Source organism: Hordeum vulgare, chromosome 1H (assembly GCF_904849725.1).
Source record: "Hordeum vulgare subsp. vulgare chromosome 1H, MorexV3_pseudomolecules_assembly, whole genome shotgun sequence".
NCBI lineage: Eukaryota > Viridiplantae > Streptophyta > Magnoliopsida > Poales > Poaceae > Hordeum > Hordeum vulgare.
This window is the reverse complement of record NC_058518.1, coordinates 75,000,751-75,072,839: the sequence shown is the minus strand read 5'-3', so window position 1 is coordinate 75,072,839 and position 72,089 is coordinate 75,000,751.

Sequence of the window (72,089 nt, the reverse complement as noted above, 5' to 3'; positions counted from 1 at the left end):
TGAGCCCAAAACCCTCTCTGTCCAGAGAAGAGTTGGAACAACTCTACATTGCAAAGTTTCTCCAATGGAGCTGAAACTTTGCAGAGGTGTTTGACACCCCAAATTAGGACTGCACACCAAAGATGGGATTTGTGAGACTGTGGTTGGCCACACTTCCTTTGTAAAGGACAGTACTGGTCATTTTGAGGCATTTTCAAGTTTGCAAAGATAAACTTGTTCAATGGAGCTCAAATTTGGTGAAACCCCATGTTTTTACCCCAAGACCAAACCTGTTAAGTTTCATTTCCAGTGGTGGAGCGGAAGCACCCCAAGTCACTTTCGAACACCTACTGGCAGGAAGGTAAAAACCCTCCTAGCCACTGTTTTACCCAATGTCAAGGCCCCAAACTTGGTGGGTTAGAGCCCTAGAACACCCTGAGCACCGAGTCAATCAGCCCCTACTCCAAGCACAAGTGACAAGAACTTCAATTTGAGCCGCAGGGCAGTACTGGCAACACTAGTGTTGCTTGCTCCCTTGACCAGCTCGTGCTCCCACTAAACCACAACAGCTAGGCACACTCCTAGAAACACTCGGGACATGGAGGACACGTCCCAAGTGCCCCAGAGCACGCCAGCATGCCGTGGCATGCCAAAACTGCGCTCTGGGCGCACTGCAGAGAGCCTCCAGCAAGGGGACGACGCCCCGGCCGGTCCCAACCTCCCCAGTTATGTCCAAACGCTCCCCCGACAACCATTCAGTGCAAACTACCCCCAGGGACCCTCTCCCCTCGCGCAAGAGGCCAGGCGACGCAAGCCCGTGCTTGCCCGACGCGGCCGAGCATGCATGGTCGCTGCGGCTCGACCCCACTCGCTTTCCTTCTGCGGCCGATGCACCAGGAGGTCCTAAACCACGTCCCGAACCCATGGTTTCGTGGCCAGCACCTCACTATGCTCGCACGTGCGCCACGGTGAGTCACCGGCGCGCCCGAGTCGGCTCACCGCTGCTGGCCTATAAATAGGTCCCCCCGACACCCCAGCACCCTCCAAGCAGCTTCAGCACAACCAGTAGACTCCCCCTAGCCACCCAATCGAGCTCGCAGAGCCCTGGTGCTCGAGATCGACCGAGGCCCCTGCGCCTCGGAGCTCCGGTCGATCTCTGGTTACACGCCGGCTCCTGCGCTGCCCGACCTCCCATTGCATTCCCCGTGACGCCAGGACCATTTCCCCCAACTATCCCGAGCGAATCCATGCCCCTAGCCACTAGTTCGATGCCGACCTGAAACCCTTCCGCCACGGTCACCTCGTCGCCGGCGACCCAGACCACCTCCGGTGACGTCCCGACCACGAGCAGGTAGGCGGAGGCACGAGGGACCCGTTACCGCTCCTAGATTGGCCTGAGGACAACGGCAGCCTCGTCGGCGTCCGTATCCACCTCTCTGGCTGGAGGTAGTAGAAGGACCCGATAGGTGGAGCCCACCTGTCGGTGTCCTGGGGCAGCCAGCGCGCAGCCGCCGACGCTGACCCTAGGGACCCGGAGGTCAGGTTTGAACCTGGCCCGCGCGCGCCTGGTGGCGAGGCCTGCTGGATGGGCCGGCTGGATCTCCCCCCGTGGCCTTTTTCCTTTTATTTTAATCCATCACCTTAAATGATTTGTATAAAAATATTTAGCCAGTAGAAAAATATGATTATTCCACCAGTAATTTTCTAAAAATGTGTAGTAATTGATTCTGTAGTGTTTGACATTTAACAAAAACAGAAACTATTTTGGTATAATAAAATGATATTAAAAGTATTTGTTTGCTTCTGTTTGCTTTTAAATAAATATACTTAGCTAATAAAAAACTATAGGAAACATTTTCCAAAATAATAAACTGAATTTATTCAAGCTTTGCAACATTTTTAAAAGCACTTTGTGATCTGTTTTAGTGAGAGCTATTATTTATTTATTCCTTTCTTGACGGTAGAGTTACCGAGTGACGGAGGATCCGGAGTGGAAGACCTCGAAGACCCCGGATACCTAGCTGACCAAGGCAAGCAGCCTTTGACCATGACTTAAGCATATGAAATGATGCATGCTAGAATAGCAAGTACTTTTCATTGCATGAGATCACAGTGCCGGTTCATCATTGATGTGATGGTACCGAAGGCTTCATCGAAGCACTTGCATGATAGTGATGTTATTCATATGGCTCCTCGGAGCACAAGCATGATGAGCTGACCCTACCATCTATGAGGATCATGCTACTGTCATGTTGACTAGTAAAGTTATAAGATCATTGCATTGAGCTTGACCCTACCCCATGAGGGTCATGTTATTACCATGTTGACAAGTAATAATAGAGCATTTTATCATGAACATGATGATGAGTTAAATGAAGAGTTTATGAAAACCCCGTCGGGTGCCACTAATGCCTGAGGGTGATGATGAGTTGGTGATCACTTTTGGTGAAGTGATGCACCGATGTTTTTGTGTCAGTATGGTTTCGGAAATGGGATCAGATTTATGATGTGTCGACCGTCCCAACCTTACCAGTACGACCAAGATACCCCTTTATGGGACGGGGCTTTGTTGATTACTCTGGTCGGTACTAGCAAAGAGCCACATTACTAGTGGCGAGAGTGATCGGTGTCACTCTCGTGATGGGGTCATGCCAGGTAGGACGACTATGCCATTATTATGAATTCCAGGCACACCGTTGGTCCCTGCATGGTTGATACGGTCCAGAGTCGGTGCTCGTAAGACGTACAACATGTGGGCTGTGTACCAATCGAGTGGACCTCTTTGTCTAGTATCGTCAGGGGAAAGATGATGATCGGGTACTTACCTCAGGTATATGTGATATACCGCGAGTCGTGGATGACACGGAAGTTTCCCGTTTCTCGTGGGTCCAGCGTACTACCTCTGCAGAGTGTCAAACTATTCGAATAGCCGTGTCCACGGTCAAGGGCAGTTGGGTGGTGCAGCTTAAACTACGTCCAGCGTTTCCGCATAAACCAAGAGTGTGTGTGTGTGGTGTTAAAAAGATGTTGTTATGATATTCACAATAATATGATCAAGTTCGGTGACTTGACATATAGGGTAAACCCGGATGGTTTAGCCCTCAGTAATACATTGAGGTTATGGTTTAGCCCTCATTAATACATTGAGATTATGACAAGTCCGATGACTTGGCATATAGGGTGAACCCGGTGTGTTCAACCCTTGTCAGATATGTCGATATCTGTAACCTGTTCTTCAAGAGTAGTTCTTTAACTTGTTGCATATACCTGATCATTCCACAAATTGCATTCCACTAAAGATGCATGTTACTGTTATTCTTCACTATAAGTGTTCATATCATGGGCTATTTGTGAGTACATTCAAAGTACTCATTGGCTTGCCACTGGTTATATTATTGACCAGACATGGAAGGACCGGAGTTTGGCGATGAGTACGCCGTCGGAGACGAACCTGCGATCTAGGACGCTTCCAAGTCAGAATGCATGTCGGTGTAGGATTGATGGCATAGGCACCGCTTAGCCCTTACGAGTTTCCGCTACTCGATGTATCTGTTTAATTTGGCTTAGGCCTTGCTCTTGAACCCAACCGTCTGGTCGTTTGATGTAATAATTTCGGTACTTGGATGTAAGACTCTATTATTCGGTATCTGTGTTCAGTGAACATTGATCCTTGGGGTCACTGGGCACGGCGAACTCGACTTGCTAGTCAGGGTCCCCACAAGTAATATGATTAATTGAACTAATTATCATGAACATAGTCTAATGGTCTTTGCAATTACGATGTAGCTTGCGCTATAGCTCTACTGTTTTTATATTTTCCTAGAGAAAATTTAGTTGAAAGTTGATAGTAGCAACTTTAGGACTGAGGCTGTAAAACTGAGGATTGTCCTCATTGCTGCGCAGAAGGCTTATATCCTTAATGCACCACTCGGTGTGCTGCACCTTGAGCGTCGTCTGTGGATGTTGCGAACATCTGACATACACATTTTTGATGACTACGTGATAGTTCAGTGCGCAATACTTAATGGCTTAGAAGCAAGGCGCCGAAGACGTTTTTGAAAATGTCGCACAACATAAGAGGTGTTCAAGGGAGATGAAATTGAGATTTCATGCTCGTGCCCTTGTTGAGAGATATAAGACCTCCGACAAGATTCTTTGCCTACAAAGTAAAGGAGATAATCTCAAAATCGTTGAGCATGTTCTTAGATTGTTTGAGTACAACAATCGCTTGAATCAAGTGGGAGTTAATCTTCCAGATGAGATAGTGATGGTTCTCCAAAGTCACTGCCACTAAGCTGCTAGAGCTTCGTGATGAAGTATAACATATCAATGATAGATACAATGATCCTTGAGCGATTCGCGATGTTTGACACCATGAAAGTAGAAATCAAGAAGGAGCATCAATAGTTGATGGTTAGTAAAACCACTAAGTTTCAAGAAAGGAAAGGGCTAGAAGGGATACTTCGTGAAACAGCAAAACAATTGCTGCACTAATGAAGACCCAAGATACCCAAACCCGAGACTAAGTGCTTCTATTATGAGGGGAACGGTCACTGAGGCGGAGCTACCCTAGATGCTTGGTAGATAAGAAGGCTGGCAAAAGAAGTATATTTGATATACATGATGTTGATGTGTACTTTACTAGTACTCCTAGTAGCGCGAGGGTATTGGATACCGGTTCGGTTACTAAGTGATTAGTAACACGAAATGAAAGCTACGAAATAAACGGAGACTAGCTAAAGGCGAGGTGACAATACGTGTTGGAAGTGTTTCCAAGGTTGATATGATCAAACGCCGCACGCTCCCTCTACCATTGGGATTGGTGTTAAACCTAAATAAGTATTATTTGGTGCTTGCGTTAAGCATGAACATGATTGGATCATGTTTATTGCAAAACGATTATTCATTTAAAGACAATAATGGTTACTCTATTTGCTTGAATAATCACCTTCAATGATTTATTGAATCTCGATCGTAGTGTTGCACATGTTCATGATATTGGTGCCAAAAGATACAAGGTAATGATGATAGTACCACTTACTTGTGGCACTGCCGCTTGAGTCGTGTTGGTATAAATTGCATGAAGAGGCTCTATACTGATGGATCTTTATACTCACTTGATTTTGAATCACTTGTGACATGCAAATCATACCACATGAGCAAGGCCCTGTTTTCATTGAGATGATACAAGATAGTAACTTGTTGGAAGTAATACATTTTGATGTATGCAGTCCAATGGGTGCTGAGGCACGCAGTGGATATCATTATGTTCTTACTTCAATGACGATTTGAGTAGATACAAGAGTATTTACTTAATGAATCACAAGTCTGAAATATTGAAAAAGTGCAATTCTGTTTCAGAGTGAAGTTCGTTGTAACAAGAGGATAAATTGTCTACGATATGATCATAGAGATGAAAATCTGAGTTGCGAGTTTTGGTACACAGTTAAGACAATGTGGAAATTGTTTCGCAATTCATGCCACCAAGAACACCATGGTGTGATGGTGTCATAGCCGCGACCTATTTGATATGGTGCATACTATGATGCCTCTTATCGAATTACCACTATCATTTATGGGTTATGCATTAGAGAAAACCGCATTCACTTTAAATAGGGCACTGCGTAATTCCGTTGAGATGACACAATATAGACTGAGGTTTGGAGAAGCCTAAGTTGTCGTTTCTTGAAAGTTTGTGGCGGCGATGCTTATGTGAAAAAGTTTCAGTCTGATAAGTTCGAACCCAAAGCGGATAAAAGCATCTTCATAGGATATCCAAAACAGTTGGATACATCTCCTATCTCAGATCCGGAAGGAAAGTGTTTGTTTCTAGAAACGGGTCCTTTTTCGAGGAAAGGTTTCTCTCGAAAGAATTGAGTGGGAGGGTGGTGGAACTTGATGAGGTTAGTGAACCTTCACTTCAAACAGTGTGTAGCAAGGCGCAGGAAGTTGTGCCTATGGCGCCTACACCAATTGAAGTGGAAGCTGATGATAGTGATCATTGAGCATCAGATCAAGTTACTACAGACCTCCTAGGTCGACAAGGTCGCATACTACTTCAGAGTGGTACGGTAACCCTGTCTTGGAGGTCATGTTGTTGAACAACAATGAACCTACGAGTTATGGAGAAGCAATGGTGGGCCCGGATTCCGACAAATGGCTGGAGGCCATGAAATCTGAGAGAGAATCCATGTATAAAACAAAGTGTGGACTTTGGAAGAACTTCTTGATGGTAGTAAGACTATTAAGTAAAGATGGATCTTTAAAAAGTAGACAGACGAAGATGGTGATAAGTTACTATTAAGAAAGGCTCAAATTGTCGCAAAGATGTTTTTGACAAGATCAAAGAGTTGACTATGATGTGACTTTCTCACTCGTAGCGATGCTAAAATTCTGTTGGAATTATGTTAGTAGTTGCTGCATTATTTGTGAAATATTGCACATAGGAAGTCAAAATATTGTTCCCTCAACGGTTTCCTTGAGGAAAGACTGTATGTGAATCAGAATGTTTTGTCGATCCTAAGGATACTAACAAGTATGCAAGATCCAGCGATCCTTCAATGGACTGGTGCAAGCATCTCAGAGTTGGAATATACACTTTGATGAGATGATCAAATATTTTGGGTTTGTACAAGGTTTATGAGAAACTTGTATTTCCAAAGAAGTGAGTGGGAGCACTATAGAATTTCTGATAAGTATATGTGGTTGACATATTGTGGGTGAGAAGTAATGTAGAATTTCTGTAAAGCATAAAAGGTTGTTTGAAAGGAGTTTTTCAAGGGAATCCTTGGATTGCACTACTTGAACATTGAGCATCAAGATCTATGGAGATAGAACGAAACGCTTAATAGAAGTTTCAACAAAATACATGCCTTGACAAGTTTTTGAAGGAGTTCAAAATAGATCAGCAAAGAAGGAGTTCTTGGTTGTGTTGTAAGGTGTGAATTTGAGTAAGACTCAAAACCCGACCCCGGCAGAATAAAGAGAATCGAAAAAGGTCGTCTTCTATGCCTTGGCCGTAGAATCTGAAGTATGCCATGCTGAGTACGGCACCTGATGTGTGCCTTGCCTCAAGTCTGTTGAGAGGTATAGAGAGTGATCCATGATTGAATCACTGGCAAGCGGTCAAAGTTATCCTTAGTAACTAATGGACTAAGGAATTTTTCTCGATTATGGAGGTGGTTAAAGAGTTCGTCGTAAAGGGTTATGTCGATGCAAGCTTTGACAACTAATCCGAATGACTATGAGTAGTAAAACGGATTTGTATAGTAGAGTAGATATTTGGAGTATTTCCGAATAGCACGTAGTAGTAGAATCTGTGAGATGACATAAAGATTTGTAAAGAACACACGGATCTGAATGTTTCAGAACCGTTGACTAAAACCTCTCTCGAGAGCAAGACGAGATCAGACCCCAGAACTATATGGGCGTTGGATTCGCTGAAATCACATGGTGATGTGAACTAGATTATTGACTCTAGTGCAAGTGGGAGATTGTTGGAAATATTCCCCAGAGGCAATAATAAATTAGTTATTATTATATTTCGTTGTTCATGATAATCGTTTATTATCCATTCTATAATTGTATTGATTGGAAACACAATACTTGTGTGGATACATAGACATAACACTGTCCCTAGTAAGCCTCTTGTTGACTAGCTCGTAGATCAAAGATTGTCAAGGTATCCTGACCATAGGAAGTGTTGTTACTTGATAACGGGATCACATCATTAGGAGAATCATGTGATGGACTAGACCCAAACTAATGAACGTAGCATGTTGATCGTGTCATTTTGTTGCTACTGTTTTTCTGCGTGTCAAGTATTTATTCTTATGACCATGAGATCATATAACTCACTGACACCGGAGGAATGCCTTGTGTGTATCAAATGTCACAACGTAACTGGGTGACTATAAAGATGCTCTACAGGTATCTCCGAAGGTGTCAGTTGAGTTAGTATGGATCAAGACTGGGATTTGTCACTCCGTGCGACGGAGAGATATCTCGGGCCCACTCGGTAATACAACATCACACACATGCCTTGCAAGCAATGTGACTTAGTGTAAGTCACGGAATCTTGTATTACAGAACGAGTAAAGAGACTTGCCGGTAAACGAGATTGAAATAGGTATGCGGATACCGACGATCGAATCTCAGGCAAGTAACATACTGAAGGACAAAGGGAATGACATACGGTATTATATGAATCCTTGACACTGAGGTTCAACCGATAAGATCTTCGGAGAATATGTAGGATCCAATATGGGCATCACAGTCCCGCTATTGGATACTGACCGAGGAGTGTCTCGGGTCATGTCTACATAGTTCTTGAACCCGCAGGGTCTGCACACTTAAGGTTCAGTGATGTTTCGTTATACTTGAGTTATAGATGTTGGTAACCGAAAGTTGTTCGGAGTCCGAGATGACATCCAGGACGTCACGAGGAGCTCTGGAATGGTTCAGAGGTAAAGATTGATGTATAGGAGGTCCTGTTTTGGTCACCGGAAAAGTTTCGGGCTCATCGGTAGTGTACTGGGAGTGCCGGGAGGGGTGCCGGGGGCCATCGGGAGGGGTGTCACGCCCCAAGGGGTCTCATGGGCTATGGGAAGAGATAAACCAGCCCCTAGTGGGATGGAATAAGTTCCCACTAAGGCCCATAAGGTTTGAGAAGGAAAAAACACAAGGTGGAAAGAGTTTCCAAGTGGGAAGGTGGAATCCTACTCCAAGGCCGTGATTGGATTGGCGTTTCTTACTCCGATACCGGTGTAAAATATACAGACCTCCACAGGTCGTTTTTCTTTCCAGTTGAAAATCAAATAAGACCAGTATTATACACCTGTAAAATAAATACTAGTGTATATAAATACACCTGAACCAAGCGGGGCCCAAGTAGGATTGGAGTAGGACTCCTTCACCTCCAATTTCGGCCAAACCTTGAGGTTTTGAGGCTGCCTCCTCCCCTCCCTCCCTCGTATATATACTAGGGGTATTGAGGGTTTTTGAGACACAAGTTTGCCACGTGCTGCTCGACTCTATACCACGCAGTTTTTCCTCTTGATCTTATTTCTGCGGAGCTTAGGCGAAGCCCTGCCGAAGTAGATCATCAACACCACCGGCGCGCCGTCACGCTGCCGGAGAACTCTTCTAGATCTCCGCCCCCTCTTGCTGGATCAAGAAGGTGGAGATCATCATCGAGCTGTACATGTGCTGAACGCGGAGGTGCCGTCCGTTCGGCACTAGATCGGAACGGATCATGAGACGGTTCGTGGGACGGATCGCGGGACGGATCGTGGGACGGATTGCGGGACGGTTCGTGGGGCGGATCGAGGGACGTGAGGACGTTCCCCTACATCAACCGCGTTTCTTAACGCTTCCTGCTGTGCAATCTACAAGGGTACGTAGATCCAAATCTCCTCTCGTAGATGGACATCACCATGATAGGTCTTCGTGCGCGTAGGAAATTTTTTGTTTCCCATGCGATGTTCCCCAACAACCTCTTCTTCCCTCTGCGAAGGGCCTATCTTTTACTTTTATGCAATAGTAAAAGTATTCTTCCCTATTCATTTTTATTTTCTCTTTCTGCAAGCATCATGTAGTGAGGAAATATCTAGTCACATATATCCAGTTGGATATGGGTGAGCATGACTTATTATTGTTGACATCACCCTTGAGGTGTATACATTGGGAGGCAAAACTAAAAGCTCCTATCTTTCTATGTGTCCGGTTGAAACTTTTTCCTCATGTGTATGCGGTGAGTGTTAGCAATCATAGAAGATTATATGATGGTTGATCATTTGGAATTTCCTAAAGGCTCCGATATGAGACCCTTCCTAAAAAGACGATGAATTGTAGTTGCAAAGTTGATTGAGAACATAGTTTGTTGGTTTATAATAAAGTTTATGCCACTACTTTGATATTGTAATGAATTGTTACTTGCTCATGAGAAGTTATATGATAAACTTATGTGATGAAGATTTATGATAAAGTTTGTTGCTGTTATAATAATATGCATGATGCTTCTATGTCCATATTTTGTTTTTATCGACACCTCTCTCTCTAAGCATGTGGACATGTTTTCCGATTTTGGTTTTTGCTTGAGGATGTCGTCAGCTGTGCTTCCCTGGCAATGGCTCCAGAAAAGTGCTGATCCTGCAATCTCTAGTGTTAGCTAGACGAATGCTTATAACAACTAACCTTCTCCTGCAATGACACCAGAAGAATGCTGATAGGACTCCCTAGTAATGAGACTAGAAGAATGTTGTTGATGGCCCACCAGCGCGTGGGTTCGCAGCAGTTTTCGAGGGTAGAGTATTCGACCCAAATTTGTAGGTAAGCCTTAGGAGGTGAGAGTATACTCCCAAGTATTAGCAGCTGAATGTGTCAGATTCAACCACACCTGAAAGATTAGTATCTGCAAGCACAATAGTGACAGCGAAGTAGTAAGAGCGAAGTAGCGGGTATCGGCTGTGTAACGAGCAATAGGAGTGGCAAGGAACAACAGTAGTGACATCATTAGCAAGTAGCAACAGTAGCAAGCTACAGTAGTAGCAACAGTAGCAGCAGAGCAAGACAAGTAACATCAGTAGCAACAGTAGTAGCAGCAGAGCAAGACAAGTAACAACAGTAGCAACAGTAATAGCAGCAGAGCAAGACAAGTAACGGCAGTAGTAACAGTAGGAAAAACTCGTAGGCATTGGGTCGGTGATTTGTTTGGATGATATTCATCATGCAACAGCTATAACACAGAGAGATAAGTGGCTAGCTCCCGTTCGTCAATGTGATGTAGGCATGCATTTCGTGTGTCGTCATACGTGCTTAGGGAAAAGAACTTGCATGACATCTATTGTCCATCTCTCCCGTGGCAGCGGGGTCCAAAAGGAAACTACGGGATATTAAGGTTCTCTTTTTAATAAAGAACCGGACCAACGCATTAGCACTTGGTGAACACATGAACTCCTCAAACTATGGTCATCACCGGGAGTGGTTCTGGTTATTGTCACTCCGGAGTTGCCGGATCATAACACATAGTAGGTAACTACAACTTGCAAGATCGGATCTAAAACACACATATATTGGTGGCAACATAATAATTTCAGATATGAAATCATGGCACTCGGGCCCTAGTGACAAGCATTAAGCATGGCAAAGTAGTAGGAACATCAATTGCAGAACATAGTGGATACTAGGGATCAATCCCCGTCAAAACTAACTCGATTACATGATAGATCTCATCCTACTCATCACCGTCCAGCGAGCCTACGAATAGATTACTCACGAACAACGAAGAGCTTCATGGAATTGGAGAGGGAAGAAGGTTGATGATGACGATGGCGACAATTTCCCCTCTCCGGAGCCCAAGACGGACTCCAGATCTGCCCTCCAGATGAAGAATAGGTGGTCGCGGCGCCTCCGTATCGAAAACGCGACGAAAACTTCTCTTTTTATTTTTTCTGGGACGGAAGACAACTTATAGAGCTGGAATTGGGGACGGCAGGTGCCTGTGGGCCCCACAAGCCTGCCAACCGCCACCAGGGGGTGGTGGCAGAGCAGGGGCTTGTGGCCCACTGGCCCACCCCCTCAGGTGGATTCTGGCGCAGGTATTTTTGATATTTTCCAAAACTTCGCCCCGTAAATTTTCAGGACGTTCGGAGAACTTTGATTTCTGCACAAAAATAACACCAAGGCAATTCTGCTGAAAACAGCGTTAGTCCAGGTTAGTTCCATTCAAATCATGCAAATTATAGTCCAAAACAAGGGCAAAAGAGTTTGGAAAACTAGATACGTTGGAGACATATCAACTCCCCCAAGCTTAAAACCTTGCTTGTCCTCAAGCAACTCAGTTGACAAACTGAGAGAGAAAGAAAAACTTTGACAAACTCTGTTTGATCTTGTTGTTGCAACTATGTCTAACTCATAACCAGAATTTCAGCAAGATCACAAGTTAACCACATAAGCAAATGACACAAAGGTCTCACGATAAACTAATATCAATTGCATAATCAGCTAACGAGCAAATAATAATGAGTTTCAAATACCAACACTTCAATCAAAGCAAGCATGAAGCAATATAAATAGGTGGTATGTCGCTAGCTCTTTCTGAGACCGCAAAACATAAATGCAGAGCACTTTAAAAGATCAAGTGCTGACTAAACATTGTAATTCATAGCAACGAAGATCCAGTCATAGTCATACTCAATATCAATCAAAAGCAAAGCATAAAAATGACAAAGGTGCTCTCTAATTGGTGCTTATCGAAGAGGAGGATGACTCGACAAGAAAATAAATAGACATGCCCTTCGCAGAGGGAAGCATTGATTTGCAGAGGTGCGAGAGCTCAAGCTTTGAAAACAGAGATAATTATTTTGGGTGGCATGCTTTCATTGTCAACGCAATGACCAAGAGTTCTCAATATCTTCCATGCTACTCATGCTATAGGCGGTCCCCAAACAGAAAAGTAAAGTTTTAACTCCCCCACCACCAATCAATCACACTCCACGACTAGTCGAATCCTCGGGTACCGTCCATACTAACATCAATCCGGGGGGAGTCTTGTTTTACAGTTATGTTTTCGATTTAAGCATGGAACTGGGCATCCCAAATACCGGCCCCTTTCTCGTGAATGACTGTGAATAAACACATGTCTAGGATAACACTCCTAGCATGGAAGATACCAATAGCCCTCTGTCACCACATGAGCGGTTCGCGCATGCAAAACAAATTTATTTCTTGAAGGTTTAGAGAATGGCACATGCAAATTTACGTGGAATGACAAGTAGATACCGCAAATAGGTAGGTATGGTGGACTCTCATGGAAAAACTTTTGGGTTGATGGAAGTGGATGCACAAGCAGTATTCCCGCTTAGTACAAGTGAAGGCTAGCAAAAGACTGGGAAGCGACCAACTAGAGAGCGACAACAGTCATCAAGATGCAATGAGTTTGACTAACATTGAATGCAAGCATGAACAAGATATAAATCACCATGAGTACGAACATCATAGAGGCTATGTCGATTTTGTTTCAAATACATGCATGAACATGCGCCAAGTCAAGCCACTTGAAACCTTCAAAGGAGAATACCATCCTATCATACTACATCATAGTCATCTCAAAATTTATGTTGGCAATCAAGACAAACCATTATAAGCTCTCAGCTAAATAAGCATGTCATCTGAAACTATGATCTCTAAGTTGTCATTGCAAACATGGTTCTCTCACAACAAAGCTAAATCTGGGTTGACAAGCTAGTCATATTTACAAAAACAAAATAGGTAGAGTTCATACCAGCTTTTCAGTCTCAGTCACTTCATCATATAACATCATTGTTGCCTTTCATTTGCACGATCGAACGATGAAAACAATAATAAACACATTGGAATAAGCTGAATCTGCAGGCAAACACAAAGGAGAAGACAAGATAATATGGCTCTTTGAAAGCTAAATAGGTAAGCATGTAAGAACCACTAAGCATTGTAACCAATATCTTCTACCTTGACACAAAGAAAAAGAAAACTATTTACATGGGAAAGCTCCCAACAAGCAAAAGAAGAAAGAAAAATATTTTTGGGTTTTCTCAAAAGGACACAAAACAAGAAAACAAGAAAATGAAAAGAAACTAGCATGGATAATACAGTTTCAAAGTGTAAACACTGGCTAACAAAGTGAAAGCATAATCATTAATGTAAAGTCGGTGAGAACATGTACTCCCCCAAGCTTAGGCTTTTGGCCTAGCTTGGTCTACTCCCAAGGTGGGAAATAACCAGCTCTAGGATACTCCAGAGCAGACTGTGGATGCCACTGCTGTGTGAGCTCCTCTGGCTCCCACTGATAAACTGGCGTCTAGTACTCGACTGGCGGCTCGGGCGCGGGCGCCTGTGGTTGGTCCAAGCCCCAATATGCATAGATGTACGCGGGCATAATTGTGTACCTACCTGCATGAAGATCAAACAAAGAAGGAGCAGGCAAGGTAATAGTCTCCCGAGTACCCTGACTAAATACCAGGTTATAAATCATCCATCGACTAGCATCTCTATCCAGAAAATCATGGGGAACCATGCTGTCATAATCCAGATATCTCTTAGGGAGAAGCATCTCTCCTTCCTCTCTCAGTCTAATGGGTATCTCAAAGTGTCTGGCAAGACGGGTAGCATAGATACCTCCATAGACAACACCCTTGGAACGGTTCAGGTTCAACCGTTGAGCGACTATAGCGCCCAAGCTATAAGTCTTATCGTTATAAAGGCCCTCGCACAGAACCGCAAGGTCTGGAGAACTAAGTGATCTAGCCTCCCCACGGCCAATCAAACATTTTCCCACAAATAGTGAGAAGTACCGAAGCACAGGAAAATGTATGCTAGCAATTCTAGCACGAGACACTCCTCTCTCCTCTCCAACTGCAATAGAACCAATGAAATCCTCCAAGTCCCGTGGACGAGGGTCACGGATATCCCCAACATAAGGTAATTTGCATACATCGCAAATGTCCTGCAGCGTCATGCACGGGGGGATATCGTAAATCACGAACTCAACCATGGGAGGATTCTTCCTCGGATAAAAGTTGAAGCTTTGAACGAAAATATTGGTGAGGAGGAGATATTGTGGGCACTTATCTTCAACGAACGCAGTAAGGCGTGCGTTCTCCACCAAGTAATAAAAGTCTTCATAAAGTCCGGCGGCGCGCAAAAATTCATCACTTGGCCACTCGCACGCTCGAACTTCTGTGACTCGAGGGACTACGTACTTGGGGTGATTCTTCTCATCCTCCTTGTGGTTACGGCTTGAAGAGACTCTCAAGAACCTCCTCATCTTTTCCTTTTTCTAGCTCTTAAAAATTCTGAAATTTTTAGAGACTTTGAAAGAAAAGTGAACAAGGATCAACCCAACTTGTAGCAACTACTCCTACTAGTGCCTAGAGACCGTATCACATGCTAAAACTACTTGGGACCAGCTAAAATCAACTTTTATAGCTCAAGAACAGGGTCACCAAGGCAGCAAGAATTCGCGAAGGATAAAGCACTAGAGCAAAAACTAATTGGACCAATGGAGGAGTCACTTACCATGGAGTAATTTCCCCAAAACAGTTCGGAGAATGGTGCTTTGAGCAAGGAGATCGAAAATCACAGCCAAATGAGCAAGAACACGGGATTGAGCTGCGAAACAATTTTTTCTGGAGGTGGAAGAAGAGGCTGAGAGCGTGAATGAGTGGAGGGGGTGCCTGTGGGCCCCATAAGCTTGCACCTCGCCACCAGGGGGTAGGTGGCAGTGGGGGGGCTTGTGGCCCACTGGTCTGGCCCCCAGGCCAGCTCTCAGGCCAGAAATTTTCAAAAATTCCAGAAAAAATCATACTAAATTTTCTGGACCATCGGAGAACTTTTATTTTCGAGGTATTTTTCTCCGGGACGCTAAAACAGAAAACAGGAAAAGCTAAACTAATTCCATCATTTTTCTTCTAAGCAACAGAAAAGGAAAGCTCAAAACAGAGGTATGTGACTCCTTGATTCATCCGTTTCCTGGTCATCGAAATAAATCCATCAATGGGATTGATAAGTCCTTATGACAAAACCTTCTCGAATCGCAAGAGAGAACGGAGAATTTTCGAATAGCCACTAAGTCACCTCAATGGGGATATGTATCTCCCCAACAAGCAAATCATACTTCATCTTGACACGAGGAATAGGGCATTCAAAGCTCCCAGTGAGAATCGATGAAGTCTTTTCGATAGCATTGATGCAATGTACTGGATATCGTTTCTTCGGAAAGTGCACTGTGTGCTCATTACCGTTGACATGGAAAGTGACATTGCCTTTGTTGCAATCTATAACAGCCCCTGCAGTGTTTAAAAAGGGTCTTCCGAGGATGATAGCCATGGCATCGTCCTCGGGAATATCCAAGATAACAAAGTCTGTTAAGATAGTGGTATTAGGAACCACAACAAGAACATCCTCGCAAACACCGATAGGGAAAGAAGTTGATTTGTCGGCCATTTGCAGAGAAATTTCAATGGGTGTCAACTTATCCAACTCAAGTCTATGATAAAGAGAGAGCGGCATAACACTAACACCGGCTCCAATGTCACATAAGGCAGTTCTTATGTAGTTTCCTTTAATAGAGCAAGGTATAGTGGGCACTCCGGGATCACCAAGTTTTTTAGGAGTTCCACCTTTGAAAGTGTAATTGGCAAGCATGGTGGAGATCTCAAGATCTGGTATCTTCCGATTATTAGTCACGATATCTTTCATGTACTTGGCATACAGAGACATCTTGAGCATATCAGTTAACCGCATCTGCAGAAAGACGGGTCTTATCATCTCAACGAAGCGCTCAAAATCCTCATCATCCTTTTTCTTGGATGGGTTAGGAGGAAAGGGCATAGGTCTCTGAACCCATGGTTCTCCTTCTTTACCATGCTTCCTAGCAGTAAAGTCATTCTTGTCGTATCTCTTAGGTTGTGGATTATCAGGATTAACCGTAGGTTCAATGTCCACATCCTCATCATGGCTAGGTTGAGCATTATTATGAACATCACTGTCCACATTGTCACCAGGTTCATGTTCATCACCTGATTGTGTTTCTGCATCAGACGCAGAAATATCATTAAGTTCTTCAGGTGTGACAGTATTTGATGAACTGGCGTGCAGGTTTCTATCTTCCTTCTTCTTCTCCTTAGGATGACTAGGTGTATCAGCATTGATTCCTTGAGAATCTTGATCAATTCTCTTAGGATGAACTTCAGGATACAAAGGTTCCTGAGTCATTTTGCCTCCTCTAGTAATGACTTTGACAGAGTTGTCATTTAATTCATTGAGCAAGTCATTCTGAGCTTTAAATACTTGTTCTACCTGAGTAGTAATCATAGAGGCATGTTTACTCAGAAGCTTCAGAGCATTGACATTTCTGTGTACACAAGCACTTAGATGGCTAAGCATACAAGCACTTTGTTCCAAATGTCTGCTAACATAATCATTGAAACTCTATTGTTTGGCAACAAAGTTGTCAAATTCATCAAAGCATAGGCTAGCAGGTTTATCAAAGGGAATATCACTCTCGTCAAATCTACACAGAGAATTCACTTCTACTACCTGTATCGGATTATCGAGACCATGGATCTCTTCAATAGGTGGTAGATTTTTGACATCTTCAGCTCTAATGCCTTTCTCTTGCATAGATTTCTTGGCTTCTTGCATATCTTCGGGACTGAGGAATAGAATACCTCTTTTCTTTGGAGTTGGCTTAGGAGGTGGTTCGGGAATAGTCCAAGCATTATCATTGATCAAGAGGTTATTCAGTAGAGTCTCAGCTTGTTCTACAGTTCGTTCCCTAAAAACACAACCGACACAACTATCTAGGTAGTCTCTAGAGGCATCGGTAAGTCCGTTATAGAGGATATCAAGTATCTTGTTCTTCTTGAGAGGGTGATCAGGCAAAGCATTCTGTAGCTAGACGAGCCTCCCCAAGCTTATGGAAGACTCTCTTCTTGGAGTTGAGCAAAGTTGTATATTTCCTGCAAGGCAACTTGCTTCTTATGGGCAGGGAAATATTTCTCACAGAAGTAATAGACCATCTCCTGGGGACTACGCACACATCCAGGAGCAATAGAGGTGAACCAGGCTTTAGCATCATCCTTTAGAGAGAAAGGAAACATCTTAAGAATATAGTAGTGGCAGATCTTCTCCTCATTAGTGAAAAGGTTGGCTATTTCACATAGTTTGCCAAGATGGGCTATGACCGCCTCAGACTCATAACCGTGAAAATGATCAGATTCGACTAGAGAGATTATCTCAGGGTCGACAGAGAATTCATAATCCTTATCGGTGACAAAGATAGGCGAAGTGGCAAACTTCGGATCATTTTTCATCCTAACTTCCCGAGATTTTTTGTAACATCCCAAATTTTGGAAAGTTAAAATAATTATTAGATTGTTTGTTTGTTTGATTGAGTGATTGAAACTTGAGTGGAGTTTGAAACTTTTCAAAAACTTTTGAATGAGAGGGAATGAAATGACTTTCCCCTGCTCCGGTAAATTTAAATTCAGCGAGTTAAAAGGAATGAGAGAAGATGACATGACTTCTTCAACTATAAAGAATTTGAATGGAGCTGGCATTTGAATTTCCTTCGATTTTAATTTGCAAATTCTATTTTCCCTCCACTCAAGAAATGCCGGGGAATAATATTCTGTCAAACAGAAAAGAGAGGAGGAACATGACCCTCCAACACACGGGCATTTTGAAAGTCATTTGAACCCTAAAACTTAGAGAGTCATTTGAAAATTATTTGCAAAAGAAAATAAATCTTTTAGGCAATTTTGTGAAAATAATTTTTTCCGAAGCTTTTATTCTCGCAGTGGAAAAATGTTAGTCAAATTCTATATTTTCTTCCGATAATTTTGGTATATTATATGCCCATTTTTGGAATTTTTTCGACCCCTAAAACCTTCCGTTTCTTCCTGTTTTTAATTAAAAGGAAAATTTTCCTTTATTAGGAAATCGCCACGGGGCCCGTTAGGAAGGTCTGGCCCAAGTCCCTTCCCTCGCCAGATCCGAAACCGATCGGATCGGCCGCCCGATCCCGCTGTTTCCCCTCCTCTCTCTCTGCCACCCGGGTCCCACCGCCCGACCGAATCCCCCGCTCGGTCTCCTTCCTTCCTCCTCCCTCCTCTTTCCTAACCCGAGCCCGAGCTCCTTCCAAGTTCGCTGGCAGCCGATTCCCTCCCCGGAGCTCCCTCCTCCTTCCCTCCCGAGGCCCCCTCTCCCCCTATAAATACCCCCACCACACACCGCACCCCGTTCCCCACCTCGCCCCGCCGTCTCGCCGCCCCAAACCGCCGTGCTGCACCGCCGGAGTCGGCCACCACCCGAAGCCCCGAGCTTCCCCTGCTCGCCCGACGCCCCCCCCTTGCCTTGCCGTCGCCGCCAGAGGACGCAGGAGCTTCGCCGCCACCTCCCCAAGACTTCGGCCGCCGTCGGGAGTCACCGGAGCTACCTCCCGAACCTCCACCACCTTCGGTCGCCGCCTCACACCCTGCCGAAGTTCATCTCCACCACGGTGAGCACCCCACCCCTCCTCCACCGTTAGATCAAGAACCAACGCGTTAGATTAGAAGTTAGGTACCCCTTCGGTTTTTAAATAAAAACCCGAACGGTTTTCTGCCCCACTTGTTTTTAGCCATGGATTTTCTTAAGTTTCGGCCGTTTGCCCATTATACCCGTAGCACACACCCCCGCAGCAAATCAGGGATTGCCACGTGTCTGTTAGCATCTGTTTTCTTTTTTCTGTTTAATTCCAAAAACAGAAAAGTTTCAATTTTGTTTTGAGCATAACTTTTGGTCCTTAAGTCCAATGGAGTTGATCCTTTTTCCAGTAGATCACAATTTTTCTGTAGTTTGTAAAAACATATAATTTGTCTATGTTTGAAGTTTTCAAATTTGAATTAGATCAGATTTAGTTTAAACCTTGTTTTGCTTATTCCAGGAGTTTAAAAATAGCTTTTAATTTGATTCTTTTTGCTAATGATCACTAGTGATCTTATTTATCAGTGGTATAAATGTCAGATTTGTTTGAGTATTTTAGGTCATTGTTTCTTGTGAAACAATTTGTGTTTCACCTCTTTTAGGATTGTGACTAATTTCCTTTCTTTAGTTGTTTTTAAATTATTTTCTTTTATATTTCAGAAAGATTATGTTTTCTTTCTGTTAGTTAACAGTATGTTTGCAACAAGTTTTAATTTTTATTTTTATATGTTATCATGAAATCAATTCTAGTTCCCTAATAACTTGCAATTGGTTTCTCCACTATTTCAAATCCCGTTTGGAAATACTTTCAAAAAGTTTTGTGAAAAATACTTTATTTTATCTTAGTTAAATCTATATCTTAGTTCTCTGTTATTTAAGTATTTTATTTTCTGTTAGACAAAAACTATTTAGTGTTTGACGTAGTAGAAGACTCCCTAGTCTTATTTGAAGTTTCCTTCGGATTCCTATTTGCTCTCTCTTTTGTTTTGATTGCTAGTATGAGTGCTTATGTGAATGATATGTTTGTTATATAGATTTCATCGGAGAGTGACGAGTAGTCTATCAAGTTATTTCTCGAGAAATTCTTCTTCGTCAACATCGCCAGGCAAGTCATTTGATCATGCATCACCTATGTTTTATGCATCGTAGTTCTACCATCCTATGCCCAATTGCATGCTGACTAGGTAATTGGTAATTATGGTTACATATTGTAGTATCATGTGGTAGGCACCCAACAACCCCGTTACTTTGTCCGGGACGACGAATTTCATATTGCTATGCTTGAGTAGACGGGATTCTGGTTGAGAGTTTATCACGAGTGATGCGAGAATAATTTAATAACCAAGACCGGTTAAGTCAAGACTTTTCAAGACCTCAGGACGCAATGCAATTCTGGGTGAAGGACAGTTGATCGGCTCCCTGGAGAAACCAGTGGATGACCCGGGATGCTGGAGACGGCCATGACATCCTGCAGAAAGCTTCACCCAGGCTCAAAGAGACGGACGGATATTTTCAAGACCCAAGGCTTACCTGCACAGCCACAAGTCATTATGGGCTCTGGCTTGGTTGGACAACGCGGCGACTCTGGACAGGCGGTGCTAGCAGATGTAGAAGAACGGTAGGATTGGATGGGCACCGACAGGGATTCAGAGGGACCCGTTGAAAGACCTTGTTTTGATCATCCGGTCTTCAAACACCCTGAAGTGCGAGGACATACACGGAGGCGATCAAATCTTGTGGGGAACGTGTGCAAAACTCTACAGAGTACTCAAACCTAATCGATTAGCCGTGTCCACGGTCATGGACAACTTGAGCCAAAGGAACTGAAGTTATCTGAAATGCTCAACACAAATAACAATATTGATGTGGGTATTATTAACAACATGGGTTCGAGAATTGGTTGGTGGAACCATCTCGTTAACAACCAACAATGTAGTAACATTTTGCTTTTAGCCCTCTCTTGATGTAGGAGAAAACTTGCTTTTCGCTAAAAACTTATAGCCCCACCTGCCATATATGCATATAGTATAGATGATTACTTTTCACCCCTCTCTTATGTGACTTGCCGGCATATTCAATATGCTAACCTACACGGCTGCAACGTCTTATGTTGCAGATATTTTTCTTCGACGAGTAAGAGTACGTTTCAGGGTTACGGTCTACACTCAACTTGCCGTTGGTGTTTATTGGGACTCCACTCCCTTGACTGCTTCCGCTGAGATATTTAAGGTATATATCAATTTTACGCTATTTACATGTGATTGCACTTTGATATATACATTGATGTACTGTGTGTGCCAGCATACTGATCCAGGGATGGCACAGAAACACAGAGGCTTGACTCGTCTTGAGTCGGGTCGCTACATTTTTCCTTCCACTTGAGAACTAATTTCTCAGCGTCATAGGCATCCTTACACGCAAGAAAATCCTCAGCTATCTCTCCCTCCATAACGTAACCCTCAGGTATAACAGGCAATTCATATCTAGGAAAGCTAGATCTAGGAGGAGTAAAAGCAGGTTCTATCTCAATAGTATCGGTAGTTTGAGAAGCATCACGAGCATTGGCAGTAACTCTAGCAATATGAGCATCAAGGAACGCTCCCAGTGGAACATCAGGCAAAGGAGTATCTCTAGCAGTATCAAGCATAGCATCATCAGGCAAAATAGCATCTCTAGCATCATCAGGCAAAGCAGTATCAAGCATAGCATCAAGCATAGTATCAGGCATAGCATCATTAGGCATAGTATCAAGCATAGCATCTCTAGCAGTAGTATCACAAGCATCATCAAGCACATGTGACATATCAAGATTTCTAGCAGGAGGTGATGTTGCAAACTTACTCATAACTGAAGGTGAATCAAGTGCAGAGCTAGATGGCAATTCCTTACCTCCCCTCGTAGTTGAGGGCAAGACTTTGGTCTCCGGATCCTTCAGATTCTTCATAGTGATCAGCAGATATAAATCCCAAGTGACTCAGAGAATATAGCAATACCTCCCCGGCAACGGCGCCACAAAAATGCTGATGTCAGCTGTGCTTCCCTGGCAATGGCTCCAGAAAAGTGCTGATCCTGCAATCTCTAGTGTTAGCTAGACGAATGCTTATAACAACTAACCTTCTCCTGCAACGGCACCAGAAGAATGCTGATAGCACTCCCCAGTAATGAGACTAGAAGAATGTTGTTGATGGCCCACCAGCGCGTGGGTTCGCAGCAATTTTCGAGGGTAGAGTATTTGACCCAAATTTGTAGGTAAGCCTTAGGAGGTCAGAGTATATTCCCAAGTATTAGCAGCTGAATGTGTCAGATTCAACCAGACCTGAAAGATTAGTATCTGTAAGCACAATAGTGACAGCGAAGTAGTAACATCGAAGTAGCGGGTATCGGATGTGTAACGAGCAATAGCAGTGGCAAGGAACAACAGTAGTGACAGCAGTAGCAAGTAGCAACAGTAGCAAGCTACAGGTGTAGCAACAGTAGCAGTACAGCAAGACAAGTAACAACAGTAGCAACGGTAGTAGCAGCAGAGCAAGACAAGTAACAACAGTAGCAACAGTAGTAGCAGCAGAGCAAGACAAGTAACAACAGTAGTAACAGTAGGACAAACTCGTAGGCATTGGGTTGGTGATTTGTTTGGATGATATTCATCATGCAACAACTATAACACAGAGAGATAAGTGGCTAGCTCCCGTTCATCAATGTGATGTAGGCATGCATTCCGTGTGTCGTCATACGTGCTTAGGGAAAAGAACTTGCATGACATCTATTGTCCATCCCTCCCGTGGCAGCAGGGTCCAAAAGGAAACTACGGGATATTAAGGTTCTCCTTTTAATAAAGAACCGGACCAACGCATTAGCACTTGGTGAACACATGAACTCCTCAAACTATGGTCATTATCGGGAGTAGTTCCGGTTATTGTCACTCAGGGGTTGCCGGATCATAACACATAGTAGGTAACTACAACTTGCAAGATCGGATCTAAAACACACATATATTGGTGGCAACATAATAATTTCAGATCTGAAATCATGGCACTCGGGCCCTAGTGACAAGCACTAAGCATGGCAACGTAGTAGCAACATCAATCTCAGAACATAGTGGATAGTAGGGATCAATCCCCATCAAAACTAACTCGATTACATGATAAATCTCATCCTACTCATCACCGTCCGGCGTGCCTACGAATAGATTACTCATGAACGGCGAAGAGCTTCATGGAATTGGAGAGGGAAGAAGGTTGATGCTGACGATGGCGACGATTTCCCCTCTTCGGAGCCCAAGACGGACTCCAGATCTGCCCTCAAGATGAAGAACAGGTGGTGGCGGCACCTCCGTATCAAAAACGCGACGAAAACTTCTCTTTTTATTTTTTCTGGGACGAAAGACAACTTATTGAGCTGGAATTGGGGGCGGCAGGTGCCTGTGGGCCCCACAAGCCTGCCCACCACCACAAGGGGGGTGGTGGCGGAGCAGGGGCTTGTGCCCCACTGGCCCACCCCCTCAGCTGGATTCTGGCGCATGTATTTTTGATATTTTCCAAAACTGCTCCCCGTAAATTTTCAGGACGTTTGGAGAACTTTGATTTCTGCACAAAAATAACACCAAGGCAATTCTGCTGAAAACAGCGTCAGTCCAGGTTACTTCCATTCAAATCATGCAAATTATAGTCCAAAACAAGGGCAAAAGAGTTTGGAAAAGTAGATACGTTGGAGACGTATCAGAGGACAAGAGAGGTCTAAGCTTGGGGGAGTTGGTACGTCCATTTTGGATCATGTTTTCTTACTATTTTTTATAATGTTTTTATGCATAATAATGCTTTATGGAGTAATCCTAATGCCTTTTCTCTCATAATATGCAAGGTTTACACAAAGAGGGAGATTACCGACAAATGGAATTCTGGACCTAGAAAAAGCTACATCAAGCCACCTATTCTGCACATCTCCAAATAAGCTAAAACTTCACGGAGAATTTTATGGATTATTTAAGAAATATTGGAGCAAATAAGTACGAGAGGGGGCCTACCTGGTGGGCACAAACCACGTGGGCGCGCCAGGGCCCCTAGGCGCGCCCTAGTGGGTTGTGCGTTCCTCGGCTCACCTCCGGTGCCCCTCTTCTGGTATATAAGTCATTTTGACCTAAAAAAAGGATAGGACTTTTCGGGACGGAACGCCACTGTCTCGAGACGAAACTTGGGTAGGAGCACTTTTGCACTGCGGCGGAGCGATTCGCTGGGGGAACTTCCCTCCCGGAGGGGTAAATTGAAGCCATCGTCATCACCAACAAACCTCTCATCTTTGGGAGGACAATCTTCATCAACATCTTCAACAACACCATCTCCTCTCAAATCCTAGTTCATATCTTGTGTTCAATCTTTGTACCGGAACCTTAAATTGGTATTGGTGGACGACTAGTAGTGTTGATTACATCTCGTAGTTGATTACTATATGGTTTATTTGGTGGAAGACTATATGTTCAGATCCATTATGCTATTTAATACCCCTATGATCCTGAGCATGTTTATCACTTGTGAGTAGTTACTTCTATTTTTGAGGCCAAGAGAGAAATCTTGTTTGAAGTAATCATGTGAACTTGATATGTGTTTGATATTTTGATGATATGTATGTTACAATTCCCTTTGTGGTGTGACTGGTGTCATGTGAACATCGACTACATGAAACTTCACCAAATTTGGGCCTAAGGGAATGCATTGTGGAGTACTTATTAGTTGATGGGTTGCTAGAGTGATAGAAGCTTAAACCCTACTTTATGCGCTACTTTGTAAGGGACCGATTTGGACCCAGTTGTTTAATGCTATGGTTAGATTTTATCCTAATACTTTTCTCATAGTTGCGGATGCTTCCGAGGGGGTTAATCATAAGTAGGAGGTTTGTTCAAGTAAGAACAAGACCTAAGCACCGGTCCACCCACATATAAAATTATCAAAGTAGTGAACACAAATCAAACCAACATGGTGAAGGTGAGTAGATGAAATTCCCGTGTGCCCATAAGAATGTTTTGCCTATTATAAGAAACGGGTTTGGCTTGTCCTTCTCCACAAAAGGATCGGGATACCTTGCTGCACTTATTATTACTATTGCTACTCGTTACTTGTTACAATTATCTTGTTATCAAAGAACTTGTTACCCCTATTTCAGTGCTTGCAGAAATTACCTTGCTAAAAACCACTTGTCATTTCCTTCTGCTCCTCGTTGGGTTCGACACTCTTACTTATCGAAAGGACTATGATTGATCTCCTATACTTGTGGGTCATCAACAGCAAGACATAAATCAAGTGAGCTAAAATCCATATAAAGTATTGAATCCAATAAAATGAAATCTCAAAGGGAAAACTCAATTCATCACAAGAAGATAGAGAGGGAGAGACACCATATGATCCAACTATATTAACAAAGACCGCGATACATCAAGACCGTGCCATCTCAAGAATATGAGAGAGAGAGAGAGAGATTAAACACATAGCTACTGGTACAAACCTTCAGCCTCGAGGGTGGACTACTCCCTCCTCATCATAGTGGCTGATGACCCACAAGTATAGGGGATCAATCGCAGTCCTTTCGATAAGTAAGAGTGTCGAATCCAACGAGAAGAAGAAGGCTCTGATAAACGGTTTTCAGCAAGGTAATAACTGCAAGCACTGAAAGTAGCGGTAACAAGTGATGGTGTAGTGAGGTGAAACGTAGCAAGTGAAAAGTAACAAGTAACAAGTAGTAGCAACGGTGCAGCAAAGTGGCCCAATCCCTTTTGTAGCAAGGGACAAGCCTGAACAAAGTCTTATAAGAGGAAAAATGCTCTCGAGGATACACGGGAATTTCTGTCATGCTAGTTTCATCATGTTCATATGATTCGCGTTCGTTACTTTGATAGTTTGCTATGTGGGTGGACCTGCGCTTGGTTACTGCCCTTACTTCGACAAGCATCCCACTTATGATTAACCCCTCTCGCAAGCATCCACAACTACGGAAGAAGAATTAAGACAACGTCTAACCATAGCATTAAACTAGTGGATCCAAATCAGCCCCTTACGAAGCAACACATAGACTGGGGTTTAAGCTTTTGTCACTCTAGCAACCCATCATCTACTTACTACTCCCCAATGCCTTCCTCTAGGCCCAAATATGGTGAAGTATTATGTAGTCGACGTTCACATAACACCACTAGAGGAAAAGACAACATACAACATATCAAAATACCGAACGAATACCAAATTCACATGACTATTATCAGCATGACTATAGCCATGTCCTTAGGAACAAAAGTAACTACTCACAAAGCATAATGATAATCATGATCAGAGGTGTAATGAGTAGCATTAAGGATTTGAACATAAACTCTTCCACCAAGTAATCCAATTAGCATCAACTACAAAGAGTAATCAACACTACTAGTGTGATAGCCCGATGCCGACGTTCCAGAAGATTCCCCCTTCTTTCCGTTTTTGTCGTGTGTCTATTTTCTTTTGTTGCGTCATCATACGCATCATCAGCATTGCATCGACATCTCTGTTGCCGCCAGTTTTCAAAACTTGCATCCGTTGTTAGTTGCCGGTTCTCGTCGTTGTCCGTTCTGAGCCCGACCACACACGCACGCACCCGCGGCATCGTCAAATCCCTGTTTTTAAAAGAGTGCGTAAAAGTTTCTCTGATCGAGGTGAAACTTGGCATGCAGTCGTAATTAGTTATAGCTAGGCCGCCTGTCGAATTTCGTCGCGATCGGAGTTCGTGTGGTACCCGAACGGTCGACCGTAGCGGCACCATATTCGGTCTACCGTCGGACGTTTGTTGGTGTTTTAAATATCGTTGCCGCGTCGCCCGTTTTCTCTCTCGTCCCCGGCTAGCCACTCTACACAACCCATCCAATCCATTTCCGTGTCCGTGACCGTCCGTTCACGATTCCGTGGACGAAAACGGATCCCGATTCGCATAACCCTAACCCCATTTCCTATAAATAGACAACCCTAAATCAGCTAACCCTAACCCTCTCCTCGTTTCCTATGCTAGCCCCACCAAACCCTAGCCTCTACCTCCCTGTCTCCCTCCTCCAGCCGCCGGGCCCGCCCGAGCCCGGGTCAGGCCCGCCGAAACCCATATGGACCCGGGACAGCCTCTGCCCAGCCCCCATGGCGTGCCGCCTCGCCTCCGGTGCACCTCCCGCGCGCAGCCCCGCCGAGCAGCCCGCGCCGCGCCTCTTAGAACGTTCGTAACCTTTAATCCGTAAGTCGGATCGCGACGTATTGTATACGTTTTTCGTGTAGTTTTGCACGTAGAACACGATTTCCAACTTGCATATTTATTTGGCGTGGTTTGACGTGTCGTATGCCTAGTTTTACGTGCTGTCCCAATAGGATATTGCCCGTGTTTAATTTTCGTGCGTGCCCGGATTGATCGTATGCCGTGGATTAAATGTCCATGTTTTAGGAACCCCTTTTCCATGTATTTTAGAGTAGTCATTGGTATTTTTGTGCGTAGGGATTTGCCGCTAGATTATTTTCCGTGCTTAGGACAATATCTCGCATTTATGTGTGGCATTATTTTTGTTGTACAACCCCACATATTTTATATGTTTCCGGGGTAGAAAAATACATAGGATTTTTCTGTGCAATTAGTTTTAGCTTTTAAGCAAGTTAGTTCGCGTGATGTTTTGCCATGTTGCCCTCTTGTCTTTTTCGTAGGATTTATTCCGTGCTTCGTTTGATTAACTTGTCATCTAGGGAGTTGTTCTTGGATGTTTACTCTAGCCATTGGTATTTTTGGTTGCAATAGAAATGCATGTTTAGGTGTGGTTTGCTTGCTCTCAAGTTGCTAGAAATAGTGCTGATTTGGAGGTGCTGAAATATTTCTAAGTCTGGAATCTGTTATATTTTGTTGCTGTCTTGTCTTGCTTGTAACTTGTGATCTGTAGCTCTTTTAAGGTTCGTGCAATGGAGTTAGTTGTATCCCTTGTGTTTCTCTAGCATGCGGTGAATTTCATGCCATTTGGAGACCTGTAGCTTATAGTTTTGCTGCTGTCAATATGGCTTCAGGTCGAAAACTGCACTTTCATGAGGTGTAATTTTCACTAAGTCTGAAATAGTGTGTGAGATGCCATTTTGTGTCTTCTTTCCCTAGTGATCCATGATGCCATGATAGTTGTTGTTAGTTGTTTGTTGTAGTGCTTCTTGCCCTCTTTCGTGTCATGCCTTGGTTGATTATATTGGAGTTGAGTAGCTCATAGTTGTGGGGCGTAGAAAATATATGTGGCTGATTTTGGCAGTTTCTGGTGATTTCTTGTTTTGCTCGTAGCTTTTGATCCGTAGCTCCGTTTTGATCGAGTCCTATATGAAACTTGCTTAGAATCTTGTGTAGGTTCATTTTCTCTTGCTGGTTGTATGTTTTGAAGTGCTCGTAGCCGTCGTTGCATGCATATTGCATTCATGCCATCATATCTTGCGGTGCTTGAATCTTTTGAACCGTAGCTCCGTTGGAGATGATATCTATGTGTAAATTGCTTGAAATGACGTGTAGAATCACGTGAAACTTTTTGTTTTGCTGTTTAACAACTAATTAAATGTGTTAGTTCAGATCTGGACAGAATTGTAAATTAACATGTGAGGTCGTTTCGGAGGTGCTATAAGTCATTTCCGACCTCATTTAAAATGCCTAGATAGGTAGTTTAATTGCGCTTCACCTCTTGCCATGTTTAACAACATTTAATATTGCCGTGTATCTAATCAGGATAGAACTAAATAATTAAACGTGGAGTTTCGTCAATATGCAACTCGTTGCATATTGAACTTCACCTAACGTGTAGTGTTTGATTGTGTGAATTGTCATGCCATGACTTGCATGTACTCAGCCGCTCATGCATCATATGTTCTGTGCATCGTGTGGTGAATATCGTGTGTTGATTTGTGTTTTTGGTTTCCTTCGTCTCGATAGAGTTCCGCAAGCGTGTCGGATTGTGAGGACCCGTTCGACTACATCATTTCGTCTGCTTCACGGAGGCATTCTTCTTCCAAGCGGGATCTCAAGCAAGATGACCATTTCCCCAGATACCATTACTATCATTGCCATGCTAGTTTTATCACTTGTATCGATTATGTCTTGTTTCCTACCACATGTTAAATATCAGCCTCTCAACAATGCCATGGAAACCTTCAACCTGTTCGACCTAGCAAACCATTCATTGGCTATGTTACCGCTTGCTTAACCCTGTGTTATCGTTGCTAGTTGCAGGTGCAGTTGCTTCCATGTGATAACATGGGTTTCTTGTTATATCACCATATTAAAGCTATTTAATTTAATGCACCTATATACTTGGTAAAAGGTGGAAGGCTCGGCCTTTCTAGCCCTGTGTTTTGTTTCACCTTTGCCCCCTTAGTTTCGGCTACTGGTGTTATGTTCCATAATTGAGCACTCCTAACACGATCGGGGTTGTTATGGGGACCCCCTTGATAATTCGTTTTAGATTAAAGTTGGTCTGGCAAGGCCCAACATTGGTTCTACTTTTGCCCAACATAATAGTTATGTTAATCTGAAATGCATAGGGAGTTAGCGCTACTCGAGGAGTAATTCTAAATAATACAGGGGGCAGTGCTGATGGTGTTGGTCCAAAACTAGAGCCGTTTGCGGGGCCAACCCAGGGCAACTTGGGAGATTTCTATCAGGCCACCATACGTTGTGCTTATCCGTCGTGTCCTGAGAACGAGATACGCGGCTCCTATCAGGATCGTCGACACGTCGGGTGGCCTTGCTGGATTAGTTTTACCTTTGACGAGATATCTTGTGCATCGGGATTCCGGTGATGCTTTGGGTAATCTCAGAGTTGAGGTTTTCCACTAAGGAATCTGACGAGATCACGAGTGTCGTGATCGAGGATTTCTATGCGGCTTGTGGTAATTTGTGATGGACTAGTTGGAGCACCCCTGCAGGGTTAAATCTTTCAGAAAGCCGTGCCTGCGGTTATGTGGCAACGTGGAAACTTTATTTAACACTGGTTCTAGATAACTTGAAGTTAACTTAATTAAAATATGCCAACTGTGTGCGTAAACGTGATTGTCTGTTTCGTGAGTTCTTTCTCCGATCGAGGACACAGTGGGGTTATGTCTGACGTAGGTAGGTGTTCAGGATCATTCTTTTGATCAACAGTAGTTCACGTCCGTTATGCGTAGATCTTCCCCCTCTTATTTCTTGTACTCATAAGTTTAGCCACCCAAATATATGCTTAGTCGCTGCTGCAACCTCACCACTTAACCATGCCTCACCCATTAAGCTTTGCTAGTCTTGATACCTTTGGAAATGAGATTGCTGAGTCCCCTGTGGCTCACAGATTACTACAACACCAGTTGCAGGTACAGGTAAAGGTTACTTGATGCGAGCGTGTTGATTGTTCATTTGGAGTTGCTTCTTTTTCTTCTTCATCGATCTAGGATGGGTTCGAGGCCGGCAGCCTGGGATAGCAAGGATGGACGTCGTTCTAATTTTCTCGTTTGTATTCGTCCGTAGTCGGACCCTGCTCTTACTCTTGATGATTATGTAATGTACTGATGTGACTCTGATGTAGCTTGTGGCGAGTGTAAGCCAATTCTATAATATTTATCTCTTCTTTTCATTACATGTACTTGTAACGATATCCATTCTTGCGACACGACGAGATGCGCTTCTATCCCTGACTAGGCCTTCGTGCCAAATTAAGGATAGGATCGCATCTTGGGCGTGACAAGTTGGTATCAGAGCAGTACCGACCTAGGAGCCCCTTGATTGATCGAACTTGGCCGAGTCGAGTCTAGTGAAAAAACTATTTGAGTCTTAGTTATATATCAGAGAGTAGGATTCTTTTTTCTCCTCTTCTATGCTCTGGTGAGGAATCTTGACGTAATATTTTAATTGCACTCCTCTTCTCACTCAAAAGTTTTTTAGGATCACGCGGATATTTTTGGAATCTGTATGATGCCGATGTGACGGAGTTCTGTCTTGGTGCCTCCTATCTGCTTTGAGTTTCAGGGGAGTTGAGCTCCAGGGGATTCTTGAGCACATCGTTATCATTCAGATTTCTTAGTATCTCAGACTGAAGGATGTTCGTAATTGCTTCAATACTAGTAGTGGCGAGATAACCCCGATGTCCCCAGTACTAGTGCAGATTGTTCGGGAGTACTGCCATACTTTGTATCGTTGTGATCACGAGGGTTTGTTGTAGATGAAGGTCCGAGATTCTGGTGGTGTGTTGACGGATGTGATACAGGTGACGGGTTAGTATAGGAGTTGTGTGATATTACTCCTTGTATCCGTGTACCAGATTGCATGACCAGATATTTCAGGAATTCATAGGTGGGAATTCAAGTAGTTACTTATAGGAGGATCTTCCAACAAATTCGTGTTGCTTCGATGTCAAGTGGTGATTTTAGATCTTTCCTAAGAGGTGTTCTCATATTTTTTTATGAGAGTACTAATTCTTTAGATCATTAAAATTTTCATATCAATTCTTGTCAACCGGAGTCGTCATGTTAATTCTTTTCCAACCGGTGTGTTTCTCTTCAAGTGAATTCCATCCTCTCCTATTTTGCAAGATCATTCTCTCATTTTATTCCGGAGTTCATCTCATCTATCCCAAATTCTCTTTGTTTTTCCCCGCCATCCCGCCCTTTTCTTCAGTGATTCAATTTTCATCCAAGAGTTTTCTCTTTGTTGTGCTTCCGCTGCCTGTTCTTTTCTCTCTTACCCAGTGATTCATTGTGAAGATTCTCCGGAGTCGAGTTCATCATTTCTTCATTTAGTTCCTTTCCGGTGAATTTAATTCAGTTGTCCGTGTTCATCATATCCTTTTCATCCTCGTAAATTCTTTCCCATGCTGAAAATTCTTTTCAGCCTATCCTGTTATTCATTCATCTCCTTTCTATCCGGTGTGCTGAAGTTATCTCAGAAATTCTTGTTTTAAGATCTTTCATTATTTTGAGGTGCTCAACCTCATCAAGTTTTCATTTCTACCGGTGCAATATCTTTCTTTGTTAGTAATTGTTTCAACGGTGGTTTCTTTGAGTGGGCCCATAACCCACAGGTTTTGCCAGGATCTTTCCTGGCTCTTTTAATCTTTTCCAGGAGTTCTCTAATTATTTCAACTATGACGTAAGTATGAATTTCATCAGTCATATCCCTTCTCCAAGATCTATTGGAACTAAATCTCATATTTGGCTCAACCTTCCATTCTTCTTTATTCCGGAGTGTCTCATTATCCTTGGTGTTGTTTCTCGTCATCATTCTCGGCTTGCAATCCGAAGGAGTGTTTCTCTCAATCTTGGTCCATTCTCTTGGAGATTCATCATTTCAGCCTTGTGGCATCATCTTGATTTGTTCCCAATCATGAGAATCTATTTCTTGCTATCCGGTGCATTTCTGAGTTGTATTCATTTCTCGATCCTCCGAAGGCCATCATTTTAGAAGATTCTTCGTTCTCAGCTTTCAGCTTCATCCTCAATTCTTCTTAATTGTTGCCTATTCATTCGTCTCTCGATTATTCCGATGCCTTATTCAAGTTTTCTGTTAGGTGGATTAGGATCTCTTCATTCTCATGTGTATCCATGCATTCTTGGAATTCCCATTCAGTTGTGAATTCTTACCGGTGCGTCCTTCAATCATGCCTCAAGTGGTGCTTATCTCTCTGCCTCTTCAAGATTCTTTCCAGTAGAATAAGTGATATGCTAAATCCGTTGATTGTCGTCAATTTAATTTGGTGAAGGATTAGCATAACATAATTCTTATTCTTGTTTCATCAAGTGATCCCAATTCTTCTTCCGGAGTGGCTCATGATATCAATTCCTTTTTCTAAAGTGTTCTTATCTTTTCTTTCTGGAATGCCAAGTTTTCTCAAGTTTCTCTTCGTGAAGCTTCATCGAAGACTTTGCAAGGCCATAATCTTATTCTTTCCTACCTTCATATCCTTGCATCATTCATTTGTATACGGAGGTCCTTCTTGGTGGTTCGTCAATATTTCATTCATTCTGAAGTGTTCTTCAAGATTCCTGCTGGAGTACCTCATGTATTCTTTCTCTTGCAATTCCAATGCGTTTGTTCTCCTTTATCCTTTGAGGTGGTATTATAGCATTTTTGTTAGTGTAGGAGTTTCGAAGATATTTCCTTTCAAGTATGAGATAATTAAACCCACCAATTCTATGATCATGAGATATTTTCAACCCATGATTTCTTGATTGAGCTACCTTGGTTTGGACTTCACCTAAAGCTTTTCCTATGGATTGTGCTATCATGGTGCTTGTCATTAATCCAATTTCTCAATGTATCCTCTTGGTGTAAGTAATTGTTCATATCTTGTTTCTCCTAAACAATCCTTGTTTCTGTTAGTGGCTGGTTGTCATTTCATTAGTTTGAAAAGGTTTCCATAAGCCCACTACTATCTTGTTATTTTCATTGTTGTTTTTCCAACAACTTCGTCCAATTCTTCTTGCAAGGATGCTTGCCAAGTTCATTGGAGTTAATAGTTGTCATTATTTTCCTTCATTCTCTTTTTCGGTATGAGCTAGTTCCTATCCTATTGTTCCGGAGGCATTGTGATGTTGCTCTTTGGGTCTATTATCTTGTTCTGTCAAGATCATGGTGTTCCCTTGTTCTATTTAGTTGTTTGTAATGAATATTGTCTATTTCGACCATCTTATCGATTTTTTTGTCCCATTTTCCTACTGAAGTGCTGCCGAAATTTTCCGTGAATTCTTGCTTCTTTCTCATATCATTCCTCATCGCTTTGCAACCTTCAAAGATCGTTGGCTTCAATCGTTTGTCAAAGAAGCGACTAAGATTTACCTCTTTTTCTTTCTCATCCTCTTCCCCCTTTCGTTCTTGGATCTCGGGGCGAGATCCTCTTGTAGTGTAGGAGAGTTGTGACAGCCCGATGCCGACGTTCCAGAAGATTCCCCCTTCTTTCCGTTTTTGTCGTGTGTCTATTTTATTTTCTTGCGTCATCATGCGCATCATCAGCATTGCATCGACATCTTTGTTGCCGCCAGTTTTCAAAACTTGCATCCGTTGTTAGTTGCCGGTTCTCGTCGTTGTCCATTCTGAGCAAGACCACACACGCACGCGCCCGAGGCATCGTCAAATCCCTGTTTTTAAAAGAGTGTGTAAAAGTTTCTCTGATCGAGGTGAAACTTGGCATGCGGTCGTAATTACTTTTAGCTAGGCCGCCTGTCGAATTTCGTCACGATCGGAGTTCGTCTGGTACCCGAATGGTTGACCGTAGCGGCACCGTATTCGGTCTACCGTCGGACGTTTGTCGGTGTTTTAAATATCGTTGCCGCATCACCCGTTTTCCCTCTCGTCCCCGGCTAGCCACTCTACACAGCCCATCCAATCCATTCCCGTGTTCGTGACCGTCCATTCACGATTCCGTGGACGAAAACGGATCCTGATTCGGATAACCCTAACCCCATTTCCTATAAATAGACCACCCTAAATCAGCTAACCCTAACCCTCTCCTCGTTTCCCATGCTAACCCCACCAAACCCTAGCCTCCACCTCCCTGTCTCCCTCCTCCAGCCGCCGGGCCCGCCCGAGCCCGGGTCAGGCCCGCCGAAACCCATCTGGACTGCCCAGCCCCCATGCCGCGCCGCCTCGCCTCCGGTGCACCTCCCGCGGGCAACCCCGACCAGCAGCCCGCGCCGCGCCTCCTGCCTCAACGCCGCCGGCGACCCCGCAGCCTGCCGGGGCCGGCCACCGTAGCATCCGGCGGCTCGCCGCGTCAGTACCTGTCAGCCATGGCCCGAGCTGCCACGGCCGCCGCCGCCTGTCGTCGCCTCGCCCCATCGCGTGGTTTTCCCCGCTTCGCGGCCTGCCGGCGGCCAGATCCGGTGGGTTCCGTGTCCCTCGGCCTCCCCTGCCGGCGCCTCAGCCCCACGACGTCATCGCCGGCAACCGCCGTCGCTGCCGCCTTCGCATCCCGCTCGGGAGGAGCCCGACGGGAGTGCCTCGTCTCCTCGCTGCGCCAGTTGGGCCGCAGCCCAACTCCTCCCTCCCGCCTGGGCCCCGAGCCGGCCCAGGGTGGCTCCCGCGGCCCCTCCTCCAGGCCAGTCGGCCTCCCCAAGCCGCGACCCAGCTTCTTTCGGCCCAAGGTGAGCCTGCCTCCCGAACCACCGCCCGTGGCGCCTTGTAGCTATGTGATGCTCGCTGTGGTGTAGCCCATTAGGAATAGTTTCGGCCCGGTAGTTATTTTCGTTTAGGGATATTTAGGAATTAATATAAATTCCAGAAAATATCCGTATATTAGAACGTACGTAACCTTCAATCCGTAAGTCGGATCGCGACATATTGTATATGTATTTCGTCTAGTTTTGCGCGTAGAACACGATTTCACAACTTGCATATTTATTTGACGTGGTTTGACGTGTCGTATGCCTAGTTTTACGTGCTGTCCCAATAGGATATTGCCCGTGTTTAATTTTCGTGCGTGCCCGGATTGATCGTATGTCGTAGATTAAATGTCCATGTTTTAGGAACACCTTTTCCATGTATTTTAGAGTAGTCATTGGTATTTTTGCATGTAGGGATTTGCTGCTAGATTATTTTCCGTGCTTAGGACAATATCTCGCATTTACGTGTGGCATTATTTTTGTTGTGCAACCCCACATATTTTATATGTTTCCGGGGGATTTTTCTATGCAATTAGTTTTAGCATTTGAGCAAGTTAGTTTGCGCGATATTTTGCCATGTTGCCCTCTTGTCTTTTTTGTAGGATATATTCCGTGCTTCGTTTGATTAACTTGTCATCTAGGGAGTTGTTCTTGGATGTTTACCCTAGCCCCTGGTATTTTTGGTTGCAATAGAAATGCATGTTTAGGTGTGGTTTGCTTGCTCTCAAGTTGCTAGAAATAGTGCTGATTTGGAGGTGCTGAAATATTTCTAAGTCTGGAATCTGTTATATTTTGTTGCTGTCTTGTCTTGCTTGTAACTTGTGATCTATAGCTCTTTTGAGGTTGTTCCAATGGAGTTAGTTGTATCCCTTGTGTTTCTCTAGCATGCTTTGCATTTTCATGCCATTTGGAGACCTGTAGCTTATGATTTTGCTGCTGTCAATATGGCTTCAGGTCAAAAACTGCGCTTTCATGAGGTGTAATTTTCACTAAGTCTGAAATAGTGTGTGAGATGCCATTTTGTGTCTTCTTTCCCTAGTGATCCATGATGCCATGCTAGTTGTTGTTAGTTGTTTGTTGTAGTGCTTCTTTCCCTCTTTCGTGTCATGCCTTGGTTGATTATATTGGAGTTGAGTAGCTCATAGTTGTGGGGCGCAGAAAATGCTATGTGGCTGATTTTGGCAGTTTGTGGTGATTTCTTGTTTTGCTCGTAGCTTTTGATCCGTAGCTCCGTTTTGATAGAGTCCTATATGAAACTTTCTTAGAATCTTGTGTTGTTGCATGCATATTGCATTCATGCCATCATATCTTGCGGTGCTTGAATCTTTTGAACCGTAGCTCCGTTGGAGATGATCTCTATGTGTAAATTGTTTGAAATGACGCGTAGAATCCCGTGAAACTTTTTGTTTTGCTGTTTAACAACTAATTAAATGTGTTAGTTCAGATCTGGACAGAATTGTAAATTAACATGTGAGGTCGTTTCGGAGGTGCTATAAGTCATTTCCAACCTCATTTAAAATGCCTAGATAGGTAGTTTAATTGTGCTTCACCTCTTGCCATGTTTAACAACATTTAATATTGACGTGGATCTAATCGGGATAGAACTAAATAATTAAACATGGAGTTTCGTCAATATGCAACTCTTTGCGTATTGAACTTCACTTAACATGTAGTGTTTGATTGTGTGAATTGTCATGCCGTGACTTGCATGTACTCAGCTGCTCATGCATCATATGTGTTGTGCATCGTGTGGTGAATATCGTGTGTTGATTGTGTTTCCGGCTTCCTTTGTCTCGATAGAGTTCCTCAAGCGTGTTGGATTGTGAGGACACGTTCGACTACATCGGTTCGTCTCCTTCACGGAGGCATTCTTCTTCCAAGCGGGATCTCAGGGAAGATGACCATTTCCCTAGATACCATTACTATCATTGCCATGCTAGTTTTATCGCTTCTATCGATTATGTCTCGTTGCCTACCACATGTTAAATATCAGCCTCTCAACAATGTCATGGAAACCTACAACCTGTTCGACCTAGCAAACCACTGATGGGCTATGTTACCGCTTGCTTAACCCTGTGTTAGTGTTGCTAGTTGCAGGTGCAGTTGCTTCCATGTGATAACACGGGTTTCTTATTATATCACCATATTAAAGCTATTTAATTTAATGCACCTATATACTTGGTAAAAGGTGGAAGGCTCAGCCTTTCTAGCCTGGTGTTTTGTTTCACCTTTGCCCCCTTAGTTTCGGCTATCGGTGTTATGTTCCATAATTGAGCGCTCCTAACACGATCGGGGTTGTTATGGGGACCCCCTTGATAATTCATTTTAGATTAAAGATGGTCTGGCAAGGCCCAACATTGGTTCTACTTTTTCCCAACATAATAATTATGTTAATCTTAAATGCATAGGGAGTTAGCGCTACCCGAGGAGTAATTCTACATAATACAGGGGGCCAGTGCTGATGGTGTTGGTCCAAAACTAGAGCCGTTTGCGGGGCCAACCCAGGGCAACTTGGGAGATTTCTATCACGCCACCGTACGCTGTGTTTATCCGTCATGTCCTGAGTACGAGATACGCGGCTCCTATCGGGATCATCGACACGTCGGGTGGCCTTGCTGGATTAGTTTTACCTTTGACGAGATATCTTGTGCATCGGGATTCCGATGATGCTTTGGGTAATCTCAGAGTTGAGGTTTTCCACTAAGGAATCCGACGTGATCGCGAGTGTCGTGAACGAGGATTTCTATGCGGCTTTTGGTAATTTGTGATGGACTAGTTGGAGCACCCCTGCAGGGTTAAATCTTTCGGAAAGCCGTGCCCGCGGTTATGTGGCAACGTGGAAACTTTGTTTAACACTGGTTCTAGATAACTTGAAGTTAACTTAATTAAAATATGCCAACTGTGTGCGTAACCGTGACTGTCTCTTTCGTGAGTTCTTTCTCCGATCGAGGACACGGTGGGGTTATGTCTGACGTAGGTAGGTGTTCAGGATCATTCTTTTGATCAACAGTAGTTCACGTCCGTTATGCGTAGATCTTCTCCCTCTTATTTCTTGTACTCTTATGTTTAGCCACCTAAATATATGCTTAGTCGCTGCTGCTACCTCACCACTTAACCATGCCTCACCCATTAAGCTTTGCTAGTCTTGATACCTTTGGAAATGAGATTGCTGAGTCCCATGTGGCTCACAGATTACTACAACACCAACTGCAGGTACAGGTAAAGGTTACTTCACGCGAGCGTGTTGATTGTTCATTTGGAGTTGCTTCTTCTTCTTCTTCTTCTTCTTATTCTTCGATCTAGGATGGGTTCCAGGTCGGCAGCCTGGAATAGCAAGGATGGATGTCATTCTTATTTTCTCGTTTGTTTTCGTCCGTAGTCGGACCCTGCTCTTACTCTTGATGATTATGTAATGTACTGATGTGACTCTGATGTAGTGAAAGGATCGATGTGGTTGACTAGAGGGGGGGTTAATAGGCAACGACCACTTTTTAATTAAACTTAGCAAGTTAGGGTAAACAACATACGGGTTCACAAATATTACAACAATGGGGTGAACCCTAATGAAGCTAACAACGAGAGCTACTAAGACAAGTAAGAGATAGACGACAACATAAGCATACACAATGTAAAGGTTAGAGATAACCACAAGTGGAACCGATGGAGACGAGGATGTGTTACCGATGTTCCTTCCCTTTGACAGGAAGTACGTCTCCGTTGGAGCGGTGTGGAGGCACAATGCTCCCCAATAAGCCAGTAAGGCCACCGTATTCTCCTCACGCCCTCGCACGATGCAAGGTACCGCGATTCCACTATAGGCGCCCTTGAAGGCGGCTACCGAACCTTTACAAACAAAGTTGGGGCAAACTCCACACAAAGCTTGGAGGCTCCCAACAAGACCATGAAGCTTCACCACAATGGAATATGGCTTCGAGGTGACCTCAACCGTCTAGGATGCTCAAACACCCAAGAGTAACAAGATCCACAAGGGATTGGTGGGGGAATCAACTTTTCTCTTGGTGGAAGTTTGGATCTAGGCCTTCTCAACCAATCCCTAAAGAATCAACAAGTTTGATTGGCTAAGGAGAGAGATCGGGCACTTTTAAGCTTAGGGAGAAACAATGGAGCTTGGGAGGATAAGAGATGGGGTTCCACAGCTAGAAGAACCCTTTATATAGTGGGGGAAAAAATCCAACCGTTTTCCCACTAACAGCCCGTGTCTAGCGGTACTACCGCTGGATGCAGCGGTACTACCGCTGGCACTCCAGCGGTACTACCGCTGGGCCCCTGGTAGTGCAAGCACTACCACCGCCAAGAAAGTCTTCGCAAAAAGGTCCGTCCACGCACATCCGCTAGGCAGGCGATACTAAGCTCCTGGAGCGGTACCACCACTGACCAGGGGCGGTACTACCGCGAGCTAGCGGTACTACTGCTGGCTGCAGTGGTACTACCGCTAGCACTCCAGCGGTACTACCGCTAGGGCTAGCGGTACTACCGCTAGGGCCAGCGGTACTACCGCTGGGGGACCATTTGCAAAGACGAAGGAAACACAAAGGCGGGAGCCACTCCAAAGTTGCTGGCAAGGGGAAAATATGTGAAGTGTGCGCGTGCAAAGATTCATTCCACCCAAACCTTTCCACTACGGTTCCCCTCTTAATAGTACGGCTTTCCTATGACTCAATTAAAGAGAATCGTAGAGAACGCCGTGCTTCTGTTCCACGAACGAGGGGGCGAGTCGTCTTGTGCCGTTGACTTGTGTTATCTGAAATCTTAACACACACGGTTAGTCCTTTGCGGTACTGTCATCAATCACCAAAATTACTTAGGCATAAACTATGCCCCAACAATCTCCCCCTTTTTGGTGGATTGATGACAATACCGGATTTGCACAGAGAATAATATGAGAACAAAAAGATAGAGATATATGACAATACGGGGCATATGACTCACAGCATATGATGGAAATAATCTCACATAAGTTCATGTCTCACAAATGATAGCAAAATAGAAGCAAACCAAGTTCGAAGCAAAACACGAAATATAAGCAAAGCAAAGCAAAGTTAGACTCTCAAAGCAAATCCAGCTCCTAGACTCTCTCCCCCTTTGGCACAAGACAACAAAAAGGGGCACACCTAACGCCACAGGTGGTTACTCCTCATCCTCAGCATCGCCAGACTCGTCCGTACCCTCCGGATCGTCCTGCTCCTCCTCTTCCTCCTCAGCGCCAGACCACTAGTAACCTTGAGCCCGCATCCAAGTAGCCTCTGGAGTGATGTCGTCCTCTGATCCGCTGGAGATGTCAACATCAAGAGTCCTGAGGACACGCTTGTGCCTCTGACGGTTCTCCTTCCGAGCCACGTGCGTCTGGTACTGGCCCTTAGCCTGCATACAGAAGAGAGTCTTCATCTTATCCTGCAGTTTGATGGCCCAAGATGACATGGCAGAAGAGCGGGACTGAGAGGCGGTTCCTCTGTCAGCAGCAGTCTCTGTGTCAGTGTCCATGTGCTGAGAGGAAGTTGATGGGTTGGCCCATTTATCCTTGACGCGAAGCTTGACAGGATCATGCACAATGTAGTCAGCCTGAATGTATAACTCCTCCTGCGGATAGGTGTCTTGCCACTTCTGACGGATATAAGCAAACAGATAAGGCCCGTAGATGGGAACCTTGCGTATCATGATGCAGTTCCAGAGCTCAGTGAACATCACATCAGAAATATCAAGAGGGGCAGACTCCTTAGTCATAACCTCCTCACAGTGCAGTAGCATCTCAGCCAGAGAGCCATGTACCTCGTCGAAGTTGCCAATGCGAGGAAAGAGGGTGTTGCGGAAGATCCGATGCATAATGTCCAGATGCCTGGGGAGCACACCTTTCTTGACATAGAGTTGCTGCAATCTGTCCTTGACGGAAGCCCTATCAGTGGTAGCTGCGGCATGAGGACGCAACCCAAGTGGAGTGTCAGCGCCCTGGAAATCAACCTTGAGGAATGCCATGAATTCACGCCAGGTACCGGTCATCTTCTGAGTCCCGGTCATCTACACCATGGAGCGCTCGTCATCAGGAGAGAAGTGACACGTGACATAGAACTGGGCAACAACATTGGGGTCAAAGTCTGTCTTGAAAAAGATGATCTCCTTGATGCCCAGTTTGTCAATCCGAGAGAGAGCATCAACAAAATAGTCCATGTTCCGCTGAAGATGAGCCAGGTCAATCCACTGTACAGGGACAAAGTTCTTCTTGAAATTGTTGACAATATCACGGTAGATCCTACAGTGATCCCTTGCCCAAACATGCTCAACATTCTTGATCACAGCCCGCTCTTGGAGATAGTGGTTTTGAGTGCGGAACCGCAGAAAGTCCTTAGGGGGCATGGTGCGGACGTTGATCCCCTTGTCCTTGTGAGCGGTCTTCTTGAAGGCCTGCTTTTTGGGTTCCAGACCTGAAGTGGTGGAGCCCTCTGGAGCCTCTGGGTTGCGATAATGCTTTGACTACGTGTCCCGTGAGGGGTTCGAGCGGCGAGAACCACCTGTGACACAAAACACACACCGAAAAAGAGCGACAAAAAGAGTGAAGGCAATGAACAAGAAAAGGCAGAAAAGTAAACACTCATTGCCAAGCACATGAAAAGAATACACAGATAATCCTCCTGGCGGTAGTACCGCGACCCCTGGCGGTAGTACCGCTGGGGTCCTGGCGGTAGTACCGCTACCCCTGGCGGTAGTACCGCTGGGGTTCTGGCGGTAGTACCGCTACCCCTGGCGGTAGTACCGCTGGGGTCCTCGCGGTAGTACCGCTACCCTGGCGGTAGTACCGCTGGGGTTTGATTTTCAGATATGAAAGATAAATAGACCCCATAGGTATGGCTACACGAATTTTACGAGGGGCATGGGCTGTGTATGAACACTAAGAACTCCACCACATCCCTAATCACATGAGGATCACAAGTACCATCTAAATAAGCACATGCCTAGTCAAGAGAGAGCAAGTTTTAGATCTAATCCAAACATAGTTCAAGTTCTTGATCTAAAACATGTAAATCCTAGGGCATGGCAAAATAAACATCAAAGATTCATAGGACCTACACTCCCCTCAAAGATCTCCTTCATGCCATCCAAGAACAAGGCACAATATCAAAGACATGGATCCAAACCACCAATGCTCCTAACCCTAGAACAAGAACATCAACCAAGAGAAGAAGGGGAGGAGCTTTACCGGGGTTCATGGCACTTGGAGGAGGAAGGAGAAGTGGAGCAAACCCTCCAATTCAACGGAGAGAAGGGGCTCCATGAATAGAGATCAAAATAGGGGTATTTCGGGGTTGGGGAGGGAGGAGCCGCGAGGAAGAAGAAAGAGGCAGGGAAAAACGGGCTCCCCCTCCATTATATAGCCCAAGGGGTACGGGCCAACGGTAGGACCGCTGTGGTCCTGGCGGTAGTACCGCTGGATGCAGCGGTAGTACCGCTCCTCCTGGCGGTAGTACCGCTCCCCTTGAGACAGCCCTAAAAATTGCCTAGTTAGGTCGTGGTAGATTGGGATCCTGGCGGTAGTACCGCTACCCTTGGCGGTAGTACCGCTGGGGTCCTGGCGGTAGTACCACTATCCCTGGCGGTAGTACCGCTGCAAATGTCACAATGGGACCTAGGAGAAGAGAAGAACGTGGGAAAATGACAAGTAAGTGGAAAAAGAAGATAGCACCAGAAAAATATATACTGACTTGTCATTTTATATCCTTTCTTCGATATGAGAGTAAGGGGGGGGGGCGGTGGCCGAGGCCACCTATGTTTGAGACAAAGGTATGACACCGTGAAGAATTATCCTTGGGTTCATGACCAATGCTCGTCTTTGAAGCACAAGTGCCATTTGAAAATGGCTAAAGTGAAAGACTAGATCGATTTATGCATAATGGGGGGAGGAAAAGTTCATTGAGAGAACAACACTCCCCCTATGTCCATGCCTACATCTAGACCAAGATAGAATGCATAGTGAGGTGCAACATGCCTAGCTTCAATCCACATTACTTGAATCAATGATATTTAGCTCATGCCTTAACTCCGGAACCTTGCATCATCTAGAGGCTTAGTGAAAATATCTGCAAGTTGCTCTTCAGTGTGGATGAAGTGAACCTCAATATCACCTAGCTTGATATGCCCACGAATGAAGTGATGACGAATATCAATATGCTTGGTTTTGCTATGTTGCACTGGGTTGAGGGAAATCTTGATAGCACTTCGATTGTCACATAGAAGAGGCACTTCGTCACAAGTAACACCATAATCCTTGAAAGTTTGCCTCATCCATAGCAATTGTGCACAACAACTTGCAGCTGCCACATACTCAGCTTCGGTGGATGATAGAGAGACGCAATTCTGCTTCTTTGACGACCAACTTACCAATGAGCGACCAAGGAATTGGCATCCTCCAGAAGTTGACTTCCTCTCCACACAATCTCCTGCCCAATCTGAGTCAGAATAGCCAACTTGATTGAAGTTTGCTCCTTTGGGATACCAAAGGCCAAAGTTTGGGGTATGAGCCAAATATCGAAAGATTCGCTTAACAGCCATATAATGACTTTCTTTTGGTGCAGATTGAAACCGTGCACATATCCCTACACTCAACATAATATCCGGTCTAGATGCACAAAGGTAAAGGAGGGATCCAATCATGGAGCGATATACCTTTTGATCCACTGCTTTACCATTAGGATCACTGTCAAGCTTGCATCTTGTTGGCATGGGGAACTTGACCGGTTTGACATCTTCGAGCTCGAACCGTTTGAGCATGTCTTGAGTGTACTTGGCTTGTTTGATGAAGGTCCCTTCTAGGCCTTGTTTAATCTCGAACCCGGGGAAGAACTTCAACTCTCCCATCATGGACATCTCAAATTTCTCAGTCATTAGTGCAGCAAATTCTTCATTGAAGGAAATGTTAGGAGAGCCAAAGATAATATCATCAACATATAGTTGGCATAGGAACAAATCCCCTTTAACCCTCTTAGTAAAAAGATTGGGATCTATCTTCCCAATTTCAAACCCATGATCTGTAACAACTCAGTAAGATACTCATACCACTCACGTGGGGCTTGTTTAAGGCCATAGAGTGCCTTATTAAGTTTGTACACATGACTGGGGAGCTTGGGATGTTCGAATCCCGGGGGTTGTTTGACATAGACCAACTCATTTAAAGGACCATTAAGAAAGGCACTTTTCACATCCATTTGTTGTAATATGAAGTTATGATGAGAAGCAAATGCAAGCAACATGCGAATAGATTCCAGACGAGCAACAGGGGCAAAGGTTTCACCGTAGTCGATACCCTCGACTTGGGAGTAGCCTTGAGCCACCAATCTTGCCTTGTTTTGAATCACAATCCCATTGGCATCTTGCTTGTTCTTGAATATCCATTTGGTCCCGATGACATTATGTTCCTCCGTTGGCCTAGGCACTAAATCCCAGACTTGGTTGCGCTCGAAGTTGTTAAGTTCTTCATGCATGGCCATAAGACAATCCTCATCATCGAGCGCTTCCTGTACCTGTTGAGGTTCACAATACGAAACAAACGCGTGATGCTCACAATAATTCCAAATCTGTTGACGGGTGGATACTCCCCTTTTCAAACTGCCAAGTACATTCTTCATAAGATGTGACTTGACTCTCAGCTTGTTCGCAATCTTGGCTGCTCAACGCTCCAAGAGTTCTTCATTAGATAACGGGGGAGGATCGACTTGTTTACTTTGCTTGCCCTTGCGTCTTGAGCCTCCCTTGGCACCGGCTGTTGGTGCTGCAGAAGGGAATTGTGAGACAGTATCCTGATCATCTTGTCCTTCGACTTGAGCAGGTTCACTTGTTTGTTCTTGTATTTGTGGTTGCTCTTGATCTTGATCTTGTGCTTCTACTTGGTCTGGATCTCGTGGTTGCACTTGATCTTGATCATGAGCAGGTTCGAAGTCTTGGGAGAGTGCTTGAATATCATGAGACACATCATCATTGTTGGGCAATTTATCTTGACCTTGAGCTTGTTCATTTTGTTGAGAGTCTTCTCTTTGTTCATCGGAAGCATGTGGGGCTTGTGGAGGTGATGGCTCCACTTGAGTAGAGCATTGTCCTTCTCCTTCGGCCACAAGGGGTTCCTCAATGGGGAGTATTTGACCAATCCCCATTATTCTTATGGCTTGGGGAGGAATTTCATCACCTACATCACAAAGACCACTTTGCTCCACTTGGGAGCCATTATTTTCATCAAACTCCACGTTACACGTCTCCTCAATGAGTCCATTGGACTTGTTGAGGACACGGTAAGCATGAGAGTTTGTAGCATAACCAACAAAGATGCCCTCATGTGCTCTAGAATCAAATTTAGCTAAACGTGCACCTTTCTTTAGAATGAAACACTTACAACCGAATACCCGGAAGTACTTGAGATTGGGTTTGTTTCCAGTTAGAATCTCATACGGAGTCTTGTTCAAGCCTTTGCGGATATAGAGCCGATTGGACGCATGACATGCTGTGTTGATGGCCTCTGCCCAGAAGTTATATGGAGATTTGAATTCTACCATCATTGTCCTTGCAGCGTCTATCAAGGTCCGGTTCTTCATTTCTACCATGCCGTTTTGTTGAGGGGTATATGGTGCGGAATATTGGTGTTTTATTCCCTCATCACCTAGAAACTCATCCAAGGTGTAGTTCTTGAACTCGGTGCCGTTGTCACTTATAATCATCAAGATCTTTGCTTCATGTTGATGTTGCACTTCATTAGCAAAGTTGATGACAGTTTGTTGAGTTTCACTCTTCTTTTTGAAGAAATATACCCAGGTATATCTTGAGTAGTCATCAACGATCACCAAGCAATACTTTCTGCCTCCAAGACTATCGAATGATGGAGGGCCAAACAGATCCATATGGAGAAGCTCCAATGGTCTCTTAGTGTAGATAAGAGTCGTTGGACGATGAGGAGTTTCATGAATCTTTCCTTCTATGCAGGCACTGCAAACACGATCTTTAGCAAAACTCACATTTGTTAGTCCACGAATATGGTCCCCTGTCACAAGGCTTTGCAAAGATCTCATATTGACATGAGCTAAACGGCGATGCCAGAGCCAGCCCAAATCAACTTTAGCCATTAAACATGTCGCGGTCTTAGTGGGTCGCTTTGAGAAGTTCACCACATAAAGATCATTTTCGACATATCCAACATAGGCTACTTTAAGAGTCTTGCTCCTCAGGAGGACCACAATATCAAGATTAAAGAATGTGGAAAAACCCATAATTGCAAGTTGACGAACCGAAAGTAAATTGTAGGCAAGTGACCCAACAAGCATGACCTTCTCAATAGATAACTCTTGAGAGACGACCACCTTACCAAATCACAATACCTTTGACGAGGATGGATCGGCGAATTGGACATGGGTGGGCATAGATGGAGAAGGATGCACATCCACCACTAAGTCCTTGCTTCCGGTCATATGATTTGTTGCTCCACTATCGAGCAACCATGACACCCCACCGGAAGCAAACTCCTACAATAGATCAAGGCTTGGTTTTAGGTACCCATTTTTTAATGGATCCTTTCATGTTAGAGACAAGGGTCTTAGGAACCCAGATAGCCCATTCAATATACTCATCGTAGGAACCAACAAATCTGGCATAAACATGCCCATCACTAGCACGACATAAGACATAAGAAGAATTAAGTTTGTCGGCTGTGTTAGTAGGAATGGTTTTGCCCTTCTTGAGGTTTCCATAGTCCACCTTGTTCCTGTTCACCTTCTGAGTCCCCTCACCCTCTTTGACAAAGATGTCCATGAGGGTAGGAGATCGTTTGTTCCTGTTCCTCCTTTTACCTTTTGACTTGAAGGTAAGTCCAAGTCCCTCCTTTCCTACAACACCTTTTTGAGTGCTCAAGAGGTCGTTCAGGCTCTTCTCACCTTGTATGCATGCCACAAGGCCCTTCTCAAGTTTCTCCTTTAACTTGGCATTTTCCTCCACAAGATGTACATGCTCACAAGAGGGATTAGTTGCAGAAGCATTATCAATTAACACAAAGGGAGGACAAGTAGAGATCTCCTTGGTAAGCTTTGCTTGGAGTTGATCATGAGCCTCTTTCAGAGAGAAATGAACACCTTTCAAGACCTTGTGGGCCTTGTCAAGTGTGTCAAACTCCTCTTTGAGTCTGTCATGGCCAACCCCAAGAGCATACTTTTCAGACTTAAGCATACGAGTAAGAACAACATCATGATCTAGTTTCTTTTGCATTTTAGCGCAGTCATCGTTATATGACTCCTCAAGAGCCAAACGAAGAGTGCGCTCCTTTTCTAGAGCAAGTGATAATTCAGCAATTTCATCGGCATAGTCATGACTGTGTCCCTGAAGCTCGGAGATGGTCTCCTCATGAGACTCAATGAGGTCAGTGGCCTCACCCAGTTGTTCCAAGAGAGCAACAAAGTGCTTCTTGGATTCTCCCTTAATAGTGCACAGAAACTTGTCAAGATCATGCTCATTCAGTTCCACAATATCACTATCATCAACACAATTTAACAATGAAGGAGCAGTAGCGATGTTGGTCTTAATGATGGGAGTAACCTGATTGATACCTTTTGCCATGAGGCACTTGGTGATGTGGTTCTCGTTGGGGGCGTTGAAGAGAGACACCTTCTGGGGAGAGGTAGTGGCAATAGCGACAGTTGTCATTGCCACTGTATCATCATCATCATCATCATCGGAAGGGTACTCTTCAAGGGCCACCATCCCTTTTGGATGGGGTTTCTTCACAAAGTTGTTCTTGATTGGAAATGATTTGGTTTTGTCTTTGTGAATGAGCTTGCCACCGTTGTCTTCCCTTTTCTCATAGGGACATTCGGCCACGAAGTGACTCACGTTACCACAATTATAACATGTCCTTACTCGTTGTTTGGGTTTGAATCCACTCAAGTTGTTCTTGGTGAAGGTGGGTCTTGAGTTCCTCTTGTTGCCCCAGAATTGCCTTGATGCAAGAGCCATGTGCTCATGATAGGCATACTTTGTGTCTTCAGGGCAGCCCTCCTCTTCCTCATCCTCTTCTTCTTCTTCAAGCATTGCTTTTGCTTTCAACGCAAGGTTGGGTGAAGTTGTCTTTGAGCGAACACGAGCAAGTGCATTGTCGGCTGTTTCGTTCATGATTGACATTGCAATGAATTCATCCAACGCCTCACTGGAAGACAAGGAGTGGAAGTCTGGCCGCTGACGAATGACAGATGACATGGCTTTGTTGAAAGGCATGATGGCTTTGAGAAACTTGCGCTTGACCCATGTATCATCCACATCCTTGCTCCCATGATCCTTGAGTGCCACAGCAATAGCAGTCACCCTCCAATAGAGATCACAAGGGTCCTCGTCTTCCTTCATCACAAACTCATCAGCCTTATCAAGTATCACTTCATAGTTGGATCGTTGAATGCTTGAGCTTCCCTAGTACAACACCATAATATGCTCCCAACAATCCTTGGCCAAAGTGAAGGGACACAAGTGAGGAAGATCTTCAGGTGGCACTGCGGACTAGAGAATAAACAAAGCGGAGTGATTGTATTGATTGTCGACATCTTCTCTTGGAGTGAGGTTGCTTGGATCATGGGGATAATATCCTTGCTCGACGATTCTCCACAAGTTTGTTGAGGTGTGATTCAAATGAGACTTAATAGAAAATACCCAGTTAGCAAAGTCACCTTTTACAAGCTTAGGAGGAGGACCAACAGGATCAAGACGCGGTGCGGGAACGGGTCCTCCATAGACCATGGGGGGTGGAACTGAGGCATATGTTCCATCCCATCCTTTTCGTGAGATGAGGAGGGTCGCATACCTTTAGCCGCTTCCTTAGAGGAGTTGGCCTCCGAATCGGTGACGGTGGGTTTAACCACTATAGCCGGTTCGGGTGGACTTTTAAATCCCTCAATTAACTCTTTAAGCATGGTCTTGACTTCGTTCGTCAAGGACGTCTTGAGGGCGGCCATAGCTGTATTCAAGTCGTCCCTTGTGACCGAAGTCAAGTCCATGGCCTCGGGTTGCCCATGGTTAATTCCCTCTTCGCCTTCGATACTCTTCAGGTGGTTAAACCCTTAATAAAGATATGTGGCTCTGATACCAATTGAAAGGATCGATATGGTTGACTAGAGGGGGGTGAATAGGCAACGACCACTTTTTAATTAAACTTAGCAAGTTAGGGTAAACAACATACGGGTTCACAAATATTACAACAATGGGGTGAACCCTAATGAAGCTAATAACGAGAGCTACTAAGACAAGTAAGAGATAGACGACAACATGAGCATACACAAAGTAAAGGTTAGAGATAACCACAAGTGGAACCGATGGAGATGAGGATGTGTTACCGAAGTTCCTTCCCTTTGACAGGAAGTACGTCTCCGTTGGAGCGGTGTGGAGGCACAATGCTCCTTAATAAGCCACTAAGGCCACCGTATTCTCCTCACGCCCTCGCACGATGTAAGGTACCGCGATTCCACTATAGGCACCCTTGAAGGCGGCGACCGAACCTTTACAAACAACGTTGGGGCAAACTCCACACAAAGCTTGGAGGCTCCCAACAAGACCACGAAGCTTCACCACAATGGAATATGGCTTCGAGGTGACCTCAACCGTCTAGGATGCTCAAACACCCAAGAGTAACAAGATCCGCAAGGGATTGGTGGGGGATCAACTTTTCTCTTGGTGGAAGTGTGGATCTAGGCCTTCTTAACCAATCCCTAAAGAATCAACAAGTTTGATTGGCTAGGGAGAGAGATCGGGCACTTTTAAGCTTAGGGAGGAACAATGGAGCTTGGTAGGATAAGAGATGGGGTTCCACAGCTAGAAGAACCCTTTATATAGTGGGGGAAAAAATCCAACCGTTTTCCCACTCACAGCCCGTGTCTAGCGGTACTACCGCTGGATGCAGCGGTACTACCGCTGGCACTCCAGCGGTACTACCGCTGGCTGCAGCGGTACTACCGCTCGCACTCCAGCAGTACTACCGCTGGCTGCAGCGGTACTACCGCTCGACCCCTGGTAGTTCAAGCACTACCACCGCCAAGAAAGTCTTCGCAAAAAGGTCCGTCCATGCACAACCGCTAGGCAGGCGGTACTAAGCTCCTGGAGCGGTACTACCGCTGACCAGGGGCGGTACTACCACTAGCACTCCAGCGGTACTACCGCTGGGGCTAGCGGTACTACCGCTGGGGCCAGCGGTACTACCGCTGGGGGACCATTTGCAAAGACGAAGGAAACACAAAGGCGGGAGCCACTCCAAAGTTGCCGGCAAGGGGAAAATATGTGAAGTGTGCGCGTGCAAAGATTGATTCCACCCAAACCTTTCCACTACGGTTCCCCTCTTAGTAGTACGGCTTTCCTATGACTCAATTAAAGAGAATCATAGAGAACGCCGTGCTTCCGTTCCACGAACGAGGGGGCGAGTCGTCTTGTGCCGTTGACTTAATTTATCTGAAATATTAACACACACTGTTAGTCCTTTGTGGTACTGTCATCAATCACCAAAATTACTTAGGCATAAACTATGCCCCACCATGTAGCTTGTGGCGAGTGTAAGCCAATTCTATAATATTTATCTCTTCTTTTCAGTACATGTACTTGTAACAATATCCATTCTTGCGACACGACGAGATGCGCTTCTATCCCTGACGAGGCCTTCGTGCCAAATTAAGGATAGGATCGCATCTTGGGCGTGACAACTAGCAACCTTACAAGTGCCAATCGGAGTCGCAAGATGGAGATTGGTTACAAGAGATGAACTAGGGTTTGGAGAGGAGATGGTGCTGATGAAGATGTTGATGGAGATGACTCCCTTCCGACGAGAGGAGTGTTGGTGATGACGATGGTGACGATTTCCCCCTCCGGGAGGGAAGTTTCCGCGGCAGGATCGTCCTGCCGGAGCTCTAGATTGGTTCTGCTCAAGTTCCTCCTCGTGGCGGCGGAGAATCCACGAAAAAGCTCCTCCCTGATTTTTTCTCGAACGAAACCCTTCATATAGCAAAAGAGGGGGGCTAGTGGGCCACCAGGGTGCCCACAAGCCCTGTTGCCATGACCGGGGGGTAGGTCGCGGCAACCAGGCTTGTGGGCCCCTGGCAGCTCCCCTCTCACACTTCTTCACCTAGTATTTTTTATATATTCCCAAAAAATCCACGTTGATTTTCAGGGCATTTGAAGTTGCGCAGAACAAAAGACTCAGACTTGCTCCTTTTCCAGTCCAGAATTCCTGCTGCCGGTATTCTCCCTCTTCAAATAAACCTTGCAAAATAAGAGAGAAAAGGCATAAGTATGGTACCACAAAGTATAATAACAGTCCATAAAGCGATAAAAATCAACATGAAAGCATGATGCAAAATGGACGTATCAACTCCCCCAAGCTTAGACCTCGCTTGTCCTCAAGCGAAAACCAAGATCCATAAACATGTCCACATGTTTAGGGATGAAGGTGTCGATAAAACATAATACGGACATGAGGGCATCATGATCACACATAGAACAACAATATATCATAAAGATTCTTACGGGAAAGTAACAATTCCTTCACAAAGCAAAGTATGAAATAAAAACCTTACCGAGAAGTAGCCAACAACAGTCCATAGTCATTGAAGCAATTGCAATTTATCATCACATCAGAAAGAGTCAAATAAGAGCTTGTAAAGAAAATCCACATACTCAATCATCTCTTTTGTTTTCCACAATTGTTACAACTCACGTGGTACTCAAGGTATCAAAGTTTCAGTTGGACACACAGAAAGATAGGGGCTTATAGTTTTGCCTCCCAACCATTTACCTCAAGGGTAAAGTCAACAATAATAAAGCATAAGTACTCATCTCCAAGTTGATATATGAATATAGATCTTTCCCAAGCATATGACGTTCACCAAGAAAAAGGCTAAATAAGGAATTGGTGAAGATCACAATGACTCTTACAAGGGAAAAAAGTAAAGGTACAAAATAGGCCCTTCGCAGAGGGAAGCACAGGTTGTCATGCGCTTTTGAGGTTTGGATGCGTGTCCTCTTAGTGCGGAGGAACGTCACTTTATATTGCCCCCTGTGATAAAGAACTTTATTATGCAGTCTGTCGCTTTTATGTCTTCCTCATCACAGGTTCGTATAAAGCTTATTTTCCACACACTAATAGATCATACATATTAGAGATCAATTTTTATTGCTTGCACCGATGACAACTTACTTGAGGGATCTTATTCAATCCATAGGTAGGTATGGTGGACACTCATGGCAAAACTAGGTTGAAGGTTTATGGATGCACAAGTAGTATCTCTACTTGGTGCGGGAGTTTTTGGCTATTATGAGGTGGTAGCAATCGTCACATGCTAAGCGATCTCTAATCATATAACATTGTTTGGAACTAAGCAAACACAATTCATTATGTTGTCTTCCTTGTCCAACCTCTACTTCTAAGCATGTAATAGTTTGGTGAGTTCTCACAATTATAAAAAGTGTCTAAGATGATATATTTATATGTGAACCTCTATTTCCTTATTACTTCTTATTAATTAAAACAATGACATGTCTACGTTTGTCTATTCTCAACAAGTTTCAATCATCATACTTGTTATATGTGAAGCTATCACTTTCCATAAGATCATCTCATGATCTTTCATGCTATCGTTCTTTTCATACTTTTGATCACGACACAAAGCAAAGCCCTTGACTAAGATACTCTTTATTATATAGGTCGCAAGCTCGACTACATCGGGGGAGACACAAGGCAAAAGACTCAAACTAAACACTAAAGACTTATTCCACTAAGAGAAGAAATAAAAACTGAAAAGGAAAGAACTAAAACAAAGGTAAAAGCAAAAGATATAAAGGTGATACAATACCAGGGCAACTCCCCCAAGCTTGGCATAAGCCAAGGGGATTTCCCATACCAATCCTTAGTTGTCTTCCTTTGGTGGTGATGGTGGTGGAGTTGTTGAAGCAATCTTGAGCTTGTCTAATTTCCACTTGAGCATAAAGTTCTGCTCCCTCAGATCGTCATTTTCCTCCTCAAGCTTCAACACTCTATGGCAAAGTTCCTGCTTACTCTCCCGCAAGAAACGAGAAGGGATAAACAAGGTATTAGGCTTCTTCCTTTGGTCAGGGAGGCTTGACTTCTTGAACTCCACATGACTGCGTCCAGGTTGAGGTAGAGGAGCCTCCTCTTCATCGGAACTCGTTTGTTCCTTCCCCTTGGGATGATAGTCCTCTTCCTCGTGAGTGGTCCATCCATATGGTTCCAAGTCCCCATAGACCTTGGGGTAAGCAAGGTAATCAGCCACATAGCTCTCCCCCTCTGAATCCCGAGAAGACATCTTGACCTAGATCTGCGGCAGAAACAGGCTCGAAACGAAAACAAAGTAAAACTGCGCGATACGCAGATCAAAACCCTCGGGCGTATATTTAATGATTTTTTCTGGACCAGAAGGAGTGCTCCGCAAGAAAATAGAGTCCGGGAGGCACACGAGTTGCCCACAAGCCCTGTTGTCGCGACCAGGGGGAGGCTGCGGCAACCAAGCTTGTGCCCGCCTCGTGCGCTCTCCGGACTGCTTTTTATTTTTCTATTTTTCCATAAATTCCAAAAGGGAGAAAATTTCCTATTGGAAAAGTTTCAGAGTCCAATTACTTACTGAAACACATACCTCTTCGTTTTCAGGGTCTAAAACAGGTTGATAAACATCCCTTATGTACTCCTCTCGAGTTATGATATTGATGATATTGGTCTCAACATTTATGGGAGTACCAGAGATATAATGCTTGATTCTTTGCCCATTTACCACTCTAGGAAAATTACCTTCCGTGTTATTGATTTTGATGGCATCGGAATGATATACTTCCTCGACAACGTAGGGACCTTCCCATTTAGAGAGAAGCTTGCCTGCAAAGAATCTTAAGCGAGAATTGTATAGCAGGACATAATCACCTACATTGAACTCTTGTTTTTGTATTCTTTTATCGTGCCATCTCTTAACCTTTTCCTTGAACAACTTGGCATTATCATATGCCTGGGCCCTCCATTCATCTAATGAGCTGATATCAAACAACCGCTTCTCACCGGCAAGTTTGAAATAGAAGTTGAGCTCTTTGATTGCCCAATAAGCTTTGTGTTCTAGCTCAAGAGGTAAATGACAGGCCTTACCATAAACCATTTTATACGGCGACATGCCCATGGGATTCTTATAAGCAGTCCTATAAGCCCATAGTGCATCGTCAAGTTTGCTAGACCAATTCTTTCGAGATCTATTGACGGTCTTTTGTAAGATCAATTTGATCTCACTATTACTCAACTCCACTTGACCACTCGACTGAGGATGATGAGGAGATGCAACTCTATGGTTGACATCATACTTAGCGAGCATCTTGCGGAAAACTCCATGAATGAAGTGTGAACCGCCATCAGTCATCAGATATCTAGGGACTCCAAATCTTAGGAAAATGACTTCTTTAAGCATCTTAATAGAGGTGTGGTGATCAACATTTCTAGTGGGGATAGCTTCTACCCACTTAGTGACGCAATCCACAGCAACTAAGATGTGAGTATACCCATTGGAACTCGGGAAAGGTCCCATATAAGCAAAGCCCCAGACATCAAATGTTTCAATGACAAGTGAATAGTTCATAGGCATTTCCTGACGCTTACTGATGTTCCCTATTCTTTGGCATTCGTCACAAGACAAGACAAACTTATGGGCATCCTTGAAGGGAGTGGGCCAATAGAAACCTGATTGCAATACCTTATGAGTAGTTCTGTCTCCAGCATGGTGTCCTCCATAGGCTTCGGAATGACACTTCTGCAGGATCTGTCCCTGTTCATGTTCAGGCACACAACGTCTAATAACACCATCTACTCCTTCCTTATAAAGGTGAGGATCACCCCAAAACTAGTGTCTCAAATCAAAGAAGAATTTCTTCTTTTGCTGGTAGGTTAAACTGGGTGGTATGTGTTTGGCTACGATATAGTTTGCGTAATCAGCATACCACGGTGCACTATGTGAAGTGCGGATGACATTCAATTGCTCATCAGGAAAGCTGTCATCAATAGGTCGTGGGTCATCAAGGACATTCTCTAGCCTAGACAAGTTATCTGCTACAGGGTTATCAACACCCTTTCGGTCAACAACGTGCAAATCAAATTCCTGTAGCAGGAGAACCCATCTGATTAGCCTAGGCTTAGCGTCCTTCTTCTCCATAAGGTAATTAATAGCAGCATGATCAGAGTGAATAGTGACTTTGGAGTCAACTATATAAGATATGAACTTTTCACATGCAAACACGACTGCTAAAAATTCCTTCTCCGTAGTGGCATACTTTCTTTGGGCACTGTCTATAGTTTTACTAGCGTAGTGAATGACATTGAACTTCTTGTCAACTCTTTCTCCTAGAACAGCACCAACAACATAATCACTAGCATCGCACATGATTTCAAAGGGCAAGTTCCAATCAGGTAGTTGAACAATAGGTGCGGTTATCAAGGCCTTCTTAAGTATTTCGAAAGCTTCCTCACAATCCTCATCAAAAACAAAAGGAACATCCTTCTGCAAGAGGTTGGTAAGAGGTCTAGAAATCTTAGAGAAGTCTTTAATGAACCTTCTATAGAAACCAGCATGACCTAGGAAACTTCGTATACCTCTGATATCTGTGGGGCAAGGCATTTTCTCAATTGCATCAACCTTAGCCTTATCAATTTCAATGCCTTTCTCAGAGATTTTGTGTCCTAAGACGATGCCTTCATTAACCATGAAGTGGCACTTCTCCCAGTTCAAGACGAGGTTGGTATCTTTGCATCTCTGTAAGACTCGATCAAGGTTGCTGAGGCAATCGTCAAAGGAAGAACCGTAAACGGAGAAATCATCCATGAAAACCTCAACAATCTTTTCACAAAAGTCAGAGAATATAGCCATCATACATCTTTGAAAGGTGGCAGGTGCATTGCACAAGCCAAAAGGCATTCCCCTATAAGCAAAGGTACTGAAGGGGCAGGTGAAAGTGGTTTTCTCCTGATCATATTGTGCAACAGGTATTTGCGATAAACCTGAATAACCGTCTAGAAAGCAGAAGTGTGTGTGTTTAGATAGCCTTTCTAGCATTTGGTCGATAAACGACAAAGGATAATGGTCTTTCCTGGTTGCCTTGTTTAGTTTCCGGAAGTCTATCACCATCCTATAGCCAGTAATAATCCTCTGTGGGATTAGTTCATTCTTATCATTAGGAACGACGGTGATACCTCCCTTCTTAGGTACGCAATGTACTGGACTTACCCAATCACTATGAGCAACATGATAAATGATTCTTGCTTCCAGAAGCTTTAATATTTCTTTTCTCACTACCTCTTTCATCCTCGGATTTAATCTCCGTTGATGATCAGCAACTGGCTTAGAATCAGGATCGGTTTTAATCTTGTGCTGACATAGAGTGGGACTAATACCCTTAAGATCATCAAGAGTATATCCAATAGCAGCACGGTGCTTCCTCGAAGTTTTTAATAACTTCTTTTCTTCGTGATTCGAGAGGTGAGCACTAATAATAACAGGATATATCTCTTTCTCATCAAGATAGGCATACTTAAGAGTATCTGGTAACTGTTCTAGCTCGAACACATGATCACACTTTGGTGGGGGAGGATCCCCAAGCAGTTCAACACGCAGATTATTCTTGAGAATAGGATATTGTTCTAAAACAATTTTATCTATCTCATCTCTTTCATCCATATGCATATCATTTTCATGCTCAAGCAGATATTGCTCTAAAGGATCCGTAGGAGGTACGACAATAGAGGCAAGAGTAATGATTTCATCCCTACCAGACGACTCTTTTTCATGGGGTTGTCTTCCAAACTTGGAGAAGTTAAATTCATGAGACACACCCTCGAAACTAACAGTGACAGTCTGTTTAATGCAATCAATATGAGCATTGACAGTGTTGAGAAAGGGTCTACCAAATATGATGGGACAAAAGCTATCTTGTGCAGTAGCAAGGACGAGGAAATCAGTAGGATAGTTCGTCTTACCACACAGGACTTCTACGTCTCTCACAATTCCCACACGACAAATAGTGTCTCTATTAGCTAGCGTAATAGTGACATCAATGGGTTCTAACTCAGCAAGTGCAATCTCATCTTTGATTTCATCATATAGGGACCGGGGTATTGCACTAACAATAGCACCCATGTCACATAAACCATGATAACAGTGATCTCCTATCTTGACAGAAACAACGGGCAGGCCAACTACATGTCCGTATTTGTCTTTCGCATGAGGTTTAGCAATTCTAGCGGAATCCTCACAGAATTTGATAACATGCCCGTCTATGTTTTCGGCTAAGAGATCTTTGATAATAACAACACTAGGTTGAACGCTAATTTCCTCAGGGGGTGCAAGTGGTTTAATGTAACCCCTACATATCACAGTTGGAGCTTTAGAATAATCATTTTTCCTAGCAGTGTAAGGTGGTTTCTCAGCGTAGGCACAAGGAACAATAGGATCACTAAAGGCAATGACTTTCTCTTCAACTAGATTGGGTTTAACTATGTTGACTTCTACATGCAGATGATACTTAAACCACTTCTCTTTGGGAAGATCAACATGAGCAGCAAAAGATTCACATAGAGAAGCTACTATCTCAGAGTCAAGTCCATACTTAGCGCTAAAATCTCTAGAAGTGTTTGTTTCAAGAAAAGATTTAACACACTCAAACTGGAAATTCATACCTGACTCCTTACCTTCTTCAAGCTCCCAATCTTCGGAGTTACGTTTGATTGTTTCCAATAAATTCCACTTGTGGTCAATATCCTTCTACATAGAAGAACCGGTACAAGAAGTGTCAAGCATGGTACGATCTTCATGAGAAAGCTGAGCATAAAAGTTTTGAGTGATAATTTCTCTCGAGAGCTCATGATTGGGGCATGAATATGGCATTGATTTAAGCCTCCCCAAGCTTGAGCTATGCTTTCCCTGTCACGAGGCCAAAAGTTATAAATATAATTCCGATCACGATGTACTAAATGCATAGGATAAAACTTTTGATGAAATTCCAATTTCAACCGATTGTAGTCCCATGATCCAGTATCATCACATAACCTATAGCATGTCAATGCCTTATCCTTCAAAGATAAAGGAAAGACTTTCTTCTTTACCTCATCCTCGGGCAAACCTGCAAGCTTAATTAAACCACAAACTTCATCTACATAGATTAGATGCAAGTCCGGATGTGAAGATCCATCTCCTCTAAAAGGATTAGCCAGCAGTTTCTCAAGCATACCCGAAGGAATTTCATAAAAGATATTTTCAGTAGGTACCTCAGGTTGAGGAGCAACCCCTCGTGCTTCCATTCGTGGTGAAGATACTCCGAACAAATTCCTCAAAGGAACAGTTTCCATAGCGACAAGTGACAATAAATTTCAGCACAGTATATAAATGTTTCCTTACCAAAGGCGCTTTCCTCCCCGGCAACGGCGCCAAAAAAGAGTCTTGATGACCCACAAGTATAGGGGATCAATTGTAGTCCTTTCGATAAGTAAGAGTGTCGAACCCAACGAAGAGAAGAAGGCTCTGATAAACGGTTTTCAGCAAGGTAATAACTGCAAGCACTGAAAGTAGCGGTAACAAGTGATGGTGTAGTGAGGTGAAACGTAGCAAGTGAAAAGTAACAAGTAACAAGTAGTAGCAATGGTGCAGAAAAGTGGCCCAATCCCTTTTGTAGCAAGGGACAAGCCTGAACAAAGTCTTATAAGAGGAAAAACGCTCCCGAGGACACACGTGAATTTCTGTCATGCTAGTTTAATCATGTTCATATGATTCGCGTTCGTTACTTTGATAGTTTGATATGTGGGTGGACCGGCGCTTGGGTACTGCCCTTACTTGGACAAGCATCCCAATTATGATTAACCCCTCTCGCAAGCATCCGCAACTACGAAAGAAGAATTAAGACAACGTCTAACCATAGCATTAAACTAGTGGATCCAAATCAGGCCCTTACGAAGCAACGCATAGACTCGGGTTTAAGCTTCTGTCACTATAGCAACCCATCATCTACTTACTACTACCCAATTCCTTCCTCTAGGCCCAAATATGGTGAAGTGTTATGTAGTCGACGTTCGCATAACACCACTAGAGGAAAAGATAACATACATCATATCAAAATACCGAACGAATACCAAATTCACATGACTATTATAAGCATGACTTATCCCATATCCTCAGGAACAAAAGTAACTTCTCACAAAGCATAATCATAATCATGATCAGAGGTGTAATGAGTAGCATCAAGGATCTGAACATAAACTCTTCCACCATGTAATCCAACTAGCATCAACTACAAAGAGTAATCAACACTACTAGCAACCTTACAAGTGCCAATCGGAGTCGCGAGACGGAGATTGGTTACAAGAGATGAACTAGGGTTTGGAGAGGAGATGGTGCTGATGAAGATGTTGATGGAGATGACTCCCCTCTGACGAGAGGAGTGTTGGTGATGACGATGGCGACGATTTCTCCCTCCGGGAGGGAAGTTTCCCCGGCAGGATCGTCCTGCCGGAGCTCTAGATTCGTTCTGCTCAAGTTCCGCCTCGTGGCGGCGGAGAATCCACGAAAAAGCTCCACCCTGATTTTTTCTCAAACGAAACCCTTCATATAGCAAAAGAGGGGGCCAGTGGGCCACCAGGGTACCCACAAGCCCTGTTGCCGCGGCCAGGGGGTAGGCCGCGGCAACCAGGCTTGTGGGCCCCTGGTAGCTCCCCTGTGACACTTCTTTCGCCCAGTATTTTTTATATATTCCCAAAAAATCCATGTTGATTTTCAGGGCGTTTGGAGTTGCGCGGAATAGAGGACTCAGACTTGCTCCTTTTCCAGTCCAGAATTCCAGCTGCTGGTATTCTCCCTCTTCAAATAAACCTTGCAAAATAAGAGAGAAAAGGCATAAGTATGGTACCACAAAGTATAATAACAGTCCATAAAGCGATAAATATCAACATGAAAGAATGATGCAAAATGGACGTTTCAGTGGCCATAGGGATGATGAAGATGGCCTCAAGTGATGATCTCTCCCTCCGACTAGGTGCCGGAATGGGCTACCGATCGGTTTTTTGTGGCTACTGAGGCTTGCGGCGGTGGAACTACTGATCTAGGGTTATTTCTGGAGGTTTATGTATTTATAGGATTTTTGGGTGTTGGAATCACGCCAACATGGGCCTTGAGGGGCCCACTAGGTACGAGATGCACCTCGGGGGGGGGGGGGGGGGGGGGGGCTGGCGCGCCCTGGTGGGTAGTGGCCGCGTCCTTCACCTTCTGGTCCTCCCAGAAAGCTCCTAGTGCCTCTTTTATTCCAAAAAAGGAACATCAAAAAGTTTCGTTGCATTTGGGGAACTTTTATTTCTGCACAAAAAACAACACCACGGTAGTTCTGGTGAAAACAACGTCAGTCCGGGTTAGTCTAAATAAATCATGTAAAGTGCATCAAAACCATATAAAATAATTGTAAACATAGGCAAACATGGCATGAATATTTCATAAATTATCGATACGTTGGAGACGTATCACCCCTAGCTAGGCATATTGCATAGTTTCAAGTGTTGTCATCTTTGACACTCAACCCGTAAGTGGCTCTCATGATTGATTCGTATGGCAGCCTAATTCTCTTTCTAGGGTAGTGTTCCATTCCTTTCTTTAATGGAAATTGGAACCTTATATTTCCCTCTTTCATGTTTATGATTGCACCTATAATTTGTAGGAAGGGTCTCCCAAGTATAATTGGAAAAGTAAGGTTCAATCAATATAAAGCACAATGAAATCTACATGCACGTAATTTTTATTTTCAACTATCACCACATCATTTATTCTACCAAAGGATTTCTTGATGGTAGAATACGCAAGATGCACGTTGGGGGAACATTCTTCAATATTAGTGAGACCAAGCACATCACATAAAGTTTTAGTTATGGTTGGAACACTATAACCAAGGTCACACAAAGCATTGCATTCATATTTATTTATCTTAGTCTTGATAGTAGGTTCCCACTCATCATGCAACTTTCTAGGAATAGAAACTTCAAGATCAAGTTTCTCATCATAAGCTTTTACCATAGCTTCCACTACATGTTGTGTATAAGATTTGTTTTGTTCATAAGCATTGGGTGAGCTAATAATGGATTGCAGAAAGGAAATACATTCCACTAAATAGCAATTATCATAATTAAAGTCCTTTTGGTCCAAAATAGTAGGCACATCACTAGTTAAAGTTTTGACCTCTCCAATCCCACTTTTTAGTTTTAGCATTAAAATCATCACCCTCCAAGCAAATGAGATGCTCCTTCACTAGAGTTGAGTCATCTCTAGTCCCTTTAGCATTAACATTCAGAGATGTAGACAAAGATTCAATAGGCGAAGTACCAATCATTTTAAAATCTTCATCATGATTTTGGTAAAAACCGGGTGGAAGAGCTTTTTCTAGGAATTCCGGCTTAGCTTAAAATTATCGGGCCTCTCCTTACTTTTATTAATACAAACTTGGATAGATTTAATAGTCTCATTGAAATCATGCTAAGGAGGCAAAGCTTTTTTAAGAGTTTCTACATCAAGAACAATCCTATCCATGTTTTTAGCCAAAGTATCAACAACATGCAATCTTTCTTCTACCATAGTATTGAAAACTTTTTGAGAATTAATGAATTCCTTTCTTGTGTTCTCAAGATAAGAGGGTATCCTATTAGAATTTGTAGAGAAATTTCCATAAGAATTTCCATAAGCATTAGGATTATTACCGGGATACGACCTAGCATTGAAATTACCCCTATAAGCATTATTGTTGTAATTATGTCATGGTACAAAGTTCGCATCAATAACCTCATAAATTTGTTTAATCAAGGTAGACAAGGGCATATCATTAATCCACTTTTTTACTCAAGGTAGCATTTTCCTCAACAGAATTCACCTTCTTTCTAGTTGGAGCTCTCTCGGTATGCCATGGAGAATAGTGGCGATGATGTTGTCCAGAAGTTTGGTGACCTCTCCTAAGGTCACCTCCATGAAGGTACCACCTCCGGCAGAACCTAGAATATTTATAGACAAAAAGTTTAGTCCACCTTAATTTTTTGGATAATCATCCACAAGTTTAAGCCATGTGTTGGACAATTTCTTATCATCGGTTTCATCCTCTCCCAAGCTTGTGCAACATGTTAATGATCTTGATGTTTAAAATTCATTATTTGATTTCTAAGGGAGATGATTTTAGGAGGAGGAAAATACTTGGCAATAAATGCATCTTTACGCTTATCCCATGTTCCAATATTATTACGTGGTAAAGATGAAACCCAAGATTTAGCTTTCTCTCTTAATGAAAAAGGAAACAATTTTAATCTCACAATATCATTATCCATGTATGTTTTCTTTTGCATATCACAAAGTTCAACGAAGGTATTTAAATGTGAAGCGGGATCCTCATTACGACTTCCCAAAAATTACTCATTCATGACAAGATTGTGTAATGCAACATTAATATAAAAATCATCCGCACTAGTGGTGGGTGGTATAGGAGTACTAATAAAATCATTGTTATTAGTATTTGAGAAGTCATACAACTTAGTAGTATCTTGATACGTGGTGACCGATCAAGCAAAGTACCAAGCAAGACAAGCAAACTAGAGAGCGAAGATGCAATCTAGTGACAAGCTAATCAAGCAAAGGTAAATATTTTTGTATTTTTATGAGACAAACTAAATATAATAGCAAATAAAAATAGGAACAAGTGAATGAAATTTTATGTGGAGTTACTTGGTAGTTGGTGATGATATTCCCCGGCAACGGCGCCAGAAATCCTTCCTAATACTCGTGATCTGCGTTGGGTTTTCCATGAAGAGGAACGGTTTATGGCAGCACAAAGTGGGTAAGTATTTCCCTCAATTATGAAATCAAGGTTTATCGAGCCAATAGGAATATCAATCACAACCGTCTTCAGCAGCCGCACACAAAAGAACAGACAACTTGCGCCCAACATGGGCAAGAGGGTTGTCAATCCTCTTGTCTTGTTATTTGCGAGCAAGTAAGGTGTCTAGATAATTGTAGATAGCAAGATAAAATAAAAACAAGTAAATATAAGCAAGGAAATGAAGGTTAAATCAATATGGTGTGAATAAACCCAAGGTCCATCGCTTTCCCTAATGGCATCTACTAGAGAAATAGCATACAGTGGGTAAACAAATTACTGTTGGGCAATTGACAGAAAAGCGCATAGTTATGCGATATTCATCGCAATGATCATGTGTATATAGGCATCACCTCCATAAACAAATAGGACGACTCCTACCTACACCTATTACTATTACTCCACGCATCGACCGCTATCCAACATGCATCTAGAGTATAAAGTAAAACAAAGTAATGCATGGTGAACAATGACATGATGTAGACAAAGTAAACTCAAGCAATTTGAATAAACCCCATCGTTTTATCCTTAGTAGTAGCAACAAAAATACGCATCTTGTACCCTTCTGCCACTGGGAGATAGAAATTTGCTAGGTTGAACCTACCACAACGTACCTCCCTCATCAAAGAAATATCGATCAGTTGGCCTAACTTTTTCAATAGATCAGAGAGAATTACGAAGCTATCATAATCATGCACATAAGAATCATATAAGTATTCAGAGGTGACTCAAATATTTATCATGAATGATCTAAACATAAACCCACAATTCATCGGATCCGAACAAATGCACCGCACAGAAGGAATTACATCATATGGATCAAAGCGAAGATGCGATGATCATTGTATGGAAGATCAAAGAGAGAGAGAGAGATTTCCATATAGGTACTAACTATGGACCCGTAGGTCTGTGGTGAACAACTCACACATCACCATGAGCCCACCAAGGTTGACGAAGAAGCCCTTCATGATCGATCCCCCTCTCGTCAGAACAGAGACTTGCGACAATGTAAAAAGTGTTTGAGGACTCCCCCTGGTGTTTTTAGGGTAGATGTGAATTGATAATCCAAAGAACGGAGTTTGGAGAGCCACGAGGGAGGCACAAGACATGACTGCTCTGTTGGGTTACGTAGCATAAATTCAAAAAAATTCCTACGCATATTCAGATCTTCCTATGGAGAGACCAGCAACGAGAGAGGGGTGAGTGCATCTTCATACCTTTGAAGATCGCTAAGCGGAAGAGTTGCTAGAACGCGGTTGATGGAGTTGTACTCGCGGCGATTCAGATCGCGGTGTGATTTCGATCTAGTGTCGAACCACGGCACCTCCACGTTCAACACACGTGCAGCCCGGTGACGTCTCCCGCACCTTGATCCAGCAAGGAGGAGGGAGAGGTTGGGGAAGATCTCCGGCAGCACGACGGCGTGGTGTCGATGGAGAGACGAGGTCTCCCGGCAGGGCTTCGCCAAGAACCGTGGGAGAGGAGGAAGAATGGGGGCAGGGCTGCGCCGAGGGAAATGGAAAACCGTGTGCGAAACAACCCCAAAACCCCCACTATATATAGGAGGAGGGGAGGGGGTGCGCCACCCCTAGGATTCCCACCCTAGGTGGTGCGGCAGCCGATATGGGAGAGGGGGCGGCGGCCAGTGCAGGGTAAGGGGGGGCGGCGCCCTAGGTGGGCCTTGGGCCTCCCCTGCGCCTAGGGTTTCCCCTCCCTCCCTCTCTGGTGCGCTTGGGCTGGGTGTGGGGGGCACACCAGCCCACCTAGGGGCTGGTTCCCTCCTGCACTTGGCCCATGTAGCCCTCTGGGCTTGTGGCCCCTCCCGGTGGGCCTCCGGAACCCTTCCGGTGGTCTCGGCACTTTGCCGGTGGTGCACGAAACATTTCCGACGTCCAAACCCATCCATCCTATATATCAATCTTTACCTCCAGACCATTCTGGAGCTCCTCGTGATGTCCGGGATCTCATCCGGGACTCCGAACACCCTTCGGTAACCTCGTATAACAATTCCCTATAACCCTAGCGTCATCGAACCTTAAGTGTGTAGACCCTACGGGTTCGGGAGACAGTCAGACATGACCGAGACACCTCTCCGGCCAATAACCATCAGCGGGGTGTGGATACCCATGGTGGCTCCCACTTGCTCCACGATGATCTCATCGGATGAACCACGATGTCAAGGATTCAATCAATCCCGTATACAACTCCCTTTGTCTGTCGGTATAGAACTTGACCGAGATTCGATCGTCGGTATACCTATACCTTGTTCAATCTCGTTACCGGTAAGCCTCTTTACTCGTTCCGTAGCACATCATCGTGTGACTAACTCCTTAGTCACATTGAGCTCATGATGATGTTCTACCGAGTGGGCCCAGAGATACCTCTCCGTCACACGGAGTGACAAATCCCGATCTCGATTTGTAGTAACCCAACACACACTTTTGGAGGTACCCGTAGTGCACCTTTATAGTCACCCAGTTACGTTGTGACGTTTGATACACCCAAAGCACTCCTACGGTATCCGGGAGTTGCACAATCTCACGGTCGAAGGAAAAGACACTTGACATTATAAAAGCTTTAGCATACAAACAATACGATCTAGTGCTATGCTTAGGATTGGGTCTGGTCCATCACATCATTCTCCCAATGATGTGATCCCGTTATCAATGACATCTAATGCCCATGATCAGGAAACCATGATCATCTATTGACTAACAAGCTAGCCAACTAGAGGCTTGCTAGGGACACATTGTGATCTATTTATTCACACATGTATTGCTGTTTCCTATTAATACAATTATAGCATGAACAATAGACGATTATCATGAACAAGGAAATATGATAATAACCATTTTATTATTGCCTCTAGGGCATATTTCCAACATGCTCCCACTTGCACTAGAGTCAAATAATCTAGTTACATTGTGATGTATCGAACACCCATAGCATTATGGTGTTGATCATGTTTTGCTCGTGGAAGAGGTTTAGTCAACGGGTCTGCAACATTCAGATCCGTATGTACTTTACAAATCTCTATTACTCCACTCTGGACATGGTCTTGGATGGAATTGTAGCGGCGTTTGATGTGCTTTGTCTTCCGGTGAAACCTGGGCTCCTTGGCTATGGAAATGGCCCCAGTGTTATCACATAAGAGTGTCATTGGACCCGACACGCTTGGAACCACTCCAAGGTCGGTGATGAGCTCCTTCATCCAAATTCCTTCATGAGCTGCTTCTGAGGCAGCTATGTACTCCGCTTCACATGTAGATGCTGCCACGACTTCTTGCTTGCTGCTGCACCAGCTTACTGCCCCACCATTCAAAACATATACGTATCCGGTCTGTGACTGAGAGTCATCCGGATCCGTGTCGAAGCTAGCGTCGACGTAACCCTTTACGATGAGCTCTTCGTCAGCTCCATAAACGAGAAACATTTCCTTAGTCCTCTTCAGGTACTTAAGGATATTCTTGACCGTTGTCCAGTGTTCCATACCAGGATCACTTTGGTACCTCCCTACCAAACTTATGGCAAGGTTTATATCAGGTCGGGTACACAACATGTCATACATAAGAGAGCCTACGGCTGAAGCATTGGGGACGGTACTCATCTTCTCTCTATCTGCTGCCGTGATCGGCGACTGAGTCTTACTCAATCTTATACCTTGCAAAACTGGCGAGAACCCTTTCTTTGAGTTTTCCATATTGAACTTGTTCAATATCTTGTCAAGGTATGTACTTTGCGGAAGACCTATGAGGCGTCTCGATCTATCTCTATAGATCTTGATGCCTAATATGTATGCAGCTTCTCCAAGGTCCTTGATTAAAAAACTCTTGTTCAAATAGGCCTTTATGCTCTCCAACATCTCTATATCATTCCCCATCAATAATATATCATCCACATACAGTATGAGGAAAGCTAAAGAGCTCCCACTCACTTTCTTGTACAGACAGGCTTCTCCATAAACCTGTATGAATCCAAACGCTTTAATCACCTCATTAAAGTGAATGTTCCAACTCCGAGATGCTTGCACCAGCCCATAGATGGAGCGCTGGAGCTTGCACACTTTGTTAGCACCCTTAGGGTCGACAAAACCTTCTGGTTGCATCATATACAACTCTTCCTTAAGATTCCCGTTAAGGAACACTGTTTTGACGTCCATTTGCCAAATTTTATAATCATAAAAGGCGGCAATTGCTAACATGATTCAGACTGATTTCAGCTTCGCTACGGGAGATAAAGTCTCTTTGTAGTCAATTCCTTGAATTTGCCGAAAACCCTTTGCGACAAGTCGAGCTTTATAAACGGTTACATTACCGTTTGCATCAGTCTTCTTCTTGAAGATCCATTTATTTTCTATGTCTCGCCGGTCATCGGGCAAGTCCAGCAAAGTCCATACTTTGTTTTCATACATGGATCCTATCTCGGATTTCATAGCTTCAAGCCATTTGTTGGAATCCGGGCCCGCCATCGCTTCTTCATAGTTCGAAGGTTCACCGTTGTCCAACAACATGATTTCCATCACAAAGTTGCCGTACCACTCTGGTGCGGAGCGTGCCCTTGTGGACCTTTGCGGTTCAGTAGTAACTTGATCCAAAGCTTCATGATCATTATCATTAACTTCCTCTTCAGTTGGTGCAGGCGCCACATGAACAACTTCCCGTGCTGCACTACTTTCCTGTTCGAGAGGGGGTGTAATTACCTCATCAAGTTCTACCTTCCTCCCACTTACTTCTTTCGACAGAAACTCTTTCTCCAGAAAGGATCCGTTCTTGGCAACAAAGGTTTTACCTTCGGATCTAAGATAGAAGGTATACCCAATAGTTTCCTTAGGGTATCCTATGAATACGCATTTCTCCGCTTTGGGTTCGAGCTTTTCTGGTTGAAGTTTCTTCACATAAGCATCGCAGCCCCAAACTTTAAGAAACGACAACTTAGGTTTCTTACCAAACCATAGTTCATACGGTGTCGTCTCAACGGATTTAGACGGTGCCCTATTTAAAGTGAATGCTGCAGTTTCTAATGCGTATCCCCAAAATGATAGCGGTAAGTGTGTAAGAGACATCATAGATCATACCATATCTAATAAAGTGTGATTACGACGTTCAAACACTCTGTTGCGTTGCGGTGTGCTAGGCGGCGTCAGTTGTGAAACGATTCCACATTTCCTTAGGTGTGTGCCAAACTCGTGACTCAAATATTCTCCTCCACGATCAGATCGTAGACACTTAATTTTTCTGTCATGTTGATTCTCGACCTCACTCTGAAATTCCTTGAACTTTTCAAACGTCTCAGATTTGTGCTTCATCAAGTATATATACCCATACCTACTCAAATCATCGGTGAGAGTGAGAACATAACGATAGCCACTGCGAGCTTCAACGTTCATTGGACCACACACATCAGTATGTATTATTTCCAATAAGTCTGTTGCTCTCTCCATTATTCCTGAGAATGGAGTCTTAGTCATCTTGCACATGAGGCACGGTTCGCATGTTTCAAATGATTCAAAGTCAAGAGACTCTAATAGTCCATCAGTATGGAGCTTCGTCATGAGCTTAACACCGATATGACCTAGGCGGCAGTGCCACAATTATGTGAGACTATCATTATCAACTTTACATCTTTTGGTACTCACACTATGAATATGTGTAACATCACGATCGAGATTCATCAAGAATAAACCATTTACCAGCGGAGCATGACATAAAACATATCACTCATATAAATAGAACAACCATTATTCTCTGACTTAAATGAGTAGCCGTCTCGCATTAAGCAAGACCCTGATACAATATTCATGCTCAAAGCTGGTACTAAATAACAATTATCAAGGTTTAAAACTAATCCCGACGGTAGATGTAGAGGTAGCGTGCCGACGGCGATCACGTCGACCTTGGAGCCATTCCCGACGCGCATCGTCACCTCGTCCTTGGCCAGTCTCCGCTTATTCCGCAGTTCTTGCTTTGAGTTGCAAATGTGAGCAACATCACCAGTATCAAATACCCAGGAGCTACTACGAGCGCTGGTAAGGTACACATCAATAACATGTATATCACATATACCTTTAACGTTGTTGGCCTTCTTGTTCGCTAAGTATTTGGGGCAGTTCCGCTTCCAGTGACCTTTTCCCTTGCAATAGAAGCACTCAGTCTCAGGCTTGGGTCCATTCTTTTTCTTCTTCTCGGCATCTGGCTTACCGGGCGCGGCAACGGCTTTGCCGTCTTTCTTGAAGTTCTTCTTACCCTTGCCCTTCTTGAAACTAGTGGTCTTGTTGACCATCAACACTTGATGCTCTTTCTTGATTTCTACTTCTGCAGACTTGAGCATCGAGTACAACTCGGGAATGGTCTTCTCCATCCCTTGCATGTTGTAGTTCAGCACAAAACCTTTGTAGCTTGGTGGGAGAGACTGGAGGATTCTGTCAATTATAGCATCATCCGGAAGTTCGACTCCAAGTGAAGTCAGACGACCGTGTAACCCAGACATTTTGAGTATGTGCTCACTAACATAACTGTTCTCCTCCATCTTACAGCTAAAGAACTTGTCGGAGACTTCATATCTCTCGACACGGGCATGAGCTTGAAAAACTAGCTTCAGCTCTTGGAACATCTCATATGCACCGTGTTGTTCAAAACGCCTTGGGAGCCCCGTTTCCAAATTGTATAACATGCCACACCTAACCAGAGAGTAGTCATCACTCCGCGTTTGCGAGACATTCAGAATGTCCTAGGCTGCTACGGGAGTGGGAGGTTCACCTAGCGGTGCATCAAGGACATAAACCTTTTTAGCTGCTTCAAGGATGAGCTTCAAGTTGCGAACCCAGTCCGCATAGTTGCTACCATCATCTTTTAGCTTGTTTTTCTCTAGGAATGCGTTGAAATTGAGGTTGACGTTGGCCATCTACAATATTTATAAAGACAACTTTTTGACTAAGTTCATGACAATTAAGTTCATTTAATCAAATTAAGTATGAACTCCCACTTAAATCGACATCCCTCTAGTCATCTAAGTGATACATGATCCATGTTGACTAACCCATGTCCGATCATCACGTGAGACGGACTAGTCACCATGGTGAGCAAGTTCATGCTGATCATATTCAACCAGACGACTCATGTTAGACCTTTCGATATCTTGTATTCGAGGTCATGTGTGTACATGCTAAGCTCGTCGAGTCAACCTAGGTGTTTCGCGTGTGTAAATCTGGCTTACACTTGTTGTATGCGAACGTTAGAATCTATCACACCCGATCATCACGTGGTGCTTCGAGACAACGATCCTTCGCAACGGTGTACACTTAGGGGAATACTTTCTCGAAATTTTAAGAGGGACCATCTTATTATGCTACCGTCGTTCTAAGCAATAAGATGAAAAACATGATAAACATCACAATGCAATCATATAGTGACATGATATGGCCATTATCATCTTTGCTCTTTCTATCTCCATCTTCAGGCATCGCATGATCATCATTGTCACCGGCGTGACACCATGATCTCCATCATCGTGTCTCCGTGAAGTCGTCATGCCAACTACTACTATCACTACTACTATAGCTAACCGTTAGCAATGAAGTAAAAGTAGTAAGGACATGGCGTTGCATCTCATACAATAAATTAAGACAACTCCAATGGCTCCTGTAGGTTGTCATGCTCATCGACATGCAAGTCGTGAAACCTATTACAATAACATTATCATCTCATACATCATACATGCAACATCAGAACTTTGGCCATATCACATCACATGTCAAACACTGCAAAAACAAGTTAAACGTCCTCTAATTGTTGTTGCAAGTTTTACATGGCTGATTTGGGTTTCTAGCAAAAACGCTTTCTTACCTACGTGACAGCCACAATGATGATATGCCAAAGCTATTTACCCTTCATAAGGACCCTTTTCATCAAATCCAATCCGACTAGAGTAGGAGAGACAGACACCCGCTAGCCACCTTTATGCACGGTGTGCATGTCTGTCGGTGGAACCAGTCTCACGTAAGCGTACGTGTAATGTCGGTCCGGGCCGCTTCATCCCACAATACCTCCAGAAAAGAATAAGACTAGTAGCAGCAAGCAATTGACAAATCATCGCCCACAACCTTTTGTGTTCTACTCGTGCATAGAATCTACGCATAGAAAACCTGGCTCTGATAGCACTATTGGGTTACGAAGCATAAATTCAAAAAAATTCCTACGCATATTCAGATCTTCCTATGGAGAGACCAGCAATGAGAGAGGGGTGAGTGCATCTTCATACCTTTGAAGATCGCTAAGCGGACGCGTTGCTAGAACGCGGTTGATGGAGTCGTACTCGCGGCGATTCAGATCGCGGTGTGATTCCGATCTAATGCCGAACCACGACACCTCCGCGTTCAACACACGTGCAGCCCGGTGACGTCTCCTGCACCTTGATCCAGCAAGGAGGAGGGAGAGGTTGGGGAAGATCTCCGGTAGCACGACGGCGTGGTGTCGATGGAGAGACGAGGTCTCCCGGCAGGGCTTCGCCAAGCACCTTGGGAGAGGAGAAATAAAGGGGGCAGGGCTGCGCCGAGGGAGATGGAAAACCGTGTGCAAAACAGCCCCAAAACCCCCACTATATATAGGAGGAGGGGAGGGGGTGCACCACCCCTAGGGTTCCCACCCTAGGTGGTGCGGCAGCCAAGATGGGAGAGGGGGCGGCGGCCAGGGCAAGGAAAGGGGGGCGGCGCCCTAGGTGGGCCTTGGGCCTCCCCTGCGCCTAGGGTTTCCCCTCCCTCCCTCTCTGGTGCGCATGGGCTGGGTGTGGGGGCGCACCAGCCCACCTAGGGGCTGGTTCCCTCCCGCACTTGGCTCATGTAGCCCTCCAGGGCTTGTGGCCCCTCCCGGTGGGCCTCCGGAACCCTTCCGGTGGTCCCGACACTTTGCCGGTGGTGCCCGAAACATTTCCGGCGTCCAAACCCATCCATCCTATATATCAATCTTTACCTCCGGACCATTCTGGAGCTCCTCGTGACGTCCGGGATTTCATCCGGGACTCCGAACATCCTTCGGTAACCTCATATAACAGTTCCCTATAACCCTA